The sequence below is a fragment of the Amblyomma mixtum genome, chromosome 3 (genome assembly GCF_055824585.1).
Source record: "Amblyomma mixtum isolate Tamu chromosome 3, ASM5582458v1, whole genome shotgun sequence".
Taxonomy (NCBI): domain Eukaryota; kingdom Metazoa; phylum Arthropoda; class Arachnida; order Ixodida; family Ixodidae; genus Amblyomma; species Amblyomma mixtum.
In genome coordinates this window covers 231,576,963-231,649,051 of record NC_143014.1, presented here as the reverse complement: position 1 = coordinate 231,649,051, position 72,089 = coordinate 231,576,963, and the positions used below count along the sequence as shown (strand labels likewise).

Sequence of the window (72,089 nt, the reverse complement as noted above, 5' to 3'; positions counted from 1 at the left end):
CTTGTGATATGTAGTGTTTACAGTGATAGCCTTACTCCTGTCATATTTTCTTTTGTGTTGCGAACTGTAGCGTTACTGGTCTTTTATTGCGAAAGCAATGCTGTTTGCACTTTTCTGCCATCGATGGAGGTTCATCCTTCGCTCCGGCGGAGCTGCGGCGCGCTACCACATGACCGCGTGACGTCACGACACGAGGAGAGCTGGGGGCCCAACTCGTCTCATCGATGAAGGCTCATCCTTCGCTCCGGCGCAGGTGCGGCGCGCTACCACGTGACCGCGTGACGTCACGACAAGAGGAGAGCTGGGGGCCCAACTCGTCTCATCGATGGAGGCTGATCCTTCGCTCCGGCGCAGCTGCCGAGTGAGGGCGCTCGTTAGACTGGGATAAAATGGGGCTGCGGCTGTGCTGCTCGCAGTGCTGTGCTATGTCGGAGGATGCGTACAAGGCGAGGCTGGAACGGTGTACCGCGGCCAAGCGACGGCGCCGTGCCGAAGAAACAGACGAAGAAATGGAACAACGGTTGTCGAAGCAACGTGCGTATGCTGCAGCATGGTGAGCACGCCGGCTTGCTGCGGGTGCATCTACAAGTTCAGAGTCAATTTTAAACTTGGGTAGCTATATGGACGCTCTTAATGCCGAACCAAGCGCAGCCAGGTGTTATTGCTTTCGCAATCAGCCAGGCTTAACCAAGCTAAGCCTTCAGCCAATTTTTTTCCTTTCTATTTGTAATCCCTTGTGCCTTGATTAACTTTCAACTACTGTGAAAATTGAACTAAAGAGTTTGATTAGTTTTAATGAATCTGATCACCCTTCTGTCTTTGATGTGTGACCCGGGGTGAGGTCTCGTCAGGAAGAATGCCAGCAGCTTCTTCCTTTTATCTCATGTCGTGGGCATGTACTGTGCATACAAGTTCATGTCTAAATAAATGATTGATTGATTGACTGACTGACTGACTGACTGATTGATTGATTGATTGATTGATCGATCATTGAATTTCGTGTGAAGGCAAGCCCCACCCCCCCCCTCTCAATACAGCTGTTTTCTAGATAAGCAGCGAAAATACAAGGGGACATGCTGGCGTGTGGTCTTCAATCGCTTCATGCGGGCGCCTCCCGCAGGTATGGGGTCGCTTCACTGATGGCCAACACGGCGGGAGGCACTGGTTGAGTAATAATGCTTAACGATGCGTTGTGAATGCGTATGTGGATGAAATATTAGTTTTGAAGCAAAAAAAAAGTTTTGAGATCCTACTAAAACTCAGCAAAAGAAAAGAATGTGCCCGGCGTTGTACATTAACGCAGGAAGTTTGAATTTGGCGCCGTGCACTGTGCGTCACGTTGACGTCACCAGCAGATGTTGCATTCGAACGGCACGCCTAATGCATTCAGTTTCCGTTTTGTCGAAAAATAAGCACTGCATTTCCTAGCTCTGTAGAGATTTAGAATACGACTTTTTCTTCGATTCAAGAACTGAAGCAGTATTGTTATGTCCAAGGCTACGTACTTGCTTTTGACACTAACTACTACACTATTAAAAAATGTTAATTAGCAAAGCTTAGTTGATTAGTTGGGTGACCGGTATGATTTAAAGTAACTAAAGTTGTCGTGGGTCAGAGCGTTTCTTCAGTATCAAACTACCTATATACAGGCATTTTTTAAGTTCTCGCTGAAACACCAAATATAACAGAACACCCAGAATGATTACAACAAAATGCATCTAGCTCTCTCGTATCGCACAGGAATATGGTTGAAGACGTGCAGGGAGCAAGCGCTCTGAAAAGAACCACAGTTTTTAATGTGATTAAACAACAAAGGAATTGCGTGCTGAATCCATACGACTGGCAGAAATATATTCATTTTCTGGTCACTCTCTGCTATTACGCCTAATCCATAAGCGCAATGGTAGGGTCCGATTCTGGCCATCTAAACTTCTCGTAGTGTAACCCGATCTAAAAGTAGGTCTAAGCATGAAATCTATTGCAAGAGAGCGTAACATATTTTATGGTGGTACATAGACGGTGGTATCCGCACTCGGCTGTTGTCCAGGATATCTGGATGCTAGACGAGCACCGCCTTCACGAACGTCTGTTCATAGACCTGGGTTGAGCGCATGGACTCCGTGGCTGCTTTCGTGTCTTCAGCAGGCAGCGGTATCAGCGCTTATCTCTTAAGTCAATGCTTCTAACCACGAATGATCGGCCTGCGTGTTGGAATTAACCGAAAGCGTGAAGCTACACGATAAGCTTGAAGCCAATCCTTCTTTTTTTCTGACCTCGGTGCCTCTGCCATCTCCGCCTTCCTTCACACGACGTCTTGTTAAGGTCTGAAATAGTATTCATTCCCGACAGTAAAGACATTCCTCACTAGTGATTACTGCACCGCCTAGGCCCTCCTGCGGGTACCGTTCCTGCTCTAGTCACGATGGAAACGAAGTAGAAGGAAAAGAATATCCGCACGAGATTTTCGTCCATTGACGCTATGCACACTGGCCAATCCCTCACCGTGGGTATTTGCCATTAAGCCAGCGGACATCATCATCATCAGCTTCAAACTCGAGCCATCGGGAGCTTCATACAGCCGCCATGATGAAGCACTCTTTCTGCAAGAGCTTTGAGGCACTCGCATCCCACAAGTCCTGTCGACCGATACCCGACTCATCTTCTTTGCACCATGGAAGCCGCACTCCTCTCCTGCGTCGATGAGAATTTGCCGCCTTCGTACCATGAGTGGCCGCCCGCGGTGAAAGGAATGGGGACACTGCGACCTGTGCGACGTTCAAAGCCCGCCGCCACGGATCGTCTAGCTCCCCATACACCGCGTCATCTCGGTCTGATACGGTGGCAGCGTTCGGCGCTTGGGAAGGCCATCACCGCCGCGCTCAAGGCCAAGGCTTTTCGATGGCTGGGCGAGTTCCAAATCTGGACAGCACCCAGCCTCGTACAACTGTTAGCCGGGTTCCCAGCAGCCACTGCGGTAACATATATTTCCCTTTCAGGCTGAGGTTCGTAGAGGGCATGTCGTTATCGAGAAGCATTTTTCTTTGTCGTTCATGGTATAGGCTCACGATTAACAGGCAGCTACTTTTTGTGAGCATGGTTTCAATCCCGTCTGCCGTGCGCCGTTGGTTACCTGTGGGCAACTCTTCGAGAGGGTAACTAAGTTGCTGTAAAAGCCATCTAATCTGCGCAGTGCAGGAAATTAACTTTCGTCCTTGAAGAATATAGGATTTTTTTTTTACTTTCATATCAAAAATTTCACGCTGTACATTGAGTCATGTACTGTTCTTAGCGCGTGAGCAAACTCGTAATCTTGTGAAAAACACGATGTGATCCTCAGTCTGGCTCGCGCCGAAGTCGTCATGAGCGGCTACATGCTTGGTGACTGTTCTTTTTTGGCTCTTGATCCTTAATCTGTTCGAACTGGGCGTAGTCTGCCTGCATTCTTGGCTTTAACCAACCAAATCGTCACCTAAGTTTCTCAGGCACAAGTGTTCCGGCTGCCGTAAGTCAAGTACGTTGATGACAAGCGGTGATTTGCTGAGCTGCGAATGTTGGAGCAGCTGGGACATTCCTCCGCGATTTGTGAACTGCAGAAAGAAATGGTCCGCAGTAGACTTATATGAGCCAAGTATACGACGGAAAACGAATTGTCTATGTGTGGCATACTGTGTTGATGGTGAATTTATAATTTTGAAAATGAAAACTTCGAAGAGTCCATGACCATTTTACCATAGACAAGAGAGGTGATGTTCCGAAAGCAGGAGCAGAAAATCAATTCAATTGCACATAAATTTTCGGTCACGGAAACTCGTGTTGTAGGAAGGCAGTTGAAGTTGTTGCAGACCAATATTTTTTAGTTTGGTTAAAACTCAAACGATCCTCCCTATTAGTGAGTGGGCTTGCCGAGCTTTGAATGCGCACTGAGGAGCAGATCGAATGACGCCGTTATTTATTAAAGAGCGCATGTGAATGTCATTCCGTGTTCAATGACTGATGAGGACCCAATGGTGTAAGCAACGACAGCTAGAGAATGCACAGTCTGTGTTTTGCTGGAGGGATGCCTTTGATACTTAAAATCACCAAAGGGTGAAATTCAACAATCATTTGAACTTTAAATTCAATAGTTTTGCAGAAAACTTCTTTCTATAATTCTGAGCCTTGAAGCTCTGGTAATTTTTTTGATCAATATCAAACCTCGGTGCCCTGTTGTTTCCTGTCATGGACCTGACCGCAAAATACAAAATTAGATTCTCTTGCAACGTCTCTGCGATGTCATGCACAGGTAAGCTTATTAACAGTGATCATTTATAATCAATAATGATGTGATCAATATCACCGTATTGTGTACAGAGAAAACGCCTGCCTTAAAAGTCGGCGCATGCTTAACTGCATTCATCCACTTTTACGGCATGGGCTCCCATTGCTTCTGTTATAACTCCAAGCTATCAGTGCACGTGTTTTGTTTAGCACTTGAACACATCGCTTGATTTCTTCTCTGACGCAGACACCGATCAAGGCAAGGCGTGTTGCTCTGCATGCATTTATATTCCACGGAGCGGCACTCTACTTGGCAACTTCGCCGGCAGTGACTCTTCTCACCATGACGGCGCTGGAACCGCTTCAGCTAGGCGGGTTCCCAATTACAGCGCACTAAGCGTCGGGAGTGCGCGACGCACATTGCAGCTGCTAGGGCTTCCGGCATGCTGAGGCGTGAGTTACTTCTTGATGTCACCTGCACGCTATTCTGCATTACGAACGTTCCGTTGGGAAAAAGTCTGGGAGAGGACGTGGGACATCGGGCAGCGCTCTGTTACCTGTGCAACTTTGCGAAGCCGTTCCTTGGCACGATGAAGGCAAGAAAACAAAGTCTGGCCACAGCCGACGTGAAGGCTGGCTTTTTCATTGCGCACTCGGTACAAAGAGCAGTATACTGCATACCGGTTGAACCTGTTGAATACGCTCAAGCATCGGATACGGATGCAACGAGACTGGTTGAAATATTCTTTCATGCGTCGAGTCCAGTGTCAAGTACCAGCTCACAACTCGGCAGGCATTTCTTTTTGAGCGTGGCCTAGAATTAAAAGCTGACTCACGTCACATAAAATAAAACGCCATCCAAAATAAAGAGAGCTTTGCTTTACTACACGGCTGTCGGCTACTCACTTCCTCTATATTCAGCGGTTGGAGATTTCTCAAGGGCTAGAATCTTTCAGGATTCTCTAGCTTGTATAGCAGCGGTCGTCGCTTAAATGTCTATTTATTTGGAAAAACATTGCCAGAGTATTAAGAGCAGGCAAATAAGCAGCGGGGACATCCTCTGTGTTTGCCTTTCCTTGTCCTTCCTTCCTTCGTATTTTCGCGGGGTTTTCTAAAATGATCGGTGTGCAGCAGTTTGCTCAAACTTTTGCACTGCTGAAAATCTGTGCCCACCTCATCCCATGTTTCTTTCCTTGATCACATTAGAACCTAGGTGCTGTAGTGTTGGGTCTCCCGAGGTTCACTGGATGACCTCTTTGCTTCGTAGGCATCGTGAAGTCGAGAAAAGTGTAGGGCCTGTGTTCTGGAGCGCAGGGTCAGGTGCTCGATTCCCATTCGCTTTCTGGAATTCATAGCAAAGTGCATCTTTATTATTCCTGTAGTCATGCGTACGCGCGCACTCTTTTGCTTTTGTGCTGGCGGGAGCTAATGCCTGACCTTTTAGCACTGTAAAGATCAGTTAACACCCGTTTGCAGACGCTACCTCTCCTGTGCATACAGTAAAAAAATTAAGGGGCGCTTTCCTAAATCAATGCTCTAGGTGAAATCCTGTGTGCCGCACCCGATTGGGGCACCAGCGTACGCACTTCTTCGCTTCCACGCAGACGGCTTCCTGGCTGTTCATAGTATCTTAGAATATTACCCGCTGTATGCGCATAATGCACTGGAAAACATTCATAGCCAGGACTCGGGACTCTTTAGCAAATTAGGCTTTTAATGCCTTCGGTCAAGAGAGCAGTCAATCATTTGATAATTCGTTGAGTGAGGTAGGTGTTTCCAGGCGAATATGCGCGCTTGCAGCGAGAATGTATCCCGTTCCTAAAAAAAAATAGTTTTTTCTGGAGAAATGCGGCTTGTACAGTTGCGAGCAAGCGAAGTGCGAAGTTGTTTCCTTGTTAGGTGATGAAATGTGATGGTACAGGAGTCGACGGCCTCCCCCCATTCATCGTACCGTCCTCGACTGGAGTCAATGCATCAAAGCCTGTGGAAAGTCCACAGACTGAAACGGCACAAGTTTATTCTTCCATTAGCTGTATTTTAATCCCTCGCAGTTTAGCTAACCTATTATGCAGGTAGCACGACCACCGGTGTACGTGTTCTGGTCAAGCGACCAGCAGCGTTGTTTCCAACCTTAAAACACGGATCAAGTAGTTTCGCGCTAGACTCCATTGATCGACTGTGTTCGCATGCGTCCAAATGTGTGGCATGAGCCATTGGAGTACCTGTGGTCAATCATTTCAGATCAGCCTCTTCCATCAGGCAATGTGCACAATGATATACTGACGCTGCTAGCGGCGGCGGGAAAAGTTCACAGCCGAGAACACAAAGCACCCTTAAACTCTACCGATGGTTCCCTCTTGAGAGGTATGTTTATGTAAAATATGCAGTAAAGCGCAATCGCCGGAATCCGTAGTGTTTAAAGCCAATTATTGAGGCCTCCTATCGTCGGCTTCTTGTGCCACTTGAGCGGCTTAACAAGTAACTATTGAGATGCTTGGAAGGCGTGCAAATCAAATCAAATCAAATCAAATCATATCAAATAAATTTATTCAAACATCCTGAGATGCTTAGGGGCACGGACAAAAAGCCAGAGGTGGCTTGACGAGGTCCGTGCCCCTTACAAGGCATACAGTGGAATACGCGGAATGTTTAAAATACAGGCAGTGAATTTGCAGAAAACGCAGCTGCCCACTGGGCAGAAAGGCGCACAAAATAAAAAAAAATCGAAAATGCAGATAACGAAAGGCAAACAAAACTTTAGGTGTCCGGATCATGAAAAAATGTAGTGCACAAAGCCGGCTAAGTATAAAAAATGCACGGCACGAAAGTGAAGAGCAGAAAAAACGAGAACAAAATAACACACATCTCTGTAACTGTGCTTATTTCACAAACAAAAGATGTGACAAGAAAAAACGAGAACAAAATAACACACATCTCTGTAACTGTGCTTACTTCACAAACAAAAACAAAGAAATTCACTTTATCGCCACGTACAATTTTTTTTTTTGTTACAGAAACATGCTGCGTACATCCCTGAACTATTTGTTGAGGACGTTATAATCACCGGAGAGTTCGTTCAGGATAGCTGGAAGACGATATTTCAACATTTGTTTCCCGTAATTTGTGCGGCATACATCAACTTTCCATTTTTCCGGATTTCGTGTACAATACACAAAGGATATACACAATACACAGTTCACAGCAAGTGCGGCTAGCACTGCTAAAGAATTGTTCTGTTTAATTATTTCTGATTTGTAGTGACGGATTAGTCTATAGGAATATAAAGACTCTATACTGATTATGTTAAATTTCTTAAACAATTGGGCTGTGTGTGAATAACGAGGGACTTTTGCAGCAATGCGGATAGCACGTTTTTGTAAACGCAAAAGTTTATTAATATTATCAAGCGTTGTGGTTCCCCAGACAAGCGCGCCATAATTCATAACCGAGGAAAAAAGGGAATTGTATAACAGTACGTTAACTGATGTAGGAAAAGATGAACAGTAGCGACGCAAATAGCCAGTCGTACGCGAGAGCTTCCCGGAGAGGTAGGTAATGTGGTCGCCCCACGACATTTTCTGAAAAAATGACCCCTAGTTTTTTAAAATGGGGAACCACTTCAATTGTAGTGTTGTTTATTGCAAGGGATGGAATAGAAATGCCTGATAAGGAAAGGCGCTAGAACCAGTTCATAACAAGAAAACCCTCTTGTTATCGATATCGCCAACACATGGGAGGAATGGCAAACCGGTTTTGAATCCGGACAATGGTCTCGTTTTAAATGCTGTACTAATTTAGGACGCCGCTAAAGCGTAGTTTACAACCACAGAAATATATCGCTGTGCAGCTCTAAGCCGTGTAAAGCGAGTTGACTATGCCTCACATGCTTCTCATTCTTCTACGCAGTGCACGGGATGAATACTTCTGGCCACCCACGGCACTTGCCAGGATCCCTTGACTGGTGGAGGGACTGCTGGTGGTTATTTCATTTTCTTCCTTTGAGAAATTTTTCGTTAAATGCTTTACTAAAATAAAATACAAAATTTGAGAGAACCCCATGATCTTCAGATTTTTTTGTTACTGTTCTGCGATTATGATAACAAGTGCCACCATGTTGTAATTCTTTTATTAAAGATGATTCTTCCTTTCGTATCATTGCCTCATGGATATCAATCGAGATAGTCTCCTGCAACTTTGTGAAAGTCATTTTTGGATCTGCCAGGTGAACACGGTTGTTGGGAATACGAGGAAGCACCAGCCTTGGCTAACCGACGATTGAGAGTACCTTTCATTTCTCCCCTGGGACCTATTGGATAACCGAATCTTCCATCCACGCGGTATGGATAGTTTGTGCACAGTCAAGGGCAACCACAGGCGTTTCTTTGGCCCATTCGACAGAACAGCCATTGTGAAAAGCGCGTCGAACATGCGGCCCGAGCATAGTTGCGCAAGCTGCCTTGTGCGTGGACCAGCTTCCAAGATGCTAAAAGGGCTGAAAAGAGAACAAGGGTTGAAAAGCCATCAGAACGAAAAACACAACGTTTGGGCAGGAATACTTTCATGCTTAAAATTGCACTAATCAATTTAACGGGGTATCACGCGATATGTCACCTATCACACCATATGTAACAGCTGGGGTAACGATATTTCACAGCTACAACAAAAGCGGCGGCGAATCCGATCGTCGCCGCAAAACGACGGCGGCAGTGCACGTCCTAGTAGGTACCGCCCGTCTGGTACGTAGTCTTGTGCCTTCCCTTTTTCGTTAACTCTGTCAACGGGCGTCAACAGTTGCCCCATTTGCAGCCCGCGAAGGAAGCAGCACCGGGACAGCGTGATGGTGAAGAAGCTTTCCCACTGTACGCTCAAGAAAGGCGGCTCCAGTGCTACATCCTGAGTGTCCAGCTCCGGCTGACACGTCGCCTTATGGCGGGCTGCTTTTCCGCGTGAAGTCGGTCGAGAGACCTCTCCTCCTCCTCTCCTCTCGAAAGGAAGGCCGGGACGACATGGCAGCGGTGGACCCGCCCTACCGCGTACTCGAGAGGGCAGCGGCTTCTGAGCGGCACCCTGAGTGCCCGTCCCGGCTGCTCAACACGAAAGGCACCGGAAATCGTCTTTTTCGCCGCTTTCGGGACGCAGGGCCGATACGAGGGGTTGGCGGCTTTGCCCAATGACCGCGGCATGAAGAAAGGGCTGTTATAGAGCGGCACCCCGGCTGCATGGTCCGATCGGCAAGTCATTGTGGCTGGATTCGTCCATGAAGCCGAGCAAAAGGCGTTGGCGGCTCTCCGAAAATCTGCCTACCCCGGAATGGAAGGTCGGGACGAAGTGGTGGCAGTGGATCCACCCGGCCACCGCTCCCAAATGAGAGGCGGCTCCAGTGCTGCGCCCCAAGAACATGGGGACGTGGCAGCAGAACCATGGAGGCGTCGTCTGAGATGAGCGGTCTGCCTACCCTCTCGACAAACGCAGTGTGGTCCACGCTGGTGGGGTTATGCTCGAGGAAGATGGTATCCTTGAAACAGTGCTTTAAATGCCAAGACTTCCTCGTATTCCGAGGAGGTCTTAGTTACGCAACGACCAGCTGCTCTTAGCGTATAAAGGCAAGGACACGTCATAAGCGGAAAAGTACAAAGGTATCTGGCCAGGTGAAGAGCTGGGTTCGTACTGCTTTTTGCGGGGACGCGGTGCAAGCGGAACGGGCACGCGGGAGCGTACGAAGTGAATAGCCGACAACGAAGGTGAGAATTTGATACTAGAAAATTACTGGTGTGCGCAGAATATATTCTTAAATTACGAATAGTTAGCTTCGAATATTATATGATGACGAGGAGATACATTTAATTTTACTGAACCTATCGGAAGCAGAGTTTTGCAGCTGGAGTTTTGGTGGGAATGAAAAGTTATGAATGTATGACAAGTTTCGTTGTCGAGAAAGCTCCAAACGGATTTTGTTCGATATTTCTTACCGCTATCCCAAATGGAGGCCGCCTATGGAATCTTCAAAATCTTGCTCAGTATTTTTCAACCCGGCGAAAGAGAAGTCATCAGGTTGGTGCAATTAAGGCTATCTCAACAGCTTCATTCATCGAGACCTACCTTTACGTCCGTTTCCGACAGTTGAGAAGTTCTGAAGACTCTAGATTCGTGCTGCACAGCCATCACAGCAAACCTGAGGTCACACAGCTTTTGAACGAGGGCAACATTTTTTTGGTGTGCTCTCTCTACGAATGCTATGTGACACGTTCAGATACTTTGAGAATGCGCGGCATGCTGATCCAAAAGGAGACGACAGAAGCCGGAGGCTATACTCTTCGTTTTGTGCAGAAACCCAATGCAGAATAGACCACCCACGCATTTCTGTACGGGAGGGGGAAATGGATAGACCGTTTTCGCATTCAAGCAGCGCTAAAGTCCAGCAGATGATCACACGCCTAGTTGCGCTGAGTATAGCGCGTATAACAGTAAATGAAAGCAGCATTTCTTCAATACCGGGTATTAGGAACAGATCCACAAGCACAAGTAAAGTTTTGGGTATAATAAAACTGCTAAGCCGAATGAATAAAGAACGCTCGAGGGACATGTGTTTGCTTATCTTTTATGAGACAGGAAAACAACCAGTATGCAGAGCCCATATATGTTCCCTATCGAATATGTTCGAAAATCGCATATACGCAGTATCTAAGCAATACCATTTATCGCAGAGATCAAGCACAAGGAAAGGAAATACGTCCACTATTTGTCGCCTATAAAGGTATCAAAGAGTTCATTGTTAAGCACAAAAAAAAAATTCAACACTTGTGAAGGCGAGTTCAAGAATAAATTAAAAACCGGTTTGCTTAAGTCTGCCCGAAATTAATGATCGAATGTTAGTTTAGCTTCCTAACTTGGCTCTGCAAGTTTTTTCTATCGTGATGAAGGTGTATGCAAAGGCTTCAGCACAGAGGGGTATTTGCTTTTTGAAATTAAATTTCGTGCCAAAGAATGGGCTCCACGAAGACTACAGATATAAAACAGAGGACATTACCTAAGACTGTGTAATTGTTCTGTGTAATGTTGCAACAGGGGTCAATGTTCCAGCAGCTGCTTAAATGAATCATCACATATTTAAGACCATATACAATATGCTTAAAAATACCTTCAACAATATGTTCAGAAGAGAGCTACGCTCGAAGCCTAACTACCGCCAGCCTCACATTGCAATGGGCTCTTGTTATGCTTCACTAGTTCGACTGTAACTGTTTTTACCTTGGCGTAGTCTAAATACTATTGAAATTCACGAGACGTAAGCTCCAGATGTTTCACCTTAACAAGCAAGAAGGTCCAAAAAATAATAAATCGGATCATCTCAGGCTAGAGAGTGTATTAAGATGATTCGAATAGAAGCGATGTAACTAATAGATGGATGCATACTTATCGGCGCAGGATGTTTGTTTCGCACCGGTGCTAGCGGGAATTAGTGCAGTGAAAATATTTGATGTGTGCCCACAGGGTGGTGTTCAGTCCTCGATTCTCTCTTTATGTAACCTACGGTTGTGTGGCACTAATGCATTGTACAAAAGCGGGTGTTCTAGATAAGCAACCAAAATTGAGTGCAGCGATTGCTAAAACGAAAGAAGCTGCGTCATCCTGCGCAGAAACTAGGTTTCGCCGTTTCTGCGCTGCCACTGTGCACGCTTCGTTGCCATTCTTAGCATATGACTGCGCAAAACTAATCTCCAGAACCACCACTACATTAAAATCAAGCAAGCGTCCTCCGGGGTCCACCCCACATAAAATTTTGCATGAAGACAACCTTCCTCCGCCCCCCCCCCCCCCCCCCCCCACTAAGACAGCTCTCTTTTCTTCAAGAACAGGGAAAACAGGAAGCTACGTTCTGCCAACTAGTCATAACTTGACGCGGAAGCCTCGCACAACCTTCACAAAAAATTTTTAGACAGTATACAGATTCTTCATAATCTGATGTCTGTAAAGACTGTCGATTCTGTATAGACAAATCATAGAGAACAGTCTATAGGCAATACAAATGCTAAAACAGTCTATGCACAGTGTATGGATTTATGGCCATACACTTTTAGTACACTTTTGTCTAAAGACAGTCTATAGACTTTGAATAGACAAAAAGAAATATCTATAGGAAGGCAATGCAGTCTATAAGAAATCTAAAGACTGTCTATAGCCCATTTTTATAAGGGAAGAATGGGGTCACTTCGCAGCGTGGCCGACGCGGCGGGAAGTAATGGCACAGTAATAAATCGTAAGCGGTGCGTTGATTGTAAATACCCATATTTCCGGACAGTGCGCTATCCTCTGCCCGTCTTATTTTTGGTTCGAAAGGCTCCTGCATAGCTTTTTGAATGAATAAACTGCGCTTGAAGATAAACATTGCTCAGGCATGCCGCTGACTTTTTCTTGTCTGAACGTCACTAAACCTTTGCAGTCGCACACAACGGGGGAGGAACCATTGCCCTAATGAATGTCCAGAAGCCTATGTGCCTTCCCAACGTCGTAGGCGAGCAACTGTTAAGAACGTCTCGGGTCAAAATTTTGAATCGAAGACGCTGTATCGGCAGAGCTGTTAACGCCTTTCTTGGCTTATCACAGGCTCACGTTATGCCCACCGGAGAACAATGCCCGCCCACTACTAACCCGCCCGTGCTTGGTATCCGAACGGGTAAAAATGCGAGGGTACTCCAGTGGTGAAAAAATATTGGATATTAATTTTAAAGGTAAAGGTTAGAAAAGTTAGAAATTGAGGATGAGAGTTCGCATTTCTCTTTGAAATTATTGCAAAAGCAACAACTGCTTGGATTCTGACATCTCTTTTGCAGTGTGAAGCATGTATACAAATTCATTATTTCACGCCTGCCAAAAAAGGACAGAGGCTCAAAGGAATCATATACCTTTGTAGACTTCCCTTGTTACGCGCACCACCTTAGAGTCATTTTTTGCCGTTTGTCAGGTTGGGTTTTTTCGTGAACATAAATGATGATTACTAGGCTTAACGCAAAACGCACAATTTTGCCTTTATTAAGGTGCATAATTTTGCTAAACAATATGAGGCTGATGCTCATGATGACTGGTTTGTCAGAATGGTATAAAATTCGAATTTGAAATAAATCACAAAGCCTGCCGGCGTAGGTGAAGCGGTTTTACAAATTGTTAATACCTGTAGTCTCATCAAACACCTCATGAAATGAGGTGTTCGAAATGGGCAGAAAATTTTTTCTGGAACATGTCTTGAGCCGCATGGCAGGTCAGTTGTTTAAAATCACAAGGTTTAACTAGGTCATAAACAACATTTATAAAATAGCTTTTAAATTACCACAGCAAGTGACTAAAGCCGATGGCGAGTTCGTACCGACACTCTACATATTGTCACGTGCTGCGCAGCACGTGACAATATAATGCCTTATCGGTTTCTGTAACGAAGAAAAAGTCGTTGAGCCACAAATTTAAGTCTGCTACTACTAATAAAACAAGCTACTACTAAAGTACTTGTAGTGTGGCGTAGGATTAAAGATGGAAACGTGCAGGTAGCAGAATGCTTTAAAAAGAGCGAATACTTTAGATATGATTGAACAAGAACGTAGCTAAGTGCTGCAGTCATACAACTATAAGAAATATTCTCATTTTACAGACGATCTCTGGAATGAACGTTTAATTTATAAAGGGCATAGGTGGGATCCGGTTCCTGTCATCTATACAAAATATTATAGTGTGCTTCGTCATTGAAAGCAGGTGTAACCTTGCAATGCATTTCATTAAAGCCTTAACATATGATATGACTGCTCATAGACGATGGAATGCGCACTAGGCTATTGGCCCTGTCCTTTGGTTGCTCGACGTGTCGCATTCTTCGACTTTTCTTCATGGACGCTGGTAGAGCGCATGTACTCTATGGCTGTTTTCTCGGCTTTAGCAGCTACGCAACCAGCCGCTAATCTGTTCCGTCAAGTCCGCCTAAACCACGAAGGACTGTCCTTGGAATTAAAACAAAGTCCATAGCTGTAGGACCGGCATGGCGCCATCTCCTCTTTTTTTTAGAGCGCAGCTCTTTGGCGTCCGTTCCTGGGTTTCGCGTCGTCTTCGGCGTTGTCGTCGGCCTCGTAACCAGCTCCGCCCCCCTTTCATCCCCCCAGCGCTAGCAGCGACCGACTGATACCGCTGGATGCCGCTGACGCCGCTAGAGAGTCAAGATAACGTGACTGCATAGAACACCGTCGCCGCCATGCAGAAAGAGGAGGAAAGGGTCCCCCCCACCCTGTTCTTGTGTGGCGGATAGGGTGCTCTTCAGTTGCCGACGCGCCGGTTATTTCACGTAGGCCCCGGCACGTCGACGAATACGTGACCACCTTCCCACGGCTAGACCTGGTTCTTAGCGCTGCGGAAGCGAGGGTATCATATTGTTTGTGTCGGCATCGGCGGCGTTGTCCCTGAAACCAACTCCGCAGCTGGAGTTGACTCACTATCGGCGTCAGCGGCATCAGTCAGTCGCTGCTATCTCTTCCCTCCTCCCTTTATCGTGTTGTCCGCTTGCTGCGCGCGCTTCTGCCCCCATCGTTTGCCGCTGGGTGTACACGCCGCCCCCCTCCCCCCTCTTCCTGCGAGTCACCGGTTGTCAAAGCGCCGGCTCGAACTTAATTCCTTTCTTCGCTCCTCCTCCAATGCAACCCCTGTGCGGTGGCAATCAGAGAGCCAGATCGGTGAAAAATTCTGTGATAGCGCATACATGTGTTGCTCGATTTCTTTGCCTCAATCTATCGAAAAGGTGAAACAGCTTATTTGCTGCGCTCAAATTTCGCATTAGGAAGTAACGTAATCGTCGGTAATTTTTTTCTCTAGCCACGGTGTCTCTTCCCATTCTGCCCTCCTTCAGGTGACATGGTGTTATGGTCTGAAGTAATATTCCTTTCCGACAGTAAACACATTTGTCACTACTGATGAGTGCGCCGTCTGCGCGCACCTGCTAGTACCGTTCCTGCTGCACGAGCCACGCAAAAAACACGAGGCAGAAGGCAAAGAAGAGCGACTGTAGATTTTCATTGCGGTGGCGCTTCTATCTCGAGCCATCAGCAGCTTCGCAAAGACGCCATGGCGAGGCAATTTTTCTAAGAGAGCTTTGGGCGTCTTTTCTTTGCTCACCCAGGTCGTGTCCACCGGCTTACGACTCATCTTCGCACCTTGGAAGGGGCATCACTCTCCTGCGTAGGTGTGGGCTTGCCGCCTTCAGACCACGAGTGGCCGCCTCCGATGAAAGGAGGGGGCACACGGCGCCCCGTGCGACGTTTAGACCTAGTCTGCCACGGATCTTCTGGCTGCCCACTTACCTTCACGGCTTGGTCTAACACGGCGGCAGCGTCTCCCGACAGCTCGGTGCTTGGGTCGGCCATCGCCGCTTCACTTCATGCCGAGGGCAACCGATGGCTGGGCAAGTTCAAAACCGGGAGATCGCCCAGCCCTGTACGTCGGTTAGGCTTGTTCCCAACGACCACTACGGTGATTTATTCTCTTATTTTTTACCCCAGAGATTCGTAGAAGACAGGTCTTCAGCGAGAAACGCGATTTCTCGAACACTCAGCTACTTTCTGTGCACACGGCCTGTATGCCGGCTACCGAGGCCCAGCGGTTATCTTCAAACCGGAGCTCAATGATTCGGAGGTTAAGTTGCTGGAAAAGCGGTGTAGCCTGAATGCAGGCCATCAACTTCCGTCCTTGAAACAGAAGGGGTTTCTCATGATTTTCAGGTGGAAAATTGCGCGCTGTATAATTGTACAGTCTTTTTAGCGCGTGAGCGAACTCCGAATATTTCAACCACAAACTTATTCTCCCTCCGGTTCCCGCCTAAGTCGTCATTAGCAACTACAAGTTTGGTGAAAGTAGATTGTTTTTCTCTTGGCTTCCAACCAGCCCAAGCCTTGGCGTAGTCGGTCCGCATTCTGGGATTTAACCAACTCATGTATTAGCTAAACATTTGAGGCGCTAGTGCTGCAGTTACAGTAGGTCATGTACTTTGATGACAGGTGACGCATTGCTCAGGTGCGAGTCTGCGAGGTAGCCCTAACCTACCCCCACAATTTTTAAACTACAGAAAGAAGTAATTGGCCAGAGTGGACATATATGAATGAAGTATAATGCAGACGGTCCCATGTATCATATACGATGATGATGATGACTTATTTACAGCATAAAAACATGTAATGTGTGACTGCTTCACATTGGAGAAAGGAGATGATGTTCGGAAGGGGAGGGGAAAATCCATTCAACACCACATACAGCTCGGGAGATAAAAACTGTTCTTTTAGCTTCGCAGTTTGTCAATGCAGAACACTATTTTTTTTATAGCTGCACACAAAGCCTGCGTCCGTCGCCTTCCATCGCACAAATTGCTTCCCCGTCATCAGCATGCTATCGCGTGACATAAGCAGTGCACCATGAGATAGTGACGTCTATAGCAAAAAAAAAATATTTCTTCCGAAGGTGCGGAGAACTGAACTAATGACTTTCAGATTGCGAGACAAGCCGGCAAACCAACAGGCGACATACCTATTTTTGAATCTTTACAGGACAATAGGGCACTAAATACGCTAATTCTTGAGTAACTACGGAGAACCTAGTGCATGCGTTTCCTTACCACTGTATCCTAATGAGTAGGTCTGTTATGACAAAGGCAGGAATCTTTACTGTGCCTCGCAACAGAGCTAATATTGGACAATGCTTTCGCATTCAATGGAGGTAAGAAGTCCTCACTGCCCTGAGTATTTTTTTTTTCATTAGATTAAAACACGAATGTTCCTCGCTCATAGAGCGCGTTATCCTCAACAGGCTACAAAACTACGCGGAAGACCGCGACCTCATCTCACACTTGATGGTAGGATTCAGAGCGAACCTCTACACTCAAGACGTCATGCTCCTCCTTTTGAGGGACGTCGTAGACCCCGCATACAGGAAAAGCACGAAGGCCATGTTAGGTTTAGACCTAAAAAAGGCCTGCGACAACATCTCGCACGAACCTACTCTAGGCGAGAACACGTTCAATTACGCTCGCTCTTTCTTCTTGGGGACAACGGCCGCGCTATCGCTCGGAGGTCTCACGTCGGATCCCATCCCCCTAGGAAGCAGAGGCACGCCGCAAGGCTCGGTCATCTCGCCCTTCCAATTCAACCTCTTCCTAATCACGCTACCTTCGAAACTGGCCGCATTCGAGGGTCTACAACACAGCTTATAGCTGGACGACATCATCATGTGGATGTCCACTGGGAGTGATGGCCAAATAGAGGAGACGTTGCAGGAGGCCGTGAACATAATTGAGACGCATGTCCCTGGCGCGGAGCTCGAATGCTCGCATCCTAAATAGGAATTTCTGGTGCTCAGACACAGACCGAGAGGCAGCCTCAGAGACCAGGCACCTCCGCCTCCACTGCACACAACTGTAGGAGGACACCGTATCAAGGAAGTGCCTACCATAAGAATTCTCGGGAAGCACATTGAGAGCAACCTCAGAAATAACGAAACAATACCAAAACTAACCGCCATGGTCAATCAAACCACCCGTCTCATAGGATGAATAGCCAATAAGGACACGGGATGAGAGAGAACGTCCTCTGCCGACTGATCCATGCATTCGTCCTCATTAGGTTCCTGTACACTCTACCGTACCTGCACCTTTATTAAGCGGAGAAGATAGAATGCCTTATCAGTCAAGCTTAAAAAACAGCGCTCAGTCTTCCGCGCAACACGCCCACCGACAGATTGTTAGCCCTTGGCATACACAACACACTACCCGAACAGTGCGGGGCACGCCTCACCTCCCAATAAGCACGTCTCACGCGATCCGAGGCAGTAGGGCCATCCTGCACCGTGTAAAGATCAACGGCGAACCCCTAGACGAAACCTCGGCCCAACTCGTTCCTGGCGTACACAAAATGCTCACTAAAACCCCCTACCTCAGAACATGTACCCTACGCACCACAAAGGAAGGCGCAAGGCGATAGCCCGCGCCTTACACGCCAAATACAAGGACTACCCCGCGGCCGCTTACGTGTACGTGGACACGGCAAAATATCTATCACCACTCAAAGCGCACGGGATGGGTGCAGTGACCGGGACCGGTTCGCCCCTAACAGCCGCCACGGTATACGCCACCTCCTCCGAGACGGCAGAGGAAGAGTCAATTGCATTAGACATAGCCACACCTCAGCTGAGATTATATGCAGCAATTCAAGAGCAGCCATATGCAACTGTGCGAGGGGCCGCGCCGCGTCTCCCCTTTCCCCCTCCAAATCCTCAGAAGAGCCCACCACACACCCGCAAGGGAGATCGAGCTGTTATGGGTTCCGTCGCACACAGGCAACATGGGAAACGAGGCACCCCACGATTACGCCCTAGGTTTCATCGGCCGGGCAGTGGCTCCCCTGACCCCAGTTTCTCGAGGGATGGCCTGAACTCTTTTCACGACATAGCACACCACTTTTGCCTCGAAAGACGCACCTTCCCTCCGCCGCATAAATAACTCACAAAGACCCAGGAGAACGTCTGGCGTCGCTTGCAAGCCCATTTCTACCTCCACCCGGCGGTACTTTCGCTCGTGTAACCCGGGCAATACTCCCCCCAATGTAACAATTGCTGAGACAGAGCCACACTACACCATATTCTATGGAACTGTCCGGAAGATCCACTTCCCCCGGACATAAATCAGCTCCTCACTCCCGCGCTGTGGGAGGCCGTGACCCTCAGCTCCACCCTGGAGACCCAAATCTGGAGACCCAACGAGGTCGCCGTAATCCGCGGGCTGACGGCCATCTAGCGCGACCAAGACCTCGCCTTAAACCACTTTCTGCCGGTGAATAATTGTTTTCCAATCCAATCCAATCCTCGCTATCAGCCAGCGTCCTTCCCGAGGTTTAAACGCGCACTGAGCTGTAGACTGCATGAGACAGTTCTGTATTAGAGGTCCCATATGAATGATTGTTATCCAATGCTCGATGACTGCTGAGGATTGAATGGAGGAACCAGCAACCGGCAGTGAATGTACAGTGTATATTTTGCTGCCTGCGGGGAAGCTTTTAGAGCCTAAAATCACAATGAGTGGTATAATCAGCGGTCGTGTGAGTTTTGTATTCAGTAGTTTCGAAGAAAATTCCTTTGTGTAATGCAGATTCATTGAGCTCTGATAATTGCCTTGTTATATATGACACCACGAATGTCCGCTAATTATGGCAATGGATATTTCTGCAAAAAATCAATTTCGATTATCTTGCCAACGTCTATGCGATATAAAGTGCAGCGGAGTTTATAAAAAACAGTGAAATTAAAAGAAATACGCACTGATCAGGTGATAAAGATGACCGTATTGTGTACAGAAAAAATGCCTGGATTAAAATCTCTGCTCGTGCATAGCATAACTGCACTCACTCACTTTTGGGGCGTTGCCGCTCTTTGCTTTTGTTATAACTCCACGCTATCAATGTATTTGTTCTTTTTTAGCACTTAAACCTATCGCTTTATTTCGCCTCTGATACAGACATCCACCAAGGCAAGGCGTATTGCACTCCATGCATCTCCACTCTATGGAGCGGCGACGCTCTGCTTGGCAACTTCACCAGTAGTGGCTCTTTTCTCCATGACGGCGCTGGGTAGCAGCGCCCTCAGCACCAGAAGAGGGCGACCCACATGGAACCTGCTGCGGCTTCTGGCATCCGGAGGCTTGAGTGGCGTCTTAAAGTTACCCGACCCTAAAGTCACCCTAAAGTCTCAGTGCGCTACCCTGCATTACAAACGAGCTTTTTTAAAAAAAAGGACGCGGGACATAGTGGAGCGCTATGCCACCTATGCAACCTGGCAAAGCCTTTGCTTGGCGCGGTCACGGGAAACAAGCCAAATAGCTGTCCAAAACAGACATGAAGGCTGGCTTTTCATTCTGCGGCCGTGACAAGGAGCAGTGCAATGCATACTGCTTTACTTAACCATCTAGTACAACATTACGACTCGGCATTCACTTTTTTAGAGCGTGAGCCTGAATTATGAGCGAAGTTAAATAGCCTGATATTGAACGCCATCATAAACAAAAAGAATTTTCCTTCATTGAACAGGGCCCTTCTTTCATATCGGTTGGTTGGTTTATGGGGTTTAACGTCCCAGAGCGACTCAGGCTATGAGAGACGCCGTAGTGAAGGGCTGCGGAAATTTCGACCACCTGGGGTTCTTTAAAGTGCACTGACATCGCACAGTACACGGGCCTCTAGAATTTCTCCTCCATAGAAATTCAACCGCCGTGGCCGGGATCGAACCCGCGTCTTTCGGGTCTGCAGCCGAGCACCATAACCGCTGAGCCACCGCGGCGGCTCTTCTTGCATATCGTCAGCTCACCTTTCACCTTAAGAATACCATGCAAAAACTACCCCCAACCAAAGTTTTATTGCACTTCGTTATCAATCCTGCGGTTGGAGGCTTTCCAACGGCGAGGAGCATTCGGAGCTGTAGCGCAGGAAGGAATTGTAGCCGCTTAGACTGGTTTTATTATTTTTTTTTTTTGGGGGGGGGGGGGTTTACATCGGAAATCGACTGAGTCTGTGAGGAACGCCGTAGTGTAGGGTCCGGAAAATATCGACCACCTTCGGTTCTTTAACATGCACTGACCGCACTGTACACGGGTCTCTAGAATTTCGCCTCCATCAAAACCTGACCGCCGCGGCCGGGACCAAACCCGCGTCTCTCGGATCAGCGGCCCGAACAATATAACCACTGAGCCACTGACTGCGCTAGGCGCTTAGAGGGTAACTTCTATTCATTTGCAAAAACTGCGCTACTGTACTAAGGCGGAAGGAAAAGAAAAGGTCAGCACGCAATACAGACTGGGCCGTGTGTTTGCCTTTCTTCGCTTTTACGTCTTCGTGTTTACTTGAGTTTTAGGAAATGAATGATATCGAGGTACTTTTTAAAATATTTAAAAATAGCAGTGCTAAGAGTCTGTGCCAAGCTCATTCTTCGTTTCTTCTAGCAATTTCTGTAAAGCGCATGTGTTGGGCCTCACAACCAACAAAGATGTTGGGTGGGAGACCTTTTTGTTTCTCTGGCATTGCGAAGCCGAGACATGTTTAACATCTGCCTCGTAGAAAGCAGTGTGAAGTTCTTGATTCTCGTTCTTTTTCTGCTATTCATAGCTAAGTGCACCTATATTATCCTCATGGCCTTGCGTACGTGCGCTCTGTTTTGCTTTGATGCTGGCGGAGGCTAGTGGCTGCCGTTAAAAGAAGCACCACACTGGTCAGTTTAACATGTCTGCTGACGTCACGTCTATAGTGCAGATAGTTTAAAAGTTGAGGAACTTTTTTCTTAGTGAAGACTACGGTTGACAGTCTAGCTGAACAATATCTGCTTCAAGTACGCCGCGTCCTATTCTCGGGACCGACATGCGCAGTTTCTCCCTTCCACGCAGACAAGTTTTGGCCGTTAAAGGTGCACTGAAGAGGAATCTGAACTCGTCTTTTTGCCGCGGGAACTCAATCTACACGTTCCGAGCATTCTTAGAAACTTCGATTTATTACCCTGTGTGGCCAATTTCCCTAATTAAATCGAATTAACGTCCGGCTCCCGCCTTTTTTTTTAATTCTCCCTCGTACGGTGGGCGGAGTCGACCAACGCGGGGAGTGCCTTTCACCCAGTCCCGTGGCGGCTTGCCGCTCTGCCATCGGCGGAGTAATACGTAGTAGTCCGTAGAAGCAAATAATCCGCGCGTATTTTTAGTTCTGCGGGCTTATTTTGCGGTTATATTATCTGAAAATGAAATTATTTATTCACGGAAACCTAAAAAACAAAATGAAGCGAACGCAAAACCTCCACGGAGCTGGCTGAAGGGCACTCCACGCGTTGGTCGACTCCGCCCACCGTACGAGGGATAATTAAAAAAAAAAGGCGCGAGCCGGACGTTAATTCGATTTAATTTGGGAAATCGGCCACGCAGGGCAATAAGTCGCAGTTTCTAAGAATGCTACGAACGTGTAGATCGAGTTCCCGCGGCAAAAAGACGAGTTCAGATTCCTCTTCAGTGCACCTTTAATATTCGTGCATGGTAGGACCTACCAGGTGCGCAGTTGGCGAACATTCGAAGCCTGAAGTCTAGAGCTTTGTACAAACCATGGTTTTAAGGCGTTCAGAAGACTGGGAGTTAATTTGTCTGTGGTTTTCAGAAGGTCGGTGAAGTAAAGCGAATGCTTGCGCTTGCAGGGAGATTTGATACCGTCCCTATAAAAGGTGTTTTATTGTAAAATACGAGCTGTACATTTAATGTAATGCACACATGTTTGATTGTACGCCGATGAAAAGCCATGGTACTGTAAGCGGCAGCTTCCCAACATTCCTCCGATCGTCTTCTATTGCGGTCAAATGCTTCCAAGGTTGTGGAAGTATAGAGGCTGAGACGGCGCAAGTATATTAGACCATAAGCTGCATTTTAATGTTGTCTCTCAGCGTAGCTAACGCATGATGAGGGATATGTGGCCACCAGTGTATACGTGTTCTGCTCAAGAGATCAAGAGACTTGGCTTGAAGCTTAACACTCAGATTTGGCAGTATAGCACAAGGGTCCCTTAGCAAACTGCGTTCACGTGCGTCAAACTGCGTTGCATTAGCCATAGGAGTACCTATGCTCAACCATTTCAAATTAGCCTCATGCAGCAGACGACGTGTAGAACGAAAATCAGCCCATGCGGGCGGCGGAGAAAATAGTTCACAGCGGGGAACACAAAGCACACTAAACCTGTAACGATCGTTCCCAAGTGAAGTATGTCTTTCTGAAATACGCAGTAAGGCGCAGCTGTAGCCAAAACAGTGTTAGGCAAGTTATTGAGGCTTATACAGGCGGCTTGTCGTGCTACTTCGCTGCTTTAGCGGGTAAGTGTTGATAAGTTTCAAGGTGTTTCAAACGCGACAAGGAAAGACGCTAGATCGATTTTTTAGCGCGAGAACAAAGGCTGTGCTATCGATGTCGCCCGAACCATTGAAGAAATGGCTCATCGGCTTGACTGACCTTGAATCCGAGCGATGGCTGTCTCTTTAATGGCTGTGGAAAATTAACGCGTCTCTAAACCGCTGTGTACAAACGCAGAAATGTACTGTTTTGGCTGGAAGCCAAGTACGGTTAGTCTACTAAGCGTAAAACGAGTTTCATTCTTTGCGCAGGGCAGCCGACGCAATAGCTCTGGCCACCCTGGGCGCTTGTGATGGGCCCTAAGCTGCTGGAGGGGATGCCGGCAGTGATTTTATTTGTTTAATTCCTTTGAGAAATTTTCAGTTCCCACCAATAGTAAAATAAAACAATAAGAGTGAAGATAACTCCACCGTCTCTGGATTTTTTTTGCACTAGTGAATGTGTGGTTGTTTCACACAACAAGGTTCTTTACCCCCTTTTCTCCCTTTTGCACCAGAGGTACCTCGTCGGAGACGGCTTGTTATGTCTTGAAAGGCTGAAGGTCTATAGGAGACGATACTCGGCAACAACTGAGAAACTTTCAGGGGATATATACTGGAGCTTTATGTACAATACTTTACATATATATATATATATAAGTTGAGCAGTGAGCACAACAGCAACATGGAACTGGCTAACATTTAGGGGAGGCCCCTACTCGGCATAGCCGAAGATGCGTTACATCTATCTCCGTAGCCCAGAACCCCTTTTTCGGGCTTCGAGACCCAGTTTTAAAGACACATGGGCCCGACCCACATTCATCAGCATCCAATCGTGTCAAACCCTTAACACGATTGGTTTTTAGCCGTGGGGCCCGCCCTCCAACTTCCTTAAGGCACGTAACCCTCTCTCAAATGTACATATTGTAAAAAAGGCATCATTTTCACTTAAAACATAGTACAGGGTCCGTCAAAAGTTCCCAGGCCACATGGTCCGCTTTTCATCGGTATATCCTGGCACTTTAGATTCCGATAGAGCTATCGAGGTTCTCAGATGGTAGAACGATCCTTCTTCTATTCTCTACAGATATTTTGAGCTTCGAAGGTATCTCAACAGCCCGACTATGCTGCTCAAAAGCAAACCCTGTGGCCTTGGAACTTTTGACGGACCCTGTACATTCCGAGAATTCACACACATACGGATTGGCCCCCGGGGTTACGTGCCCCACCCCACACTTCCACAGTATTGCACAAACTCTCTCCCCAATTAAATACAAAGCAAAACACATAAAAACAGCATGTCAAAAACACTTCCATGGTATTACACAAACTCTCTCCCCTATGCAATACAAAGCAAAACACATAAAAACAGCATGCCAAAACACTTCCACGGGTACGTCTGTCTCCCCAGTACCCGTGACCTTGACGATTCCCGGAACTAGGACAATTATCGGCCCCCACCCCAGCTGCGACCGTCGCGAACAACACCCGGTAGCGCAGAACCACTTTCCGACACGAGTCGGATCACAATGGCCTGCCGACCCAGCAGCCGTCCTCCGGGGTCCGGGCGGCGACATAACTCAAGTGGCTGTCACTGTCCCCAATTAAGCAGGTGGCTGTGTTCGTTCTGTCCGGTGGCGTTTTCTGCGCGCGCCCGTTTCTTGAGCCCGAGTTGTCGAGCCCCGGGGCCATACCGGATGCCAGCCAGCTGCACCGTCGACCACAACTCCCATTCATCCGCACGCGCCCGGCCCCGCTTCGTCTAGCAGTGTTCTCTTTTCCAAAGAAAAGCGGTCGAACCTCCGAACGAAGCGTTCGAATCTTAATTGGGCCGCAACTGGCGTTTGTCAAGCCGCGGTGAGCTGTCGGCGTACGATGCAATAGTCGCGTTGACATTTTTATGGCCTAAAGCACTTGTGCACGCCCCCGTCGCGAAACACACCCTGCGACACGCATCCTCTCCTCTTGTCTTCCCCGAAGGGGTCAAAGGGAGTCATTGGGTGCGCCGGCCGCTCCCTCCCTGGCTGCTGCCTGCTGTCTGCTTTTCGCGCCACCTGCTGCCTCCCGCTGGGGCCTCGGGCAGCGACGGGACCCAGAAAAAAAAAAGGCGGTCGTTCGTAATTGCCTCCAAAACGAAAGCAAACTGCCTCCTTCCCCATTTAGGTCTCACACAATACGCCGGGTGCCGGCGATCGTCGCAAACGCCTTCTTGGGATCGGCAAAAGCCTACTGATCCCTTACAGTACTGGTGAGCCATTCAGTTAGCAAGTGCGAGTGATTAAAGATAATTCCTTCCGTATCATCCCCTCATCAGTATTCATCGAGATATTGTCTTGCAAGCGAATGAAAATCGTTTTTACATGCGCCAGGCAAACATGTCGAAGACTTCTTCATCAGGAGCGAGTATGCATTTTCAACTTTCTTGAGGCTATATTTGGCCCGAAATTCCTTTCATAAAAATGCTGCTAGTGAATTATCAGCTTCAGGGTTTAAAAATTGAACAAAAATAAAAATCTGCTGACCAAAAATGATGTTATGGGAAATACAATTTTTAAAGGGACAGGTATTCTTACAGCAACAGGAACTGGTTCATGGGCATTAGAAAGGCTGGGACCGAAAGGTGACGAGCTCGAGAGGACCTCCTCCTTCTGCTCTTTGTCCCGGCATGTGCCCTTGGCAATATGATTTTCCAGAAATAAATGTGTGTAGTGAACTGAAATTCCCGGGAATTCGTGCAATAATTCGAGTAAAGAAGCACTCAGAGTTGCAGAATATAAGGAAGACCATAAGCGTCCACTTACAAGTAAAGTATTTTTTGTATATTTCGCTTTTTACTCAACCTGTTATGCGAGACCGCGAGCCTACAGGTCAAGCCTCCTCCTGCTCGATATTGTCACACGTATTGAAAAATAATGGAGTATTGAAGCGTAAGTAAGGCGCCTGCTTGCAAGGGCGTCGGTGAAACAATTATCTAACTTTTAAGGCAGCTAAGAGTTTGTTGACTGTGTCGCCAACATGCTGCTTTTTAACAGAACTGGGCTGGCGTCCAAGAGGCACCATGTTACCTCTCTTCATCTTCAGAAGAGATTGTTCTGAAGGGAAGTTGGAAAAGGACAAGTGTACAGTTGAGGATAGAGAGAAGATTGAAGAGTGCGCTCCGAAAGAGTATAGGCGCTCTCGAAATAAACCCACCGGAGGCAAGTCCGACAGGTACACACAAAAACAACGGGGAGCATTGCTAGGAAAAGAACAGATTAATGCTAAATGGGTGTCTTGCGCGCACGACCACTGCCAATCCGCGCATGGAAGGAGCCCATGGGCCTCTTTGCGTATCACTACGCAGGCACGTCATTCTCTACTTTACATTAATCGCCCGCGGGGAGTCCTCACACTGTTCTGGCGCAGTGGTGGAGCGATTCAGCGATGCACCACTGCCCCGGCAGGTGGCTGTGGAGCTTGCCGACTCATACCAACTTATTTACTCAGTCGACCCACATATTCAGATCAAGACTCCTGCCCAGAATTCTTCGCCATCTGGAAAGACTTTATCACCCACTTCGACTGAACGCTGCATTAACAAACGGCTTGCGATAACGTTTCGTTGAAATAATGCGACTCGATCTAAAGCGTAGAACATATTCTCCTTGAGTGCCCTGCATATGCTGACTAGTGTGCGTGCTATGAGCACTGCACGGTGAAGCTCTCCCCAGTGCCTCTAATATTTGAGTGTTTTAGGTCCGTTTAGCCTGCATTAGGCAACAGAGACATGCTAGAGCTTTTTGTTTGCGTATTTAAAGGAAACTGCACATCTCGACAAGCTCTGATTTCACCTTGCAAGTTATCGTCATACATTCTTCACGCTGTGAACTTTGATAACCCATTTGCTAGAATATGCACTTCATCATTTCATATGTTACATCATGCCGGTGCAACTTAGTATGCATGTCATGGCCGAATTTCATCTTCTACCTTTTTTTTATTTTAACTTTTCGTCACCGCTCTCCTTCCTTCTTTACCTCCCAAATTCCCTTCCCCACGCAGAGTAACATGCCAGCAATTACTGAACGGCGGCTAAATTCTCCACTTTTTCATTAATGGGTTTATTTTTCTCTCAAACGCAGCCACCGCACCTGCCCGAGCAATCTATAGTGACGAGTCATTAAATGAACCGCCACCTGATACGGTGGGCAGTTTCCTCAGAACCCGAAGGGCAGGTTACCCCCCGCCACGGTGGGCATGTGATAACATCACAAGGTCACGTGACCCAGGTCGAGGATATTCGCCCGAGGGATCAGGTCACCGAACCCGAACTTGCGCAGCAGTAGACGTCGTCCTCACTTTCTTTCTCACACCCGTTGGCACCCGACAGGCGAGAGAACTAGGTCCCTGATCTCTTCTCTTGCAGAGCAGTGAACGAAAAGTGTACGCCTAATGCGGCACTGGTTCCCGTCCACCTGCTTCCCAGTGATTAACGGTCGGAGCCATCATGCATATATGCGAGGGAGTAGTGCCGGGTTGTGGGGCACGTGGCGTTAAACTGCGAAAAGTGAGCGAAATTTAGGTAAAGTTTGAAGAAACATGAATAAATGTCACAGCCTGTGCATGCTTTCGAAGAAGCGGACATGGAAGAAGTGTACCGGCGGGTCCTTAATCCTTAACGGTACCAGTTAATGATGAAGGAAATGACTCATTGTTCGGACATTCCGTATCAACTTGACAGAAGGTTTAGCATGCCACAAGATCATATTTACAGAACTTGAAGCAAACGGTGCTAGCGAGAGATTCGAACTGCTTGAGCACACTACCCGCCTGTGAAAGAGGTGATTATATAATAACAATGATAGTAGTGACTAATCAGTGGGAAAAGCTTTCTCGAAAGTATTTTATAATGATGTTCTGCATGAAACGCCGCCAACCGGAGTGATAGCAACATATTCTTATCTATAATGTACACGGCATTTCAGTGCTTAATTTACGCGATACAAAAATCCATTATAGTTGCCCCAAACAATTTTGTCGCAGTTCTAGATTGGGTCACAGGCTGGGGCACAGAAGAAAAAATGTAGACATTTTGCTATCTCTATCTGCGTCCTCGACCAGTATTCTTCTCAGACAGAACAAAAAGATGACCGCATGGGCCCTTCTTGCGTCACGTATGTAATCTATTGGTTTTGGGAGGGTTATGTTACGTACACCGACACTGCATATGACGTTTTCTTCGTGAGTGCTGCAGTACAAGTCTTGCGGTAACGTATTAGGTGCACCTAGTGGCCCTGTCACAGTTCACCGGCGTTTGTGGAGCCAGACCTCGGTCTCTTGCTGCCAGGATATTCATATGCCCCGTAGAATTTTCGCAGAAAGACAGATCGGTCGGTGCCGTAACCGCCTTTACCATCACCCCTAGCAGTGTGCTGTTGTTGCACCGACATGGGGAACTAAGGCAGCGGGCTCTTCCTCGACGGGGCTCCAGGCTGTGCTGCTGCTTCTGTTTTTCAAGAAGAACCTGCGTGAGTGGCATTTCATGGGCCCTCGCATACTGCTACTCATAACGGCGTGTAACGTAAGTTGCAGGAATGCTGAGGAAGCACTCGGCGATGCCTTGAAGCCCATGCAGTATAGTCAAGCCGAGGCTGTTCTTGGTGCATGGAAAACGCTACCAGCAAAAGAGGCCTTGGCATACCAATTCCATAATAGCTGCAGACGCCCCCCAGCGCATGCGCTATATATACAGCATCCTAGGGTTTCAGTATGCGCCGTTCACTGTGTGTGCTAGTTTGTTTCCTACTTGTTTCTTGTGGTGATGTCGAGAAAGCCGTCGGCAAGTCTTTTCTGCAAGCAGCCAGCCTACCCTATTGAACCACAAGGAAGGACCAAGGTGTCATCGGGTTAGAATTACCGTGTTTTCCCCCTTGGGGTGCGCTATGTTCTACCAAAAAAATTTCGGGCGGCATTTCGAGCAGCAAAGGGCCCAATTTCCGGTTTCATCTCTCCTTATGAGCGCCGGCGGGGAGAACAAGCGGGTACTATCATTCCAAGCTGCCACGGCCTTTTCTGGAGACAAAGGTGTTTTTTTTTTCGGTGTTTCCCCTCCTGCATGACTGCCTCACACGTAGGAGGTAGCGAAGCAAAGGCGTTGGAACACGTGTCGACCAACAGCTGGCAATGGAACAACACGTAGAGGCCCACCGCAGCCAAGTATACCTCGTTGCCTTCCTCCTCATTCTCAAGCTCACACGCGTGACGGGGGCTTGTCCACATTTGACAGGAAGGGTCGTTGTGCACTAAAGTGATCGTTTCAGACCACTTCCTCCTCGGCGATGTCGTCCTCGACCTGGGGAATTAGATAATGAGAGCACTATATAACTCGGCAGTGAGTGCAAGATGAGGTCATTTTCCGAATAAGTAGCAACAAGATTGAAATTGTAATGCGTTCAAACGTGCGTTCATCCGCCAACATGACATCACAGAGATTTGGGTGCTCTAAACGGAACCAGAATGCGATATGAGCCCTTTCCTTCTTTTACTTGGTGCTGGGTGTCTTCAGCAGCTGCGGGCCGCAAATACTGTAAGTCATGGACAAAATAATCGTCGCTTCTAAATTATTTTTTATACTAACCACGAAGAGCAAAAACCGAACACTATGCTAATCTGGAACCTTCCCTTTTATCCTGCCCCGCTGCCATTCAAGCACCCTTTTACCGACACGCCTGGCTCACACCGGGCCAGCTGGCGGACCACTTGGCTTTGGGGACCTTGGCGCAGGACATTCTCGACGCGTAATGCTGTGCCCTCTTAAAGTTAGCTCTTTCTCTTCTATCCGAACCCATATATTTGGTTCGTAGTCCCATTCACTGAACCTTGCTACACGGTCTAAATAGTCCCGCTAAAGCTCGGCATCCTCGAAACCGCCGCCGTGGAAAGGTCAGCCTGCAAGACGCGTACAGAGCCGGCTAGGCAATACAATACAATACAATAAAATTTAATACAGTGCAATACAAAACAATACAATATAACTTTATTTACATCACCGTACATGATGTAGACGACCTGCAGAAAAACCTGCCAAAAGCTAGCTTGACACGGCCGGAGGCCCCTTGCATTGGTAGTACTCAGTAGAGATTGACGTAGACAGCACCTAAGTCGCAATGAAAGAAATCAAAAGTACAGTACATGGAATACTACGAGGTGCATATGTGATAAGAATGGCATTACATATAATTAAATTTTTCGTGTAATTGGAACAAAAGTAGAAGTTCTAAAAAAAGAAAAACAAAACTGTGCATTACAATTTGAAAAACGCGAAATGTCTTGAATGTAATGTTTTCAATTTGTGTGTTTCGAGCTTCTAAACTGTTTAGTATACTTGGAAGTTTGTTCTGCAACATTTGAAGGCCGTATCGCATGTTGTTCTGCTCGTTTTAACTTTCCATGGCTCGAAATGACGTATATTGTAAGACTGTACATCTTTGTAGTTTAGCTATTTTCTGAATAAAACCATTCTTATATTTAGCATCATGTTTGAAGAGTTTGCAAAGCCGGTATTCGTTACAGTTTATAACTGGAATAATGTTGTACTTTGTGAATAATTCACGTGTATGAGAGTGCTCTGTTACATTTTCTACAGCTGTTAAAAGCTTTTTTTTTGCAGAAGGAGCAGCCTCTCAATGTTGTATTTAGTTGAGGAGAAAGGGCTATTGTATATTAACATCAAAATGTGATGAGAGAGTATATGACGATTCAGAGAAACTATGCCGACTCTTTGAGACAACTTTTTTGCAATGCAATCGACGTGGGCATCCCATGACATTGTGTCTTGAAAAATGACGCCCAAAGTCTTAAGGCTGGGCACAATCTCTATGATAGTTGAGCGTAATAAATTTTTTTTGGCGTATCGATGTTTTTGTTTCTTCTATGAAACAGAACCGCTGTTGTTTTATCAGTGTTTACACTCAGGCAATTTTTTGCTCTCCGTTCATCAAGCTTCATTAGCGCTGCATAGGCTGCAGCTATTATCTGATCGCTTGATCCTTCTGTAAAAAATATACTTCTATTGTCCGCACAGTTTATGAATACAGAGGACGGAGCTATGCTGTACACATCGTTCACATACAGGTTAAAAGAAAGAGGCCCAGGATACTCCCTTGTGGTAAGCCAAAGGAAACTTGAAGTGGGTCGGACAAACAATCATCTATAGCTACTCTTTGAATACGGTGTCTTACGATAGGGGCACAGGCTTTTCCGCGAAAAACATAACGTTCCAACTTCCTTATCAGCACTGCATGATTAATAGTGTGGAAAGCTTTAGAAAAGTCGACATACAAGCCCGAAACTAGTTTTTCTTCTACCAGCCTGCTTAAGATGTGTTCCTTTTGGGTTACAAGTTGTAGTTCTGTGCTGAATCCTTTTTCAGAACCGAACTGGCAGCTGGCTAGCAGCTTATGTTTTCCTTCAAATGTTGTCATTCATTTTAAAATAGCCTTTATTAAAGCTTTGGAAAAAGTCGGAAGTATTGACATGGGGCGATAGTTTCCCGCATCATTCTTGTTACCTTTTTTGTACAGTACACTTACTCGAGCAACGTGCATTCTATGCGGAAATATGGCCTGCTCCAACATAGATTAAACACATGCACTAGACATGGAGCAAGAAGGTCGGCCACGTATTTGATTGGTTTTATTTGAATATTTTCAATGTCTTTGGCACCACTATTTCTTAGGTTTAAAATTATGTTTGTAATCTCTGTTTCATTGACTGGAGTCAGAAACATCGAACTTCAATTGCACGGAAAATTAGGAAGCTCATTAAAAGCTGTGGTTCTGTTGACGTTTATAAAATATTGATTGAAAGCATCTGCCCGAGGTTTTCCGGTTAGGTCTGTGTCATTTACTTTTATTTCACAGGCTTTATCGGGTGCTATTTTATCGTTTAGCATCGAGTTAAGACTACCCCAAACAGGTCGTTAGGTAAATTTCTCAGAGTGTCGGCCGTGCGGTTGACCACAAAAATTTAACTGTGTTGCAACCATTCATGACAGTGCTTGTGATAACCAGAATCGTGTCGCACGACGAGGTAGGACTATCACAGGTCGAATTGCGAAATACGATTTCCAGGGAAAAAACTTTCAAATGCATTTTACCCGTGGAAACTATGACCCGGGCACTTATCGCCTTTTTTTTCTACGCAGAATGCACGAGGTTCATCTTCTCGTAGTTCTGAGCGTTCCCTCAACTGGACTGTTGGTGTGTGTGAAGGCGGTATTCGGACGTCTTCGATAGAGAAACTTTTGTTATCAGACTAAAAACAGCGGGCTTCAAACGCTACACTCTGCGAATAAATGCAGTTGGTAAGCTATCGGTTGTCCTCAGAGTTTGTACGTCCGACTTAGCAGCATTTCTGCATCCGATGAAAAATTAGCTGGATCAGTTTCCGGCCTCGGCGGCGCAGTGTAATCGAAGTGTAAAATCATCCATGTAGGGTCCGATGTCAGAACGTCGGGAGGTCGAAGTTAAACTTAAGCCCTGCGCAACGGCGCCTCTCTCACTAACGCATAACTATGTGTCCGAAGAAGGCTGTCACTACTATCCTATGATTCCAGTATCTACGACAATCTAGTATAATTTTAGGATAATGAAGATTTGACTAATAAAAGCACAGTTGTGCAGTGGTGATGGCGCCAAACACAAAAAAGTAGTGTTTGTTCGATAGCGGATGTGGACAAGCGGTTTCTGTAGATACTTTGCGATTAACGTGCATGATCTCTACAGCCGTAGCAAATTTATAATTCAATAAAAGCTCCCGTGCGTCCACATTGGTATCAACAATCATGCTGAGTTGAGTGGCGCAAGTTAACTGCTGTTCATGCCAATTTTACTAATATCTACTGACTATTCGTAAAGAAAACGGCCAGGGAAGGCACATTTGTATGAGGAAATTTTTTTACTAGCGACAATTCTTCATCGGGACGGGCCACATCTCGAGGTTCGCATTTTTGGATTCTGCAGAGCACGGCGTGCTTGCCGCAGTGGGTATTAGCTGACGATGGTTAGAATTTGGAAAAGCAACGGTGATTTCTCGATTCACGATTTGTCGTACGTCGAGGGGGCGCCCCGGCCACTTTGTGGGGCAGTTTGGAATCTAAACGTACTTGAAATGTACGCTTCAAATCCTGGCGGATTCAATGTATACAGAAGCGATGTATGCACAAATATATAGAAGCTTCTGTACACATTTCCAGTGGTTACCTTCGCACATAATGTCTTGGGTAACGAGAGAAAGAGAAAGAAAATGGTATGAAAAATGATGGCCTATTTGCGTAGTTAGGCCAGATGTAAACTAGGTGAGCTAGCAGTTGAGTTTTCCCTTCGGTTCTTCTGTTCAAATCGAATGTTCACTGATGGCAGTTGGAGGGATAGCGATAATGGGTTAATGTCCGTATATGCGAAACTCGTTACTCTCTCTATTCACAGTCCCCTCAGAGTTTTCCTGCCCCTCCTGTGGCACTGGTGCAGCACCCAAGCTATTGTCCACTGCTCTTCTATGGCAGCTGCTGGCATCGCTTGGGTTGCGAACCATGTTGCCCTCCCCGAGCAGCCTGTTATGATTAAATGAGATGCCGACTGATACGGTGGGCTGCTTGGTATATATATATATATATATATATATATATATATATATATATATATATATATATATATATATGCGCTTCGTTGAGCTAAACATATTTATTTCACTCGAGGTATTGATTGGAGGACCGATCTTTTTCGAACGTCCTTGAAAGAGATCGGTCATCCGATCAAAACGTCTAGTCAAACATGTCTCCTTTAACGAAGCCTATATTTCCTTATATATATATATACATGGTCTGTTCTGAAAGTAGTAGGACTCATTTTTTTAAACAAAATTTATTCAAGAGAATAGTACAAACGATTACAATTTTTCAAGATAGCACCCTTCCGTACCTACACGCTGCTGCCAATGAGTTTTACAATTTTCGTACGCCTCCAGGAACATCGGGACCGGAATGCTGTTTAGCTCCCTCGTCACGGCCTGTTGAACCACCTCGACCGATCCGTGATGTTTCCCCTTGAGCGTCGATTTTATTCTCGGGAATAGAAAAAAGTCTGGCGGGGCCAAGTCGAGACTGACTGTAGGGGGGCTGAGGCAGCGTTGCCGCCTTGTGCTGGGCAAAAAATCGGGGTCGTCATTCACATGATGAAGAAGATCCTACCGGTTGGCCTTTTCCTCCTCTGACAACACTCCCTGCACCAACTTCGCGCACGCTTTCCTCATGGATAAGTTTTCTGTCACGATCCCAAAAACTTCGGTTTGAGGAATGCTCAAGTCATCAGCAATCATTCTGATACTCATTCTACGATCATTGTTAAGTAAATGTTTCACTCGCTACACATTTTCGTTGGTCTTGCTGGTCGAAGGGCGTCTGGAGCGGTCGTCTTTCTCCACTCTTTCTTTACCTTCTCGGAACAGCTTGTGCCACTCAAAAAACACCTTATCTACCCATGGAAGCGTCACCGTAGGCCTCCTTAATCATGTTGTGAGTCTCTTTGCCCGTTTTACCAAGATTTACTCAAAATTTGATCGCGTATCGCTCATCCAGTAAACGCTCGATGATTCTGCGTGACGAGACGTTTCGACAGGGGTTCACAGTACAAGCGACCTCCTCTCTTCAACGGCCGAGAGCCGACTGCCGATTTTCCCCAGCATTCCCAATATCCGCCTTCAAGGATCCTGCACGCGCAGACCACCTCTTGTCCGCCGTTTGCCCAGGAAAAAACCAGTCCTACTACTTTCAGAACAGAGCCTATATATATATATATATAGGCTCTGTTCTGAAAGTAGTAGGACTGGTTTTTTCCTGGGCAAACGGCGGACATATATATATACATATATATATATATATATATATATATATATATATATATATATATATATATATATATATATATATATATATATATATATATATATATATATATATATAGCACCTTCCAGTCAACAGCCAGCCCCCCCGCCGGAACCAGTCATCTGTCCCGATGCCGTCCGGCAGCGGGACCCCGCTGTTTTCAGCGGCCACAGCGACCAAGATGTGGAAGATTGGCTGGAGTCGTATGAACGGGTGAGCCGCCATAGCAACTGGGACGACCGCGTCAAACTCACCAATGTAATATTCTACCTGAGCGACGTCGCAAACCTGTGGTTCCGGAAGCACGAGGCCGACATTCCCACCTGGGCCGTGCTGAAGAGCACACTCGCAGAGGTTTTCGGTCGTCCCGCCGTGCGGAAACTGCGCGCTGAGCAAAGCCTGCGTGTCCGAGCTCAGCACACGAATGATACTTTCACGAGCTACATTGAGGATGTAGTTGACCTTTGCAAGCGTGTTGACCCGGTCATTACCGACGCTGACAAGATCAAGCACATCCTGAAAGGCATCGACGACGACGCCTTTCAGATGTTGTTGGCGAAGAGCCCCACTACCGTTGCCTCGGTGTACACCCTGTGCCAAGGTTACGACAAGTTGCGGAAAAAACGCCTTTGCGCTCGTCGCTCTCCCCCACCTGCCGACTCCATCTCCGACCTGGGCATCAACAATGACTTACTCGCTACCATCAAAGACTTCGTGCGGGACGAGGTCGCCAGGCAACTCTCGCTCCTATCTCACCAACACCCGTCACCGCCCGTCCTCAGTCCTGAGATCCGGCACGCCATCACGCAGGAGGTCGCCGATGCACTTCCTTGTCTTCGGCATCCGGCACCCTTGGCTCCCCAGGACGGTCTTTTCCCAATCCAGCCCACCAGTGCTCCTATTGAGGTGCACACCGACGCAAGCGGAATCGGCCTCAGTGCTGTCCTGGCCCAGCGCAAGGCCGAATTTCCGAGCAGCCGTGCTCTTCCCAAAGCAGAGTTGAACTACACCGTGACTGAAAAGGAGTGTCTGGCCGTAGTGTGGGCTCTCACAAAATTTCGCCCATACTTATATGGCCGCCCGTTCACCGTCGCTACTGATCACCACGCTTTTCTGGTTGGCCTCCCTCAAAGATCCCTCAGGACGCCTTGGCCGCTGGGCGCTCCGTCTTCAGGAATTCGATATTACCGTAGTCTACCGGTCGGGCCGCAAGCACTCCGACGCCGACGCCTTGTCACGCTCGCCACTGCCCTCCCCTGCGCCCTCTTCCCCCTCATCTGATTCTCTACTCGCAGAGCTCACTACTATGGACATGCCCAATCAATAACGCCAGGATCCATGGATTTCATCCTCGCTCGATGTCCTTCGTGCACACTCTACGTCCTCCTCCCCTCGGGCCCTTCATCGCCAAGCTTCCCATTTTGCCATCCGCGACGATCTCCTATACCGCCGCAACTATCGTCCGGACGGCTGAAAGTGGCTCCTCGTGATTCCCCGACACCTTCGGTCTGAGATCTGTGCGCACTACCACGCCGACCCTCAGAGCGCTCACGCTGGATCGCTAAAAACCTACGAGCGCCTACGACAGAGGTACTACTGGCGGGGATTGTACAACTTCGTTCGTCGCTACGTTCGCTCCTGCACAGCCTGTCAGCAACGGAAGTCGCCACCTCGACCCTCGACTACCCCGTTACAGCCATTACCGTGCCCGGCTCTCCCTTTCGATCGTGCGGGTATCGACCTATATGGGCCGCTTCCCTTCACGACCGCCGGGAATCGATGGATTATAGTTGCCGTGGACCACCTCACTCGGTATGCTGAGACCGCTGCCCTACCTGCGGCTACTGCTCGCGACGTCGCCTTCTTCCTTCTTCATCACTTCGTCCTGCTTCACGGCGCTCCGCGAGAACTTCTCAGTGACCGCGGCCGTGTTTTCTTGTCTGAAGTTGCTCAAGACCTTCTGTGCCACTCAGTCCACCGTACCACTACTCCTTACCACCCCCAAACCAACGGCCTCACCGAACGATTCAACCGGACTCTTGGGGACATGATCGCCATATACATTAGCTCCGACAGCTCTAATTGGGGTCAAGTCCTTCCGTTCGTGACCTATGCATATAACACCGCATCTCAGGCAACCACCGGCTTTTCCCCATTCTTTCTTTTATTCGGACGCGAGCTTTCCTGTCTCCTGGACAGAATCCTTCCCTACAACCCCGACAGCTCAGAATATACTTCCCTTTCTGACATCACCCGCCATGCTGAGCAGTGCCGCCAGTTGGCTCGCTCCTTCACCGCCGAACGTCAAGGACTCCGCAAACACGAGTCCGATCAACACACGCCCGCTGCACACTTCTCCACTGGATCATTGGTCTGGCTGTGTGTTCCGGCTGCGTCCAAATTTTCGGCCAAGCACATTGGTCCTTACCGTATCTTAGAGCGTACGTCACCTGTGAACTATATCTCGAACCGGTGACACCTTCTTTGGACCATCGCCGCCGTGGTCGCGACGTCGTTCATGTCAGCCACTTGAAGCCCTATTGCAACCCTCTCGTCGTCTCCTCGCCTTGAGTCGCCAGGATGGCTCCCTCTTTCCGCCGGGGCAGTTGGAATGAAGATGATACAGCACCGCCACCAACGACGACGAAGCGTTAGCGCCGCCCGTAGAAGGCTCGTGCTGGAGAACTGCCGCTTGTGTGCCGGACCCTGGCTTCGCTGGTTCCTAGTCTTCTTGCGCCAGTCTTCGTCGCTGGCGCTTCAACGTGCCAATAAACCGCTCTACAATATATATATATATATATATATATATATATATATATATATATATATATATATATATATATATATATATATTGTGCACTAGCCCTTCCCCGTATTTAGCCTTCGTGTTTTGGCCTGTTTTTCTGAAGCCGGTTTTCTGGCAGGCTGCTCATCTGCCTATCGGATGTTGGGCAACCTGCCAAATATGTACATATATGCATGCCACTACAAGCACGCGCACTGAATCGCGACCACCTCCACTTCGTATAACGGTGCAAGACCTTTAGACATGCATGGTTTGAAGAAAATTAAGTTCGCAAATAATAATTTTGAGCTAGTCTAATGCGTGGTAGGCGCATTCATTCTTAATCTTCAGCGGATCTTTTCTCTTCTATATAGTGCGTACAAGGCGGTAGCGCTGGACTCCTTCATACTGTAGCGATATTGAGAAGTCTGGCGGTGTGTTTATGTTCTTTGTAAAAATTGTCAGCCGAAGAAAATTTTATGACCGTGACAATAATTGGGTGAATTGGTTGGTTTTGGTTTATGGAGTTTAACGTCCCAAAGCAACTCAGGCTATGAGAGACGCCGTAGTGAAGGGCTCTGGAAATTTCGACCACCTGGGGTTCTTTAACGTGCACTGATATCGCACAGTACACGGGCCTCTAGAATTTCTCCTCCAAAGAAATTCGACCGCCGCGGCCGGGATCGAACCAGCGTCTTTCGGGTCAGCAGCCGAGCACCATAACCACTGAGCCACCGCGACGGCTAATGGGTCAATTACTGGTCTGTATTGTTTAAAGTAATAGCGGACATTTTAGCCAACTTGGAAGATTTTAAAAGCCAGGAGTAGCATGTTGCGCACCGTTCACAGTATTTCTATTGGGACATGCACAGCCGGCCGGATTTTGAACAGCACCACAGCAGCATTCAACAAACTCGTGTACATCACCGACCGGCCAAGCGGAGGAGCGAAATCAGTCTTGAAAGACCTGCACACTGTAGGTACTCACGTGTACTCCCCGATTTTGTTTGGTTTAGTTTAGTTTATGGGGGTTTAGCGTACCAAAGCGAGTCAGGCTATAAGGGGAGCCCCGATTTCGAGGCTTCCTTTGTCGTAGGGCGGCGCACAACTTTTTTCTCGACGCTTTTAGCTGTACTACGCTATCTGTATTTCAACAGTACCGCGTGGTACTGTTCAAAAATTATCAGGGTGTCCATACATGAGCTTCAAAGATTGTCAGCTGTGTAGTAAAATTTGCGAAGGAATGTGCGTGAAAACCATTTCGACACTATCAATATTGACCCAAGAACAGTTAAATGTGTCTTATGAAGAGTCGTATGCTTCAAAAATGCATCTTGACATCCTTGCGGCCATTAACCATCACTACGTGCTTAAAATGTGTGCAACACTTTGATAATTTAGTACCAAGTTTTAATAGTTGCAGCAGTTACACTTAAGGAGGGTCTATATTCACGTCAAACATCAACCATATACAGCCTGGGAGGTCATGGACGGGAGACGACCGATAGGAGAAAGACGTATGAGATCACATAAGGCGAGGTCTGAGAATCACAGCATTACGGTCTTTTCGAAACTTATAACCTTCATTTCTCATTGCAAAAATGCCTAATATGGCTTACGCGACAGATTTTAAACTTTTCCGACAGCCCAGCAGAGCTTCCCGTTTTGCAAAGTACAGTCTCGTGACTCACGTGACCTGGATATTAAAAATGCAAAGGAACGCAAAAAAAAGACGGCCCCAGGTTTTTGGATTGCCCTGGTTTATATCCCTAGCAGAAGCTTTCTTCCGTCCCGGAAGAACTCTGTCTCACTGATCCCTGGGAGTCACGTTTCCGAACTCCGCGAGAATGACGTTGCTGAGACTCTTGTTACCATAAGCAAGCTTCACTTAGGACCGAACCTAGACCACCCATTGTCTCGACGTACGAACTTCCCTGACCCTCATAAAGATAGCGGGCATTCGAGGAAGGGCACGTTTTTTCGTTAGCCACCACGCCGCGTCGGCGCCGAGGTCATTCCCGAGACGCGTAGCGCAAGCCAGAGTGCGCGTAGCACTAACATTCACCCCGATCTATCTGGAAAAAGCACAACCACTGTCTTACCATGTCGATCAGTGAATCAATCAATCAATTAATCAGGTTCATTCCACATCAGAACTGTGAACCCCGGGGACAAAAAGCCTAGGTATAGGCTTGACGTGGGTTCCTTGCCCCCCACAGCAGCTTGATTGAGTACCGAACCAAAAAGCACACACCGTTACAACACTGTAGCGTATATCTCCATCAGCATGTTTATAACAGCAAAAGAATATGTTTTTCACAATATAAATTTACGAAGCATTGATACAGGACGTAAACATCAAGTGTGCAAACCAGGATTAAAAACATATATGAGTAGCAATGTTGAACATTGTATATAAAGAGAATTTAGGATAGTGTGACAAAAACACAGAAGTTGATAATGCATATAATGAATTCTCCGGAGAAAATGAAAAGAAAATCAGAGTTCATACCGATTACAGTTCATGCTGCTATTGAGAATTAACGGCAAGTTATAGAGCAGCGTTTGTTTACCATAGTTAGCGCTCGCGTAAAAATCAGGTGTGGCGGGTGCGCGTATTGTAGGTATGTTCTTGACATAGTAGTCTTGACAAATTAGCAAGAAACGCACTGCCTTGATTAATGTTGGATTTATACCACTTATTCAAAAGAGCAGAGTACAACTGTGTAATAGGTTAAGGGTGTAGCGCCTCAAGCACAGGCTTTGTGTGCATCATATGAAATGTTAATAACACGAATTGCTTTCTTTTATAGTATATAAAGTTTCCTTATAATAAAGACAGTGGTTGTTCCCCAAACTAAGACGTAATAATTAATAACACTTGAGAACAGTGAATCACAAGAGATTTTTCTTTATGCACTGTGGAAAAAAAGGTGTTCAAACTTTGAAAGGGTACCTACAAGTCTTAAAATCTTAGCAGCCGTCATGTCAACGTAGATATTAATGATAAATTATCCTGCAATGTGACACCTATGCTTTTAACGAACGAGAAAATGTGTATTTTTCACCAACCTATTGATAAGATTAGCTCAGATACGGACCTATTATAAGTGTAAAGCGCACAAATTTTGTCTTGTTTAGTTTGATATTCAGCGAGTTAGAACGGGACCAATGGTGTAAAGAACGCGGGAATCGTGTAGCATCTGCTTCAGGGCTCGATAGACATCGCGCTCTAAAGAATAGGCTAAATAAAAAATTTGTGCTTGGGTCAGTATTAACAATAATATTTAAATAGAGATTGAAAAGTAGCCGCCCGAGTGTACTACCCTGGGGTACGCCCGCAAAGATACGCATGGGGTCTGATATAATATTATTAATTACAACCTGCTCGGAACGGTACCCTAAATATGATCTGACAACATAATAAAAACAACCCCGGAAGCCTATGAATTTGGTTTCGTGATTTACCAGATCAAACTCATTTAAAAAATCCACAAAATGCTTAGCGTTAGCTGCTTGTGTTCGGAAAAATCTACATTATCTCCTTTTCTGTTAGAAGGGTGGTCTCAGTGGAACAGAACTCTTTAAATCCATGCAGACTGGCTGCTATTAGCATACCTTTTTCACAGAAACCTACGATCCTAGTATATAGTGGGTTTTCTAAACATTTGGAAAACAAAGGGAGTATAGATACTGGGCAGTAATTGGGTAAATTATTTGCATCCCCTCCTTTACAAACACTCCCGCAGTTTGCATGTTTTATGAAAAGTGTCTTCAGTAAGGCAGCGGTTAATGTAGTGCCCAAAATAGGACAAATAATGTCAATTATATATTTGAATGGCTATGTCTGGATATCATCCAAGTCCTTAAACTTGCTGTATTTAAGAAAATTAAAGCATCGTTCAATCTCATTTTGGTCCGTGGGAGCTAGGAAAGCATTAAATGAGTTCAGCTGATGCAGATACGTCATTCAAGTAGGGCCATGAACGCCATGCTTCAATGACACAAAGAAATCGTTAAATAAATCTGCTATCCTTTTCCCTGATAACTTCTCATTATCTGTGGTCTAAGTTCATCCGCCTAAAATTAATCACCACCCATAATTTTAAAGGATCCACTGTGTACGTTGCCATTCGTAGCGTACATCGCGGTGCCAGTGCGCACGTAGAGATTACCACATCAGTGGTAATCACCACGCTTTGCCCAGACGAAGACAAGTCCCCTTGTCGAAACGTTGGCTGAGCAACGTGAGGTTTTCCTCTCCCTTGTTCATTTTTGTGATCGCAAAGGACCATCAACCACACCCTCTCTCTACCATGGACATCAGTACAGGTTATCCATGTCATCATGATCAGAGGAAGAAATTGAGCCCAGCCATGAAACCCGATACGAGAAAGCAGTGATAGCACTGAGATTTACAGTCGATGACTATATTGAAGATTTACGCTCGATCACTACTTTGATGTTTTTGCTTACCATATTTCCAGGAAAGGGTTGTAGCACCGAAAAGGACAACACACAGCAAGCGAGACGAGACAAGCGCCTGTCTAGTCTCGCTTTCTGAGTGTTGTCCTTTTCGGCGCTAGAACCCTTTTCTGGAAAGGTTCTTGTAAACAGAATGCGTGTTGTTGTCCATGAAACTTACCCTAAACCTTGACAATACACGACGTTTGAATCACAAGTTTAGACGGGCGACGATGAACAACCCACCAGCGAAGTATCATCCGAAGCGCCAGTGAAGTATCGTCCTTTTCCGGTGCGTCTTTCATTAATTCAGCGGTCCTATGTGGTGACAAAACGAAAAGTTTCTTTCACGCACCCGCAGCCGGGCACTTTAGAGATTCTTCTTAAGGCGAAAGCCTTTAATGGGTCATACTGTCGTGACCAAGACGTGTTAGCAAATTTGTTCGCGCTTCAGATTGGTCAAAATGCTCGTGTCGTCACTGCGCGCGAATTTTGGACGGGTGCCCACCGAAATATGTGAGGCAGTTACTGCGCAATTTCCTTTCCTCAAATACAATTTTCGACTGCTGTCCACCGAGATATGTGGGACAGTTACTGAGTAATTTCCTTTCCTCAAATACAATTTTCATTTTCTTCATTACGGCCTCTCTTTCTTCTTTCACTCCACTTCCTTCTTTCCTGTACGGTGCGGTTCAGGCGTCCACCGAGATGAAAGAAAATTACAGCGCCATTCCTTTTCCTCAAAAAGCCTTGCGTTCAAAGGGCAACGCATCGCGCCGAACGGGTGGTAGCGTTCCGTGGACTCCCTGGCAGCGCTACAACACGCTGTCGCGTTCCACTCCTAAAGGCAAAGATCAAGTGTCATTAATTGGCAGTTAGTTAATGCACCAACAGAATGTGAAGTGAACAATCGCGTAGCAGAATGCAGCACTCAGGCTTTCGCCTTTCGCCACTTCAGCCGCTCAAGTTCCTCGTAATTTTTAAATTAATTGTTTTTCCTGCAACCGGCGGCTGCGTTGAGCAATGTCAGTGCCAATATCTTTTAGTCGATGTCTGTTGCTGGCTCCGGTACCCTTTCCTGATACTAACCGGTAGCGAAGAGGCAGCAGTATGGATCGTACTACGAAGCACTGCGAAATTGCAAGCCTCGTTGAAAAAGTATTACATGTACCTAAAAAGGCTCACCCTTGTTCTCTTGGAACCTGTGTTTCCTGAATTGGAGCGTTGTCTTTTGTACACGAAGAGCTCACTTGTGCCTGCCTTCGGGATGTTATCTGTGTTCCACCTCTGTATAGCTTTGTTGTAGCTTTTTGTACCTTTCTGTAGCATGAGGCATTAAATCAGTTGCTTGCAGTTGGTTCTTTTGGAGTAAAAAATAGTGGCCGGAAAATTATTTCCAAGGGAAAACGTAGCGCTAATCCATTTCGTAGCAGAATCGATGGTAATAAACGCTTTCAATTGCGCACTTACCCTTCCTAAAAAAAATACTACTCGCAGCCATTTGTACGGTTTTAACCGACCCGAGTGTGCAGGGAGTATAGGCGGAAAAAGGGAACGGCGAAGCACAATTGCGACCACCGGGGGGGGGGGGGGGGGGGGGGGGGGGGGCTGTACTGACTTTCGTATCCTTGGAAGATCAGTTAACGCTCTTCGACCAGGTTAATGAAGCAGCTCGGCCCACTGGATTTCTGGAATGTGGACCCCACCCATTTGATCATCAAGCTACGCTAAAGACCAGCTAATCCCTAACGTTTACTCTCTCTCCCTCCCTCTAGTACATGCAACTGTCTGAGTAACAGAGAGAGGGCACCACGCTGCCGCAGGAGCTGATATTTGCGCCGGCGAAAGACGGACGACATACCGGCGCCAAGACAGCTACGAAGGCCGGGTTCTGAAGGTGGCGGGCTGTCGTCCGACGCTGAACCGAGCACTCATCTCTTTCTTATGAGGTTCCATAGTACAAAGCCACGAAGGGCCAAGACACACTAGCTAATTTTCACTAAACGCTTTATTTCGCGCTCACAGGGTTTATAAAGGTACGAACCAGATGCTAGAGGGGAACCCGAGAAACGTTATCAAGCTGAAAGCGTGAAATTTAAATACAAACATCTCAAAATCAAAAACGAAACTGAACAAATTGCAACCAAAACAAAACCTAAAAGCTGGTATCCACATTTGCTGGTATGCCTGGATGCACGGCAGCGTGCGTACCAGTACGCGCGTACGTGTTTTCAGACTTTAAGGCTGAAGCCTTTAATGCCTCATAGTTGTAAGCAGGAGTTGTCGACAGAAATTCCACGCTTTTCAACTGGTCGAAATGGTCGTGACGTCACAGTGCACGAATTTTAGTCGGGACCAATTGTACTTTGGCTAGTAACCAGGCAACCAATTAAAGGGACGGTATAGGGATGCTCCAAGTAAAGTAAATAAATTATTAAAACCTAGTAAGAAATTGGCCGAGTTGGGGAATTGCACCAGCGTCTCCGGACTGCGAGACGAGCACGCTAACAACTCCGCCATGCCAGCTCAATGGTTTGGAGTGAACAAAGACGCGTCTAGTGAATACAATGTCTTCGTTCACTCCCACCTTCCTCCCTTCCCTTACGGTGAGGTACAGGCGTCTACCGAGATATGCGAGGCAGATACATTTCCTGTCCTCAAAAATCAATTTACCGACAAGCAAGGCGTAGACCCGAACAGGCGATGGGGTTCGGTGGACTCTCTGGCAGCGTTGCAAAAGCTGTCGCGTTCCACTCTTAGAGGCGAAGCTTAACACCTCAACCACACATCAGTGACACAAGCAGCAACACCGCGCTTAAGGCTTTCCCCTCACCGCACTTTAGGTCAACAAAGTGCCCCCCTGAATTTCTTGGTTTCGTTTTGTTTTCAGTTTCTTTAATTTTATTTTTGATTTTGATATCTTTGTTGTCAAATTTCATGCTGTCAGCCTGATAACCTTTTACGTGCTTCAACACCTGCTTTGTGCCTTTAAAAACCCTGTGTGCGCCAAGGAGAGTTTAGTGGATGTTAGCGCCTGTGTCTTGTCCCTTCGTAGTTTTTGAGCTATGGAACCTCGTGTGAACCTCTAGCCCAAACCATCACCCTTCAGACTTGCATCCCTTTCCCCTCCTTACCTGTTCCCCACTTTCTCTTTTAGATACGCTCTTCTAACTTCTTACGACTCAGGAGCAGGCGGACTGTGCCCACCCGTTACAAAGAGTACAGCTACCATAGTACCACCACAACTCACCATTATCACCATCGTCGTAACCGTTATCAGCTCAAAGGGTACCGTCCGGGGCACCATCATCATCATCTGTGGGACTGTGCTTTTCGGGGATTGGAAATATGCACCCCGCATAACAGGTTTTGTTTCTCGTGCTACGCGCTAGAGAGGACGAAGAAGTGCACTCCGATGTGGCAGCGACTCGCCTGGGCTTACTAACCGCGCTTCCTCTTGCCGTTTGACGAAAATGCAGCCCGGCCAAGAAAGCCCCGAGGGACGCCAAGATGCCGATAGTCCTGGCGTAGTTTCGCCGCCGGCCCAGCTACTACAGGAGAGCTGGCCGCCGTCCCCGACATGTCCTGGCCCACATCAAGACACACCTTTCCAGGCGGACGCCGCATGGGTGGCGGCTGAGGCGCCAGAGCAGTGCAATCCTGTTTTCTGCTACGAAGATGCTGTGAGCCCCCTTCACAGTCCTTTGTTAGAACCTGCGCCACCAAAGACGAGCAGCCCCGAGTGCCTCAGCTTCGTGTTCGGCATTGTCTTCGCTGGCATGCTCCTGGGACTGGGCCTTCTTGTGGTCCACGGGCCACTCGCTACCCATGAGATCACCCCCGAGGACTATCTCACGGCACGCAGCCTGGTCGCGACTCCACGTGCTGTCGGCCGACCAGGGATTCCACACAGAATGGCCGCGCCAAGGGTTGGAGGAAGCGGAAGGAAGAGGGCTGCGCAGCGTTCTCGCATCGTTGTCCCGGTTGGTGGAAGGACAAGACATGAAGTGATATTTCGTGCCCCGGTGTTGAGCACGAAGACGAAGACGACGACTGCCGTCACAGAGGCGCAAACGTATGACCCCGACGAGGAGAAGGAAATTCGCGTGAGTTCTACGATTTAGAGAGATAAAGAGTAAGAGGGAAGGCAAGGACGTTAGCCAAAGGGTGTTCCGGTTGGCTACCCCACACTGCGGAAGAGAGATGAGGGTGCTGAAAAGGGGAAGAGAGAACGAAGGAGGCGCGCAGTCAAAATTTGTCCTTCAAGCATGTCACTCTCAGGTAGCAAAACTGTGCGGCACCTTATGGGGCCGCATTCACATAAAGGTTCTTGGCTGATCAAATGAACCACAGCCCGGACTGCAGTTCAGTTGAGCCGCAAGAACTGGATGTAGTGCAGCCAGCACTGCGTTGTGGGCTGCTGGTGAGTGCAGGCTAGAAAGGAGAGAACGCAAGATATTCATAAAAGGTGTGAGCATCGCAATCAGTGGAAGGACTTCGCCACGGTTCGGATCGTGACTTTTTTCGGGGTCAGTCGCAGACCTTAGGATTGAGAAAGCGGCCACATCCCTCACCCAGGAGGAGTGCAAAACGGTTACTACTGATCGTTACTGCGAGCAATGTTCCGGAAACGTTCGTGCTTCATACAGCCTTTATGAAACGCAACATAACAATGCGTGTCGCTCCGTAGGGACAGAGCAATCTAGGGGCGCGTGCAGTTCGCAGCTATCGCTGTTCGAAGAGTGGAGCCGCGCCCCCTACACGCTTCTGCGTCCTCTGTAGCAGAGGTAGACGAAAGCATGGTGCTGCTGAATAATTCTAGGCGCATAAAATTGCACGAGCGCATGCACAGTGCATCACAGTTATACAACTGACGTATGGCTGCATTTCATCCAGATTCAGTGTTCTCGTCGTCTGTAACGCAGTCACTATGTTCATGAGCGCTTTGTAACCAAGCGCGAAATGTGGGATACTATTGCTATTAAAGGATTGCTATAGGGCAAAGTTGACCGTAGGGTCACGGAACACAATCACTTGCATTTATTCGCTCAAAATTGCGTCGGGGCACCGACTACTTTGCCGATGTAACTAACAACGCCCTGGAATTTCTAATCACCGCACTCTGAAATGAGTGCATAGTTTAATTGCATGCGCTATGTCAACTTTCACAACCATAATTCTCTTCGTGGCCTATATGGACGGAAATGCAGCTTAACATGTGCCGAAGTTCGCTCTGCTTCAGTCGACGGTACGGAGCGGGCTGTTGCTCACTCTAGAGAAAGTCTCCTTCTCTGTAACCGTGAATCGCAGGCGGACTCCGAGTCCTGCAGCCGCCACCTGTACACGCACTGCACGCTACCAAAGAAGGAGTTTTTCTACAACGTGGACCAGCAATCCTGCGTGTCGGCGGCTGAAGACACTGTGCACGTCTGCAACCGCGGCTCTAACCGGTTCACGAGCCTCGACAGCTGCCTCGCCAGCTGCGTCAAAGGCCGCCAGGCATCGGACCGCTGCTACGAGAGCACCATCTTCTTTCCCTGCTCGCGGTGAGCTCGATGCTCCTCTGCAACGCCTTCTCTAAGTCACCTTTACATGAACGAGACGGAAGTCGAGACCAGTCCACTTTTTAAGGAAATGTACAAAAACACCGAGGAATAGAGTATACCACGAGTTGCGCCTTTCGTTCTTAAAACCAGCCCTTTCTCACGAAAAACCAACCGAAGACGCATTGTCTCATTCATGTAAATGCGGCTATGCAGGAGCGGTGGGCCCATTCCAAGAGCGGGATCATCTCTTTATTGCCCTCCAAAATTTCCGGACGCGACTCCATTTCGAGGAACGATCGGTGTTCCAAAATGTAGGGTTTAAAATTTGCTGGAGGTTCGTCTGTGGTATCCATGATGTGGTAAATCTTACGTGTGGCCGAAGCGGATAACTGGAAAGCTGTGCACAGTTTGTGCCACTAGAATGAGAGGCTGCGAATAAAGTAGAGTTTGGCGATGGCCACGTGGGACTGTTGCCGGCCTACACACCCAACCACCCTCTCGCCTTCCCTAACTTCCTCCTCTAAAGTTGGCCTATAATTACGCCCCTGAAGTTAATTGTCACGAGTCGTAACTGAAGATGAGGATTTAACTTATCACACGCCTGACCCACGAGAGGTGAGCAGCCAGCGTGGAAAGGGCTAAATAACGTTTTTCAGAGAGGAAGTTGGAGGTGTATGCATTTCTTGGGCGGACTAAGAGACCTTCTTTCGTGAGATTTTGACAGTTTTCTCACTATCGCCTTGACCTCCTTCACAGTCATGTCACTGGGGGGGGGGGGGGGGGGGGGGGTGTTGTCAACTGAGAACCACCGCACAGATAACTCGCGCTTTCTTGTTTTCCCGCGTCGACTTTACTAGATTGGCAAACCCATGTCCTACGCAACACAACTAACGTTTCCGCAAAAGTACCGTTAAGATACTCGACAGTACTTTCTGCGGCACTAAAGCCCCCCCGCACAACGAGCAGGTCAGGAAGTTTCACCCAGTGAAAGGATTTACACTATAAGCAGCACAAGCACGAGCCGTGATGACATTGTTGACGGTCAAGCTAAATAAAAGGAGCAGGTGTAGTGAAACCTGCCTAACAACAACGAAAGACAGCCTCTATCACTCTCAACAGTTTAGCTTGCTCGCGTGCTTAAATACAAGGCACAGGCAAGAATCAAAAATGCTGCAGTGCGCGTCTCCTAGACTAGCTTCACTGCTGCGGAACCACGGAATGCTTATGCAGGCAAACGAGAGAAGAATGCAGGCCAACATGTTGACCATCGGCTCACCTCTGTGTATGCGCCTTTGTTCGGCGATGTACATGCATGTCAACAGCGGCGATCTGAGACTACGCACTCTTGATTATCGGTCAGGTTAAGTAACATGCTACGATTTGTCGCTGACTGCCGTGGTCCTTTACACAGACGTTTGGATGGTATGTGAGGTTTAACATCTCGAAGCTGCGCATGGACAATGAGAGACGCCATAGTTGAGGGCTCTGCATTCATTTAGGCCACAAAGGGCTTTTTACGCGCAATAACATCTCATTTTTTTACTTTGCCTCCACCGAAATGCGGCCCACGAGGCCACGTTTCGACCCCGCGTCACGAGACTCGGCAGCTCATCACTGTAGCCCTTATGCCATCGCGGCGGGTATATCCACAGAGGCTTAGTGGAATCATTCCTCTTCGTTAATTACTATATTCCTGTTGGATCTAGCCCCTAACAATGTCTTGAGTTGTGGAGAGCACATACAGCTATCTTAAGGTGCAGAGGTATGCATTACTCAGATGAACACAGCGTACTCTTGGTGCCTTGTCCTGTTTGCGCTATTGCTCCGAAGTATGAACCAATAAGCCCGAATTTCAACATTGTGTCTATTCGTTCTTGGTCCCTCGTCCTGTTTGCGCTCTTGGTGGCAATGCACGTTGCCGCCACGCCTCCATCCCTCGTGCAGGCAAGACGTCCTGTATGAGCCGTGGTACTTCGACGGCAAGAAGTGCGTCGCGTGGAGCTTTCCGCAGGGCAGCTGCCTCTCGGCTGGCCACCGGGGCGTGTTCCGCAGCTGGGACGAGTGTCGCAGGCACTGCGTGCTGCATCCCGGCCCGGAGTGCGACGAGGCACACCCGCCCGCCGAGACGTGCTCACCGCGACAGCTGAGACACCCGTATTTCGCCGACATGCAGTCCCACGGCGGTGCCCGCTGCATCAACGCATCACGGCGAACGCTCCAGCCGCAGCGCTGCCTGATCGGCTCCAACCAGTTCTCCTCGATGTCGGCTTGCCGCAGCGCCTGCGTCAGGGGCTAGCGGCGCGTGCCCTGGCGGTGGTCGGCCTAGCTCTTCGTGCAAGCCGTGCCACACCGTGTGCTTACAGTAGTACCACGATTTTGACACCATGTCAGCAGAATCCGCGTTATGCGTTCTTGCTGAAAAGCTATTCGAAAAAAAAGAACACGATGGCACACGAGATTTACGGGCCGTCGATTCCGTCTGCTGCCTCGGTGATTGTTCCAAGTGGTGCGGTGGGCACAACTGGCGCGACCGAACTTTGAACACAGATGCACGTAAATTTCAAATCCACGAGCAGCGCCAACGAGGACGTGACTGAGTTTAATCATAAATTGCATGAGATCCTAGACACTCACTGTTGTCGATACAAAAAATTAGTTATTAGCGGAAAGGAATGCAACTAAATATATTCATCTGCGCTAGGACTAGCCAGTAGATAAGTAAACAAAGCAAAAAGCAGAAAATAAGAGTTTCCTTTGACAATTTTAGCTATACTGCCGAAAATAGGAGAATGCATAATATACTTACAAAATAATGAGCGGTCATAATCGAATATCTTCGGCGTAAGTATGCAAAAACCAAATGATCTATTGGTCACGCTGCGCGACTAAAAGGATACGCCCCAGTCATAAGCCGGCCTGCACCCTTGAAGCTGCTGCACACCATTCAGTGTTCTCCACAGCACTGAATCGGACCCGCAATCACGCGATGAGTATCCAAGTCTCGCCTGGCGCATAGCTCTCGTCTTTGTCGCTTTGCGCAAAGATGTATGTCAATATATGTGCAACAAACTGGCGCAAGTCACCTCTGTGACCTCGTAAACGAAAAAAACCAGTCACACAAGACGACGGACAAGAAGAGTGTACACACCACAACGACTGGACTAGCAACTGAAGTTTATTGGAAAATACATGGTCCGAGCAAGGCCAGCAGAGCATACGCAGCAGCATCATCACTAATCAATGAGCAAAAGAGACAAAGACAAGAAATCCCATCTATCGTGGACGACCTAAAAAAGCAAATTCTTTTTCAAGCAAGCGCACCGAGGTTGTGCTTATACAATTAGAGCCTAACAATCCGATATGATATGCTTCCAGTATTTCCCGCTCCTGTTTTTCCTTGCCTCTACCAAGAATGGTGACATTGCTGAACAAAGGATAACAGCCACATTCATTGCAATGGCGAGGCAAGTTTGCACCACCATCGGACCCCAGGGAGGAGTGATGCTCACGAAGCCGGTCATTTATACACCGGCCAGTTTGGCCGATGTGAGGTGGAACTCGTATAAGTTCCCCCTCTCGCATGTGAGGGGGAACTTATACACCACCTGTGCGACACATGTCGTGAACCGATTCTCATGCTGCGTTTTGCAAACGTGGTTCCTTTCCCTGCCTCGAGAAATGCGCGAACACAGTCCCGACAGCTTGCAAGGAGCAGAGAACACCAAACTCACTCCCTGCTTGGCCGCCACTTTTTTCATGTTTGGCAGGCCAGGCAACGGAAGCGTTCTGGAATCGGCTGAGGGTACATCTGCCAAAAAAAGAACGGGCAAAGGAAAACAGAGCCTCAGTTGTATACTTGGAAGGTGCGACAGTGCCCAAGGATGTTGATGACCTGCTAAAAAATGGCCCTAAGTACAGCCTCACACCAAGCTTAAGGAGCCATGAGCTGCTAGCCACCGTACATCGGCTGGCTGATAAAGCGCACAAGGATGAGAAACAGCGCTGTTTGTCTGAAGGGGTGGACGTTCTTTTGAAGGTTCATGGCAAGCAGTTAGTGAGAGCAAACGAGCGCTAAAGCGAGTTGTCGACCACTTCATCGAAAATGACCTGACCCTCCTCCAAGCAGACAAGGAAGGTGGCTTCGTGGTCCTCCCGACAAAGTCTTTTGGAGAGAAGGCATTGGCTGCTGTGTCGAAGAACTTCGTGCCTACTATTCGGAAGCCGCCAAGGATAAAGACCGCCGCCATGAAGCTCCTGAAAGAAAACAACTTGGAGAAACTTTCGAATGGTGTCATGAAAAGCAAGGGAGACCGCCTGCAAGTGTTCTTTTCAGCTAAAACACACAAGGTGGGTTGCCCTCTGAGAGCCATCGTTACGGAGACTGGTTCATGGCAGAAGGTAGTGAGCCAATTTCTTCAGCAGCAGTTGACGGCCCTTCCTGTACAGGACCCTTTTAGCGTGGCCAGCTCGGCTGCGGTTGTTGACGCACTTAATCTCGGCATCCCCGGTGCCACCACGGCTTTTTCGGTTGACATTGAGGACCTCTTTTACAGCATTCCCCACGATGAACTCTTTGCAGCCGTGCGTGATCTTATTGATTATGGCAGTCCTGTGAACTTTCAGAACGCATGTGGCATGCCGGTTGATTCTTTTTTGGAGTTGTTATCTTTTTACCTGTCATCTACTGTTGTTGAATTCAAAGGTTCCTTGTTCCTTCAGAAAAATGGAATATGTATTGGTTCTAGCGTTGCCCCAGTGCTTTCCCAGATATTTTTGGCAAAATTTGACAGAACACTTCAAAACTTACTTCATGACAAGCGTGTGCGCAAAGTTTTTAGGTACGTGGATGATTTTTTAGTATTTTTAGAGCTTTCACCTAATGACACTCTGCCCGCAGCAGTAGACGATGTTTTGACTGCTTTTAAAGCTTATTCACGCACTCTTAATTTTACTCATGAACTCCCTAGCAATCATTCTATTAGGTTCCTAGAACTGCAACTAACATTCCTTGACGATGGCCATTTATGCTGGATGTTTTCGCCTAGAAGCAAGAAAGCTTTGTTACCTTTCGGTTCTGCGCACTCTAAGATTGTAAAGAGAGGGATTGCGATGAACTGTTTCCGCAATGCACTGGGAAAAAGCTGTCACCATGCCATCAAAACCAGCCTTGACAATCAGTGCAAAGGTTTGGAAGCCGCGGTGTTCCCTAAACCACTTTTGAAGGCAGTGGCTGAATCGCTGCTTCAGAACCTCAAGAAAGGACGCACGAAGAGGACTGACGTTGGGCCAACTGAACGAAAGAAGTTCGAGGTCATGCCGTACGTGCATAAAGTGAGCCACAACATGAAAAAAGTGGCGGCCAAGCAGGGAGTGAGTTTAGTGTTCTCTGCTCCTTGCAAGCTGTCGGGACTGTGTTCGCGCATTTCTCGAGGCAGGGAAAGGAACCACGTTTGCAAAACGCAGCATGAGAATCGGTTCACGACATGTGTCGCACAGGTGGTGTATAAGTTCCCCCTCACATGCGAGAGAGTTTACATCGGCCAAACTGGCCGGTGTATAAATGACCGGCTTCGTGAGCATCACTCCTCCCTGGGGTCCGATGGTGGTGCAAACTTGCCTCGCCATTGCAATGAATGTGGCTGCTATCCTTTATTCAGCAATGTCACCATTCTTGGTGGAGGCAAGGAAAAACAGGAGCGGGAAATACTGGAAGCATATCATATCGGATTGTTAGGCTCTAATTGTATAAGCACAACCTCGGTGCGCTTGCTTGAAAAAGAATTTGCTTTTTTAGGTCGTCCACGATAGATGGGATTTCTTGTCTTTGTCTCTTTTGCTCAGTGATTAGTGATGATGCTGCTGCGCATGCTCTGCTGGCCTTGCTTGGACCATGTATTTTCCAATAAACTTCAGTTGCTAGTCCAGTCGTTGTGGTGTGTACACTCTTCTTGTCCGTCGTCTTGTGTGACTGGTTTTTTTCGTTTACAATGTACCAACTGGCCCGCATTTCAGCTCTTCTGTGACCTCCTGTAAAGCATTAACTGTGGAAGAAGAAAGCAGGACCATTAGTATGCGCGTGAAGCTATGCGTCTGACACGAGGTTTCTTGGCGCAGATGAACCGAAGACTAACGTTACGTGTAGACAGATAGACTTTCTAAGAAATATTTAGAAACAGAACACTCCGCCAGTCCTTATCGCAATCAATGCATGCTGTACTGAACCCTTGGAGAGAGAAAGGCGGGTTTTTATACGCCGAAAGCTTGGTGGCACGCCTGATTAGTGCATACCATTTCGCCTGTTTGGTACAGATCAGAAAGCACTGCTTTCGCAGTGCTCCGGTTTATTTACCACGCTTATGGTCGGCAGGTCTCGGTATCTGATTTTCTCAACAGATCTGGGCTTCCCACGCTTGAATCCCGTCGAAAGCAGCACCGACTAAAAATGTTGTTCAATATCATACATAATAAAACAAAACTGAATTTTCAGAGTTACATGCAATACAACACAACACGCCCCACCCGTAACAAATACGAACGGACTATCTTGATGCCACGATGCCGAACAAAAGCATATTCTTGTTCCTTCTTTCCACGCACCATTTCCGAATGGAACCGACTGCCAAGCGATATCACCAACCTGGTATCTTCAGAATCTTTTTTGTCTGCTGTTTCGGCTCATGTATCGCAGTAGCGCGTCTAGTACACAGTGTATTTCGATTTCCTTGTTTTTATTCTGTTCACTTAGTCTGTTTGACGTCGGATGATTTGCCTGTACTTTTTTGATTCCCGTTGGTCTTACTGAATTTTGTTCTCGTACTGTAACCGCCCTTTGTTGCTGTTATTTGGTTGTTACTACTTTGTAATTTGTTCTTTTTTTTTCTTTGTGCACTCCTGCCTTGACTGCCAAAGGGCAGTCGGCAGTATTTATGAAATAAAATAAATAAATAAATAAAACAGGCATCCAGATAATCACCGAGTGACTACCCTGCAGTGAAGACCGAACACGGAGCATCGGCGGCCTAAGACACCGGTTCTCAAATATCGAACTTATTTTCTCACTTAAAACAAAGGGGTCTGACTGAGCTGCCTGAAATAAATGTTCTTGAAAGATACTGTGGAATGTACTTGCTTTCATATTTGTACTTGGACCCCCCTCACATGCAGTTAATGGCAGGATATGCCGCACAAAAAAAATTTCCAGCCAACTTTTTTTTCTTACACGGTTTTACATTTCTCGCATTCCGAAACATTTTATTGGCTTCTTTGCTTTCTATAGAGCGTGAGAAAATAGTTTGGGATTTGGACTGTGAGGACATAAAATATTTACATATTTAAATACCATGATTTTTTACCTTTTGGGGTCTTTCATATTCGAAAAAAAAAGAAATTCGTTTGAAGTGAATATACATAAAAGTTTAACTTTTTTATTCACGTAAAAACTTATTCATGCTCACGGTGGCAAAATTATATATTTACAATATTTTTGACTGTATTTATACCATTCGAAACCTGCAGATGTCCGCCACGGCACGGAGAAAATACAACTTTCTCCAGCGAAACAAACCGGGAGAACGTTTTTCAAATTCCATTATGCACCACAATTTTTTTAAAAGAAATTGTAGATGGCCGAGTGCAAAGTCTGCTTCATTTAACGTGGAATGACTTATATGCCCACTTGTCACCATTACCACCGACGCTTCACAAAGCCAAACTTACGGTTCCCAACGGGTGCGGGTGAAAAAAAAAGCGCATAGTTAATGCAACCTCCTACCCTAATAGTACAGCATTGCTTCTTGACAAAGTGTTTTCAGCACTACAAAAACGAGGACACAGAAAGAAAGAAGTACAGAAGACGGACGCTGTTGTACAGCGTTGCTTTGGACTTCCTTTAGAAAGAGCCCTTTACTGGCAGTACTAGGCACGCCGCCTGTTCAAAAGTTCTTTGTTGGCAATTATAGGCAGTGCCGAACAAACGCTTTCTCAATCCCGGGCAGAACTTCAGGCAAACAGGAAATATTTTTTATGTGATCCGTTAACCATTAACTTTTTTTTATCCATAGAGAAGGCAAGACCTGCATAGGTAAGCACGTTATGGGGTGCTCAGGATTAATATATACTTTTGCACCAGTTTAGCAAAAAACAGCAACTAGTCCTGCGGCCGCACTTGAAGTATTTGACAAGCTTGCTTCAACGCAAGCTAAGATACTTTTTGAAACGAATTGTAACCGGTCGATGCCTCATAAAGCCATGCGATTGGTGATTAATGCCAACAATCTACAATAACTTAAGTCAGCGAAGAACCGCGTATGAACCAGTTCTTTATCAATGTGTCAATGCGCTTTCCCTATGGCTCAGTCCATGCCATGCCATGCCAGGGGTCCTGAAGCTGTCCTTTGGTCGCAAAGGGGGTTGCTTGCCCGCACCTCCGGATTCCTACGTGTTCGAGTGACGCCATCGTGCACGGAATGGGCTGCGGCCGCGGTAACTTTCTCCGCAGCGCAACCTATGCGAAGCGGGCGTCTGGGCGGCCACCAGTCATCGAGCACGGCCACGTCCTTGTTGTGTCGCTCCGACGCTGCAGCCGCGCACGTGGAGAAAAGGACGCTGGTGACGGTCTCCGCCAGCGGGTGTCGCGTCAATGGCCACCGACCCTGCAGCATCCATGGCTCGGCAAGCCTGGAGCCTGGCACAGCCCTCAGCCGTCTGTCAATCGACCACCACAGTGCTTTCAAGCTGAGGGCTTCTCTGGTGAGTATTGCTTATTGACGGCTTCGTCGAGAAATCGGTATTTCTTCTCATAATTTAGCGCTGTATGTTTTAAAGCCTCTGCACTACTCTCATTTGACAACAATTGTGAATATAAGCCGCGAGAGACTGGTATTAGATTGAGGAAATTAGTGAAATGTATTTTTCTGCAAACAGTTCTCTTCGTACTTAGGCATTTTCGCATGCACTCAGAAATTTTCTTGATGCGCCGTAACGGACGCTGCTTGTCTTGTGTCCTGCTTTTTTCGCTACTATTTCCAGCTCTAGTTAAATTAAGTACAGCCTCCTCTCAACAAAGTTACCAGCCACCATTACTTGCATTCAGGATTTGTAACATGCAACACTTCGGGACTGAGGAACGAGCAAAACACCCATGAAAAACCATTGCCTGCCAGGCTTTCGAGGTGAGCGAGGCAATCAACGATGCCTTTACAAGTCTCTCTGCCTGCTTCCTAGCTAACCGACTTCTAATAGTACTACTGACATCGTTCGCTCTATACTCGTAACAAAAAAATTGCACGCGCTCACCCGGAGAGTACGATGCTTAATTAGCGCTAACTAGTGGATTTTCACCCGTAAAACTATTAGCGCACAAGTATGGCGCCACGCAGGACAGTCAGTGAATTCGTTTTGCACAGGCACAGAACAGCCACTGAAGAAACACAAATATCCGCAGTAACCTGCGAATTATTGTGCACATTGATAGCTCAGGAGAAGTTTACTATGCATCACGATCTGGATTAGCACGTCCGGTTCGAATTCAGCTACTCCAGTTGGCCTTCGCAGGAGCGGCACCGGGGCCGTACTGCCGCCGTGGCCCAACTGAAAGCTTGTGCTTATGGAAATGGTAGCGTCTCTTTACTGCGGATTGGGGTGTGCAGACGGGCGACACCGAAGGAGCATTGCCACGAAAGACTAGAGATAGCGCTGCAAAAGAAACTGCGTGGTAAACTAATGAAGCGTTTAAAAAAGCTCCCGCAAATACTCCGGAAAGTATCAACCTACGGTTCATCTGTGAAGACCCCTAAGACGCATTGAAGTTAACTCCTTACGGCATCAATTTTTATTCTCGCTGACAAAATTACCGTGAGCTCCATCTGAGATGAAAGGAGCGAAATCATACATTGTTGTAGAAAAAAAAACTACGGGGTGGCGACATTTAATAGCGTATCATCCTTCCCTTAGCGAAAAAGAGGATGTGCTAAAAATGCATTTCAAACGTATTGTATTAATTTCATATTTATTTCGCATTTTTTTCTCCCTATGCTTAAACTGCAATACGAATGCTTTCTAACTATACTAGGAATAATATTTTGAACGTTCTTAAAGATACGTGAAGAATACATTTTTGTCCGCTTAGCATATTTATAATGCATTAAAAATATACATTAGAAATAGAATAAAAATATACATTTAATACATTAAAAATATATTTACTCGGGGTTAAAAAATTGTCTACTGGGCGGCTCCATGGAATGAAACGGGTTAATGCTTCAACTGGAGAACAAATTGTACAGGAGTATTTATCATCAATTAACACGAGTCTGAAATTATAAGGTCACGTGACTGAATGGGAACGGCACATAATTACACACAGCATACCAAGACGACAGTGACGCGGCAAACTAGAAATCCTAAGACAAGCACTATACTTAGCTTGCCTTATATATACCCACCGAAAGCGACGCACTATCTAGCCCGATGAGGCCTTTTTTTGCGCAGACTGTGGGCTGCCAAATTATCGCCGTAGTATCCTCTTAATTGCGTTCGAATCTGCAGCTAATCGAGAACGGAATTGCTAGTTGAAACTGTCGTCAGGCATAGGTCAGGAGTCGAAATGTCAACCAAAAGATACATGGGCGTCTAAGGAGCCGGTCGGTCTTGCCAGTCGGGGTCCTTTCCGCTGGCGTATTCGGGCCCAGAAGTACCTAAGGCGCTTTTGCTCGTATAATGCTACCACGTTCTCTCACGGAAATTTTCAAATGACATCTGAGTCCAATGTCATTCGAGAATTGGAATGACATTCGGAATCGACGGACTCCCGCGGTGCTACACGACACTTTCCAAACGCATTCGAAAGCCTCAGCTCGTTTTTAGTGTGACGACGACGGCGGCGGTCACACTAGTCCGACAACGACAGTATATATCACGCTCAACAACAGCATGTGATTATAGTGAACTATCTAGTTTACTATAATATGATTGCAGAGGGACATGTTTTTCAGGTCAACGACACCGACGAATCCGGTCGGCGGACGGTCAGCCTTGTCGGCGGCTGAGCGAGAGCACGGTGATGAGGCGGCGGTGAGAATATGCTCGCGCTTCTAAATGAGCGAAACGAACGGCTATATTTCACATGTGCACACCTGAACATTCACCAGCGATAAGTGCTTGCCAAATCAATTTCAGTCGACGACGGCTCGGCTCCTTCAGCGACGACTAGGCCCAGCGAGTCCGCAGGGTTGGATCAGTGATTGCGGCGGTTGTGAAGAGCGAATCACAAGCTTTAGCGAATGCAAATGGTCACCGGGTGTAGTTTTGGCAACAGTGACCTGAAATCAACTATTGCGTACATCGCAGGGCACGCGTACGATGAACGGGAAACGCCGGTGTGACCCAGACTGCCGAGCCGTGTTTTACGGCCAGCAGCAGTCGTCGCCGTCGCTAGCTTGTGGATAACAAGTTAGGCCGTTTCAGTTAAAGCGAACAGTCGCCAAACATACTTCTGGATAAAGTAGTTTAAAAAAAGTACTGGTCACGTCGGAGAAACCCGGGACAAGAAGCGAGAAGCGCCGATCCTGCGCGGTGCCAACAACCGGGCTGCCAAGTGTTTCTCAGGCATGCGATCGCATCATCGCTTCCCACATATTGTCACACTGCGTAAACAAGCACGAGTACAACCAGTAAAAAAGAAACCAGATTGTTTAATAGAATTAAACGCAGATTGCGTTTTATGTTATGAAAAGAGCACTAGCTGTTCGTACGCAGCTATGTAAACAACAGTATGAGTGCAGTCGTCCTCATCGGCGCACTCATTTCATGCTGACGCGGTTAATATTCATTGGCGTTATATTATCTTCAAGCACTGCCTTAGACACAACACGTGTAGCAGCGTTAGATGACATTCGGTTGGAAGGCATTCGAAGCGCCCGTGTAGCAGGGGTATAAGTGGTGATCACCTTCCTGCTAGTGGTTACCATAAACGAAAGGATGACAAGAAAGGGAAAGTTTTCACTCATCGCTGAAACGTCATTTCGAGCCCTAGATTGTTCCACGGTAGCTTGAAGTGTAATGCAAATATGTTTACGCGGACTACCCATTTGTTAGAATTTAAGTATACTTCAGGCGGATTAATTGCGTATTTACGAAAGTACACTTTAAATACATGGCCAACACCAAAATGCGATTTCCCGAAACTCAATTTCGAGCATTAGATTGCTCAACGACAGCTTGTAGTGCGCTGCAAACATGCTAATGCGGACTGCCAATTTGCTAGAATTTTTTTTTATTGATACTGTTGACCCTCGCTTGAGGGTCGTTACAGGGAGGGAATACAAATGCAATGTACAACAGAAAAAATTCATGTCTCATAACATCAAGTTGGGTGGCCCCGACACAAAATATCGATGGAACGTTCGAACTTGTGCACGTCCGATTGCTCAACAACTTCAACTGGCAAAGCATTCCACATTTCGATGACATCAGGAAAAAAAGAGTACCTAAAAACATCAACACGGGAGTCGTAAGGCTTGATTGATCGAGTGTGGCTTGTTCTCGCGCTGCGTCTTCCCGGAGGCTGAAAATACCTATCTGATTTTATCTTGAAGTGCCCTTGAATTATTTGAAAGAAAAGCTTTAGTCTTGATTTTTTTCTCCTATTTTGAAGTGACTCGAGCCCACATGAGTTCAGCATTTCCGTCACTGAGTCCCTTCTTCTGTATCTTGACGAAATAAACCGAGCAGCCATTCTTTGAATTCGTTCCAGTTTATCTTTTAGAACTTTTTGGTGCGGGCTCCAGACGACACAAGCGTACTCCAAGGATGGGCGGATGAATGTTTTGTAGGCTATCAGTTTGACATCTTTTGTTGCATATTCCAATTTCTTCCTCAGAAAGTAAAGTTTTTGGGAAGCTGTCGAGCACACGTTATTAATATGTTTATGCCACTGCAGATTATGTGCAATTGTGACGCCTAAATACTTGAAGGTATCAACATTTTTTAGATTATTTTTTCCAACATTATAAGAAAATAACTGCAAGAAAATCAGAGAAAAAAATCCCCCCAGAAGGTTATGTTACTACGGGCATGGCTCCCAGACAGTACATATTTCCATGCTAATTAAGTAAACTTCCTTTGTTGCCGTTTAAGACTACTTGAAAGAGCAAAAATGCACCGTATCATATATGATAGGTCATATGGCAAGCGTTAAATAGTTAAACATGAAGTTGCCATTGCAATTTCCCACATTTTTAGTGATGTCACGTATCTTGCTAGTCCATGCATTCAATACTCACTTACGGTACACTCCTTTATATGGCGAACCAAAATCGGTTTTCAATGTAGCACAGCCAGCGCGACCACCTCCAGTTGTATTGCCTGTGTTAAATTCCTGCCTATGGCTCTGAAGATATGTTCAATCAGTCCAAACACACGCGCTGTTTGCAGATTACTCTTTTGAGTGGCCAGTTCTTGCAGGTGAGCCCTACGCATTCGTGAGCGTGAGACTACTCATTCACGGCAGTCAGCACCCTACAACAAGCCCTCTGGGTGAATATTCTTTGGACGAATTAATTGCGTATTTACGGAAGTAGATTTCAAATACATTGACAACACGCAAATGCCATTTCCCGAAACGCGATTTCGAGCACTCGACTGTTCAACGGCAGCTAGAAGTGTGGTGCAAATAAGTTTAAAAAAACTGCCCGTTTGTTAGAATTGAAGTATACTTCGGATGAATTAATTTAAATTTACGAAAGTACACTTTTAATACATTGACAAGATGCTAAAACTGCATACATATACGTTTACAAGGACTGCCCGTTTTTTAGAATTGAAGTATACTTTCGATGAATTAATTTCATATTTCCAAAAATACACTTTTAATACACTGACAAGATGCTAAAACTGCACACATATTTTTTCATGTATTTGGAAAGTGCTCGAAGTATGCTTTAAGTCAGGTATTTTTGGCACATTTTAAAAATATATTTCCAATACCAAGCATGAAATTTCAGGAACGTATTTCCTACATATTTTTAGTGCATTCACGAATACAAAATATATTTAAAATACAATTTAAATAGCCCACCGTATGTTCCAAACGCATTAGTTTTTGCTAAGGGTTAATACACCGCGCAGTTCGTGGTACTTTTATGTAAACACTTAGAGCTGCCTTTCCTCGGCAATAACTAAAAAATAATGATAAAGCTAAATGGTAAGAACGGCAATTGCTTGAAAAACGATTCTTTTTTGACAGCACCAGCTATGGTAGCCCACTAAAATGCACGATTAACACTTGTGGTGCCTGTATACGTACCACTCGTAGTTGTCGCAATGCGCGCTCAAAACACCATGAGTGGGGTCTCGGAACAAAGTACCACTGCTCATATAAAATGAGACGTTAATCGCGAGAATACTGAAGTTCGACATACCTCACATTGGTTTCGCTTGGTAGTTGTGTCAATGAGCTATTTGTCTATGCGGCCGTCAAAAACCTGCAGTGGTGCCAACGAGGCCTTATAGTTGATTGCCCGGATGAAGGCTGCTCTTTTAGTGATCATTCGCGCAGCTCGCTTTTTTCTGTTATACCCGTTCAGCACAGTATCGGAATAGGGAGAGCACCTAATCTTATGAACTCGAAAAAGTACGTAAAACCATGTGAGTTTATGGCATTAATTTCTTGGCACTGAAGTTGCTGAGCACCATAGAGTGGCCAAATTACCCATAACTGCACGTAGTATCATATATTATACCAAAATAAATACCTCTGTTACAACGCAGTCTGAATATCACCCCGCAGATGCTGCAATAGAAATATCTCCTACCTAATAGAAGAATTTTATTACCTCGTCTTTTCATAACGCCACCTCCCGTTAGAATGAAGAACAATTTCTTTACCTTTCGAATTTCTGCAAGGATTACGAAACGCAGTCTCACTTCACATTTTAGAAGAAAATCAGAGAAAAAAATCCCCCCAGAAGGTTATGTTACTACGGGCATGGCTCCCAGACAGTACATATTTCCATGCTAATTAAGTAAACTTCCTTTGTTGCCGTTTAAGACTACTTGAAAGAGCAAAAATGCACCGTATCATATATGATAGGTCATATGGCAAGCGTTAAATAGTTAAACATGAAGTTGCCATTGCAATTTCCCACATTTTTACTGATGTCATGTATCTTGCTAGTCCATGCATTCAATACTCACTTACGGTACACTCCTTTATATGGCGAACCAAAATCGGTTTTCAATGTAGCAAAGCCAGCGCGACCACCTCCAGTTGTATTGCCTGTGTTAAATTCCTGCCTATGGCTCTGAAGATATGTTCAATCAGTCCAAACACACGCGCTGTTTGCAGATTACTCTTTTGAGTGGCCAGTTCTTGCAGGTGAGCCCTACGCATTCGTGAGCGTGAGACTACTCATTCACGGCAGTCAGCACCCTACAACAAGCCCTCTGGGTGACTATCTTGCACTTCATGATCATCATGAGCGTCATTCCTTAAATTTCGCCATTTCCTGAAGCCTGCCTAATGTTGGGCTGGATGCCGGAGACCTCAATCGCGATGAGTGACCGACGGAGCAGTCAGGCATATTATGTTTGAGTGTGCTAGCTCATATAGTGGCCACTCCTCGCATTCAGCCGTTGTGTGTTGGTCTCTTTGTTTGAAGCCGGTGTTGTGGCAGGCTGCCCACCTGGCCAATAAATCGTGAGAGGCTGCTCGGGAAAAGCAATCCGGGTCGCAGCCCAACCAAAGCAACCAAATCCCCACCGATGGCAGCACCTGCCACAGAAGGGAGTGGCGCATCGCTTGACCGCTGCACGGCTGCTCGAGGTGTGGTAGAAAGACTCCCACAGATCCATGATTGGAGAGATTAAGCAAGTCTCTACATATGGACATTAACCCATTATCGCTATCCCTCCAACTGCTATCCGTGGACGCTAGATCTGAACACCGGAACCGAAGGGAAAACCGAACTGTTAGCGCACCTAGTTGGCATTCGGCCTAACTACTCAAATCGATCATCATTTTTGCGGCCCTTGTGCCAAGGCTGCAGGGCGTCATGTATGGAACTGAGAAAAGTCAGCATATTGTTCACACGTTCAGAGCTATGAATCATAGCTAGCCCTGCGTAAGCCATCGAAATGTAATAGACGAGCAGGTCCAGAAAATGTTGAGGGAAGCACTTAGCAATGATTTTGGATAGTAGGGTCCTCACAATCACCTAGTGGTTTATTTCGCACTCCGCCTGCACCTTTTTTTAAGCTGAGCAACTATCATCGAGATATTTGGATGTGAATTCTAGGTATGCAGATATTGCAAGCGGTTTCCTGTATGTGAGTGTCTCAGTACAAGTTATCACCAAATGTGCCTGACGCAGCCAACGGATCAGGCTCGGCACACCGGCGTACTTGGAGCCAGACGTCTGCTGTTCCAAGGATATGCACATCCGCCTTGGTGGTTTCGCAGAAAGCATCATCGGCTGCGCCAGTCACCTTCTCCACCACCACCACTTCTTGCGGGCTGGCTATGCTCCAAGGACGAGGAGGGCTCGGATGCAGAGCGCGAGGTTCGGGGCACGTGTCTGTCACCCGTGCTGCTGCTTCTAGTTTCCCTCGGGCAGCCTCGTCATTGGAAGCTCATATGCGCCTGCATGGTGCTCCTTATAAGGACGGTGAACTTAACCATAAGCATAATTGTTGAGATGCTCCATAGCTCCTCTGCACCCGAGCTGGCTGACGAGGCTCTACTTTTGGCGCATGATTACGGGTGTGTCGTTACGAATTCAAAAAAAATGCGCTACATTGCACCCTGGCTTGACTGGATCTGCCGCCTTGAAGTGATGTCACTCAGCCTGGTCGTTCCGTTTCGTATTCCCGTCGAGTGGATGCAAGAATTTCAGGAGCTGAATGGGTTGTCTTTGTTTGCATCAAAAGGGCTACAGTGCACCTGACACAGAAAAATTTCTGGTGTACAGCTCAAGACATCAACAATTACGCAGTACAGAGCTTTGGTTCCCCCGTTCTCTTTTCGTCATTCATGTGCTAGGCTGTACGCCAGCCGTTATGAAGTATCTCCTCACAAGTTGGCTGGCATTGTGACCCGTAATTTATATTTCAGCGCAGATGTCAGCTACAGGTGAGCTGTCATTTTAGACCGAGTGAGAGTTAGAAACTGGCCACTTGAGAAGAACAAGACTGGTATTTTAAGCTGTGGGTTATTGTAGAGTATGCATTTCTTGCTTGTTTCCGCTAATAGATCCTGGAACCTTGAGGTCATCTCGCTTGTAGCTATCTGACCAGCGCTCATCGCTTTACTTCATCGAGACCGAATTACTGCTTCTTCCTCGTTGTTTTTTTTTTCATCTTGCTGTGCGAGGATGTGAAACCGGTAAACTGGTAAATTGGTTTTTGAGGAAAAGAAATGGCGCAGTATCGGTCTCACATATCTCGACGAACACCTGAACCGCGCCGTAAGGGAAGGGAGGAAGGTAGGAGTGAAAGAAGAAAGAAAGAGATGCCGTAGTGGAGGTCTCCGCAATAATTTCGACCACCTGGGAGAACTTTAACGTGCACTGACATCGCACAAACAGGACCTCTACCAAATTTAACAGGGCTTTTGTCAGCGCCTAGGTCAATCGTAGCAGAGACAAACCGGACCTCTACCAAATGTAACAGGGCCTTTGTCAGCGCATGGTAGCAGAGACGAAACAGTCAGTGATCGGTCAGGCTGAGCAGGCTCCCGCTCAGCGTGATGCCAACGCGGCTAGGCTAATGCCCATCCTCTTCACGATAGTTACAATTACAACTCAAACGATCTTGCTATCATTTTACTCTCAGCTGCAAACGCGCACAGCGCATGTTCCGGGCTGCGTCCAAGGTTAGCTAGGCTGCGCCGTCGACAAGGAGTGCCTCAACGCTTGCCTGTTCTGTTTCGTATTTTGTGAGCATGAATGCACGAAGGCCTACTCTCTGAAGGAGTTATTTTCATTAGGCGAAGACGCCATGTACTCCTCTGTGCTTAGTTATGCCAATTCCCCGTGGTACGCCAGGTATTTCTTGGTTTTTACTCCTGAAAAAAAAATGCAAAAGGGATCATGCGATCTGACTCGACAGATCTGTGTTAGCTGTGTTGGTTGTATGTTCGGCATTTATGTTGAACGCCTACTAATTGCATCTCTGTAATTGATTTCACCGTCGCTTGTAATTCCTTCAACCTCTGTGTGGGCTTCTGTTGGCTTAGGGTTCCTGGAGGGTAGAAATGGATGGGCGGGCGGTGCGTGGAGGTTTGTAGGAGGAAGATTCATTTTTACCGGTGGATGTTCCGGTGGAAGCATCTTGGGCGTCCGAAAGGTGCCCGAAAGGTGTGCCAGTCCGCTCCGATCCGCTAGAGGTTTTTCGGGTGAAGGTTTCACAGTTATAGCGACCACGGCTCTTCTGCTGGAAATTGACGTCAGTCGCGCCGAGTTACTATGGGCACTTAAGTTTCTGACAAAAAGAATCTATAAAGTGGATAATCCAGAGAAAAAAAATAGCTGAGGAAAACAAGCCAAATTCTTCGGGAAAAAAACTACCTGATGAGAATTTATAATACCTTATAATATAACAGAATTTTATTCAGTGAAAGGTACAGGTTTTATCTGAACCCGCGTAAGTTTCCAACACTTGTAGCTGGGGCACATAGCTATTCGGTACATTTCGTGGCACCACAAGCCAGGGTGGAGAAATGCCACTGGCACTGACGCTTTCTCCATATACGCAGAGGTTGAATCGAAAATAAGATTCAGAAAGACAGTATCAAGAACAATGAACTAGGATAGGTACAAAACACAAATCCATAACCATTGGTGAGTGGGATATAAGCAATGGAAAGAATTTTGATGAGAATATGGAGCCTGGATACGGAGCAAACTCAAACACGCTGTGGGAACTTTGTCTGGCGTTGCGCAGGCGACTTGGCGTTTGTGCGCCTTCCGCACGGCTCCCCGCATCCGCGGTGGCACCGGCCCAGCAGGAGCAGCAATGCCGTTGCAACCCCCGTGCTGCCATCCTGGAGCCTCTCCATACGCACTACGACTGTTGCTATCAAGATATTAAAGGTCCTAACGCCACGGCTGCAAACCATCGAACCCAGTGAGCATCTCTAGTGCACGGCGCTGCAAGCGATTTGCCATCAGTCACATTAAATCAGTCGTAGCGTGCAAAGAACTGACAGTGATAACCCGCTTTTTTGAAGCCTCCGCTCCACGAATGCGCGCCTCTCCTTCAGTGCAGTCTCCCAAGCTCCACTGGCAGAAAGCAAGCTGCGGGTTTAAATTACGCACGCGCAACGCATGCGGGTGACAGGTGCACGCACATACCATTTCCAATGAGCAGCGGACGTCTCGTAGGAGTTGGGTCACCCCGAAGCGCTGGTTTTTTAAATTTTCTCTTTTTCTCTTGTAAAAAAGGCTGATTGCCGTCATCTAACGCCAAGCGTGCCTTGAGAATAGCGTCAGTTCACCTGCGAGCGTCAACGACGCTCAAGTTTGTTTTTCTTCCTGTGTAACACATCGGCTTGCATCTGCCCAGCACTTGGCACGTGGGTGTTTTTTTTTCCTAATGTGAAGGTACTGCTTTTGGGTATCTCCACGAAGCTGCTAGCCAACGGCCTTCAATACAAAATAAATACCGGATTTACTCACATAATCGGCACACCAAATAAGGCATGCACCTACTATTACAGTTGCGAAAAAGTTACTTTATTTTTGCTAATAATTACCCGACGTAGGAATCACACCCTACAAATTTTCGTGAACTTCTGTCTTTTACTTACCATAATCTTTGTTCTTTTGTACTATATATGGATTGAGTGATGCAGAGAACAGGTCTGGGCCTTCTGCACAAACATTCACAGCATTTAATAAGATACTGTCCCAAGCAAAGTGATGCATACCCCTCAAGCTTCGGGTATGTTGATCGCCTCGCTATATTTCGGAAGCTCTGTTGTCGAAGTGGAAACAGCTGAGGGGCCTTTTATATAGAGCACTCTATGTTGCTGGGCTAGTCGATTTCAATCATTATGGAGTGTACAGAGCTTGCAGAAGAAGCTCAACAATCAACTTTATTTTTCATGCAATCTATCCGCACCTTCTATTTCTCATAAGGGGAGTGACGCGCATTCGTACCTACTGATAAAGAAAACTGGAGGCAAATTCCATAACACCCAGCCACGAAGCAAAATGAAATAAACTGCAACAAGAGCCCATGATAAAAAGGGGACAAAGCCGAGAGAACTTTGTTGTCGTCTTCGCCATGTATGTTATTAGCAGTTGTCTCGGCCTTTGCCACGTGTTCTCGTGCTTTCTTTTCGTATTTTTCTCTCTAGTCTTGAAGGGCTAGTCCTTCTATCAGTGGCTGTTATGAAAATTTCCTCCTGTTTTCTTTGGCCGTAGGTACGTGCGCGAGTCACAGCCTTTGCGCCAAAGTAAAAGATGTGGTTCGATTGCTTCAAAAATAAAGTTAGTTCAGCGCAATGTATACGTTGTTCTCGTCTTGGTGCCTTCATCTGCAAGCGCTGTGGATTCCATTCTGCCTTTCGTCTACAGGCATGCCAGTTTTACCGTTTCGATCCATGGCCCTCCTGTTTTTTTTCGAAAACTCCGAGAGGTTTCCCAAAAGTAGCGTTCTACATAGCGGTGTGTGTGGTATACACCACTTTGCTCCCAATAGTGCAATCAATATAGTGTGGAAAAAGTTTTATGATGCTATAACTTCATACAGGTTTTGTCACAAAATGTCATTCAATTTGTATGATATTGTATGACACTTCCATGAAAATTGTATGATACTTGTATTCATTTTGCAAAAATGAATAATATTTGTATGACAATTGCATGATAGTTTTATGACAAAACGTACGACGTTATTGCATCATACAACTTTTTTCGAGTTTAAAACTCGGTATATATCGCACTAGGCATGGGCAGTGATTGATTCACTGATTTTCATTGTATCGGCAATTCATGATACTGCCAGCGGGGCAGACCAAAAGCAGGCTGTCAGTCGCCTCACGATGTCCTGGTCCCACTAGATGCAATATCACCAGTATTGAGTTGTGGAAAAATTTCATCCACACAGCGAGTACATACGCACTGCACTGCCGTAACATAGGCCACCGCACAAAATATGCCAGTTGTTTCACCTAAGCTGTTTTGGAATTTTTAAAAATAGATTCATTGTTTTGTCCGTGGTGTAGTGTATCAGAATACACCTCAAACGTGTTAACTAGTAGGCTGGTTAGCTAATTTTGAATAGTCAGCTATTAATGTCAGGCTTCTTACTTATAAAGAGGCTCGTAGCACAGCGTAAGTATCCATATCAGTTTTTAGGTTATCAAAAACACAGCCACCCTCTAGGCTGTTGTCCAACAAATTTGGCCTACATCTTGTTAAAATATAAACGCGTTTGAAAAGAGTGCAAGCAAACCAACCCCTCAAGTGCACGTCGCTCGTCCAAATAGCCGCAGCACTGAGGGTAACTGAAGTCAAACTTTTAGATGAGTCGTAAGATGCGTCTAAAAATGCTAATCTTGCTCAATAAACGCAGGCATGTTGCTACAAATACCTGGGCACTGAATGCATTAGGTGAATGGAACAAGTGGCCATTCAAATATACCAAGTAATGTCAAGAACAAATGTACACAACTGGACATACTGGGGTAGAACAGAGATTAACAATTTAATGCCCAGTTTCTCCAATTCATGGCATAACTATTACAGAGAGTGTATTGATAAATATATCACTCTTACATAAAAAGCGTGATCCCAACGCGTTCTCAGCAGCAAACGTTTTGTAATCAAAAAGTTTGGCGTTGTTGTGACGCAGCTGTGTGAGGAAAAAAGGGCAAGGAATGGACGACTTCTACCCAGAGTTCAAAAACTTGTCTCACATTTTGGCAGAACTTTTGCGGGAAAAATATGGAGAGATTCGTTGAGCTGACCAGTGTCACTGGGCCTTTAGCTTTGTTCGAGGCCTTCGAGATCGCCTGTCATAGAACACTGACTAGAGGCTCAAAATGGTATAAGCACTCTTTGTTGCCAGGTGGCGACATACTGAGTTCTCAATATTTAGCGCCGATAAGAGAATATTTAGCTAGGTTTTTATTGCCGGTATAATAGCGAGCATAATAGCAATGCTTTTTTCTCATGATTCCTTCATAACTCTTTTATTACAGGGTTGAACTAATTAGAGATTTAAAAAATTTCATTTCTGCAATAAATCAACGCAGAGCGCCAGAAATGTGTTCTTCCCGAATATCTGTTCTTCTTCACCAGGCTTGTTATTCGTAAACATTGCATCGAAGAGCGAATGTGTATGCCTACTAAACAGTGTGTTCGCTCAAGTTGAAAGAATAAGTTGCAGTAAAGCTTGATTACCTCAATATGAATCAGCGGTGCTTCTGTTTACGCTGTGTGGATATTATAGGACATATTTTTCTCCCTGAGGCTACTTCCGGGCTCTCAGTAACATTTACGGGAGAGTTCTGGATTCTACCTACCTGTAAGATATTGTTACCGCGAGGCCAAATACGGGGAATTTTAATTTCATCCTTACCTGCCTTACGGCTGCGTCGGCCAGGAATGCAACCCCCGCGAGCTTCATCACAGCAGCAAGGCGTATTGATAATGTCTTGCGTCCCACTAATTCAAGGCAGCAATCTCTACTGTTGATTCGGGAGATTTCTCCTAGTTTCGGTCGTGCGGTTGGCCACAAAAATATAATTGTGTTACAACCATTCATGGTAGTAATTCGAATAGGCAGAATCGTGACCATTTTATGAGGCCAAAGTGTAAAAGCACAAGTACGGTGCGATATCAGAATTCCAGGGCGCCGAAGTTAATATTGAGCCCTCCGCAACAGCGCGTCTCTCACTATCGCACGCAGATATATACGATGCGGGCTTGCACTGCGGAATACAAAAGTTTGCACCCTTAAAGGCGTAACAATAATGAGTGCACCCTTTTCACACCCTTATTTTGAAGAGAAAAGCTTCACAAGGCTAGCCAACACCGCGCTTCGCGTGAGCCGGAGCCCAGATTTGCACTTCTGCGCATGCGCGAACCTGAGTGACGTCACGCACGGCGCAGGTGGCGGCAGCCGTCGCCGCCGACTCGTCACTACTTAGAAAAAATAGAAACAGTGTCGAGGCTGTGAATCGAACCAAGGCCTTCGGCATTTTAAGCGGCGACGCTACCACTCCGCCACGAAGGCTCAAGGTTTCAGCATGAATAAAGTCGCATCTAGTGAATGCATGGGTTTCATAAATAAAATGAAAGGAATTAAAAGGAAAAAATAAGAAAAAAAATTAAAAGAATACAATAAAAGTACAGGTAGATTAAAAACAGCAACAATAAGAGAAAAACAAATATAAAAAATAAAATGAAAAATAAGATACGCAAAATAAAAATAAGGAAAGAAACAAGAATAGAAATGAAACGTAAAAAAATGAAAAATAAAATAATGAAAGAAGAATAAAAGTAACAAAAGAAACCAATAATTAATTGCGAAAAAATAAAATATGAACAATAAAAAATAAGAACAGTGCGCCAGGAAACGCTTTCGCCTTGACAGCACTTTAGAGAGCCAAAGTGCCCCCTGAATTTTAATGGCGCCAATTTCTGCCTCCTCCTCTGCCTCCGCATAGGCAGTGTGTGGACGGCCGAACGCCTCCACCGCTATCGTGATGCTCCCAGTGCATTGTGCGCGAACTTCGACAGCCATGACCTCAAACCAAGCATAACGGCAGCTTTTCGCTTGTATATCCAGGCTTAACCAGAGCTAAGCCAGTGCCTAATTTTTTTCTTTTTTTTACAAAGGCTGCGCTCCAATGGGGATATACTATGGTGTGCGAGGGGATATAGAAAATTACCTTGTGTGTTGCGCAGATGACAATGCGAAGAGGTGTCTCCTACTCGCTCCTCTCAAAAGGGAGTATCGAATAATGGTTCTATACAGGACATTCTTTACCCACGTGGAAACCAGTCATACCTGAGACAAGCTTTTCGCCTTCTCAGTTTCCTTCAAGATACTGATAGATATCCGACATGACGACAGCACCAGTTGATTGGTATTGTGAGTGTTTGTGTGCGTGGCGGCGTAGCTCTGTTAGGTAAAACGTCTTTGCACAAGCATTTGCATTAGTTTGAGATTCAAGTGTCACTACGGGGAATCATTATCTGCAGAA

At 46.6% G+C, this 72,089-nt stretch overlaps 1 protein-coding gene across 1 annotated transcript; it reads left to right on the top strand.

The window, feature by feature from the left end:
• Window positions 1-45,805: 45,805 nt before the first annotated feature.
• LOC149353986 (uncharacterized) lies at window positions 45,806-50,174 on the top strand. The gene is made up of 3 exons (XM_089575900.1): window positions 45,806-46,438; window positions 47,643-47,878; window positions 49,823-50,174. The coding sequence occupies exons 1-3, from the start codon at window positions 45,806-45,808 to the stop codon at window positions 50,172-50,174; spliced, it is 1,221 nt and encodes a 406-aa protein (XP_089432026.1).
• The last annotated feature ends 21,915 nt before the right edge of the window (window positions 50,175-72,089 follow it).

Coding starts and splice junctions, on each gene's coding strand:
- LOC149353986 (XM_089575900.1), top strand. CDS start 45,806: ATGCAGCCCGGCCAAGAAAGCCCCGAGGGACGCCAAGATGCCGATAGT. Junction 46,439..47,642: donor ACGAGGAGAAGGAAATTCGC/GTGAGTTCTACG, acceptor CGTGAATCGCAG/GCGGACTCCGAGTCCTGCAG. Junction 47,879..49,822: donor ATCTTCTTTCCCTGCTCGCG/GTGAGCTCGATG, acceptor TCCCTCGTGCAG/GCAAGACGTCCTGTATGAGC.